Source organism: Meles meles, chromosome 20 (genome assembly GCF_922984935.1).
Source record: "Meles meles chromosome 20, mMelMel3.1 paternal haplotype, whole genome shotgun sequence".
Taxonomy (NCBI): domain Eukaryota; kingdom Metazoa; phylum Chordata; class Mammalia; order Carnivora; family Mustelidae; genus Meles; species Meles meles.
Window position 1 is genome coordinate 22,482,201 of NC_060085.1, and position 72,089 is coordinate 22,554,289.

Below are 72,089 nucleotides of genomic sequence, written 5' to 3' on the forward strand. Positions count from 1 at the left end.
TAGGGGGACCGTCGGGGCTTGAGACCCCTCTCGTGACTCTTCCCTTCCGCCTTCAGAGGACATGGCTTCACGGAAAGGTGGGCCTCCCTCGCAGGGACGGCGCGGCTGCTGGAGTTCAAGCTTCTCCTCCACCGGCTGGTTCCAGAGAGCTCTCTGACACAAACACGGCTTCCCGGAAGCCTCAGGAGGCTTATTCACACAACACTTTCTCAAAGATCGGGTTCTTAGCGCCGGATCTTTGAGATGGAACCAAGATCTGTGGAACCAGGATCCATAAACAGTGAGTGAAATCGTCGTTCGAGACAACCGAGAAAACTAAAACCCATCTGCCTGGGCGCCTGGGTGGCTCAGTGGGTTAAGCCTCTGCCTTCGGCTCAGGTCATGATCCCGGGGTCTTGGGATGGAGTCCCGCATTGGGCTCTCTGCTCCACAGGGAGCCTGCTTCCCCCTCTCTCTCTGCCTGCCTCTCTGCCTACTTGTGATCTCTGTCAAATAAATAAATAAAATCTTAAAAGAAAAAAACCCAAAACACCCATCTGCTACAGCAGGAGCTGCTGATGTTCCCTTTCCACGAAATTCTGATGAACCCAGTTATCTGGTTTCCTAGGTGCCGACACAAGCAAACCAGCAAGATGAGCAGACCTCGTTAGCTGTTAATAAACAGTGGTAACCTAAGAAACTATGAAAAAGCAATCCAGGACCATCCATCATGGAGACAGAGGAGTGAAGAAAGTGGCTCTAGACCAGCTCTCGGGCCTGCTTTGCTTCAAGACCCTGCGCTGGCTTAAGCAGCAACCTTTGGCCCATACCTCAGTCGCTCCCCGATTCAACTTCCTTCTCCTTAGAATGGCTTGCTCTGAAGATCAAGCAAATGGGACGCAACCCCGGAAGTACTGAATGGGCGTTCAGCTGTAATGGTGACTGTCCTAAGCCATGGGTTGGCTTCATCTCTGCCCTGAGAAGGCAGGTAGGTCTAACAGACATCTTATGCAGAATTTTGTTTGGATCACTAACATCTCAACAGTTGTTAGGGAGAGAGAAGATTAACCATTTTTTTTTCCCTTGAAACTTTTCTCTATTTCCCACAATGATCAGATTTTAGTTTCCACCCTCTTTCTTTTCTTCCTTGTCATCCTAGATGCCTGTCATGTGACAGCCCGATACACACAAACTGAGACTGTGGGAACTGGCCCCTACTATCGTCTCCTACAGAACAGTGTTTTTGGCTGTGACTAGAAGTCCCTCTGGCTGGGGTAGCCATTGGAGCCTCAGTGAAGCTCTTTAGGTGTCCGCTCACAGTAGTTACACACTTGCTGTTCAGCTACCAGGGAAGGAAGTGCACAGTCGTTCAAGGACGCCAGGCCTCGGGGCCTTCGGACCTGGGAATCCACATGGCCTGCAGTGCAGCTGGCCAGGCCCAGACTGGCACCGGGCAGACAAGGGCCTTCCCTGGCGGCTCTGTCCTCTCACCTCTCCCCATCTCACCAGTGTGCAGTTCTGGCAAAGGGTAGCAACACATTTAGACGTTCCATTTCTCTAAATTAAATAAAAACACAATTAACATTTAGTAGGTGCTAAAACTTGGTTTTGAACTTTTATTAAAAAAATATATTTGCAAACATATAAAATTTAGGATGAAAAATGCTCATCTGAAAACATGGAATAACTTAATATTTGCAAACATACACAGATGGTATAAGTCCATACCATTAAAAATGTTAATGACGCAGTATTGCGCTCATGGAACAAAAACCTTGCTGTAATTCCAGAGCTTCTCGGCCCCACACTTCAGGAAGCGGAGAGTCCCGTACACTGAAAGTCGTGAGAGCTGCATGGCCAAAGCAGTGATAGAGAATTAAAAAAACCATTGAGAACACAGATTTTAAAAACGCGTTTCTTCAGGAACCACACAGATAAAAGGGAAACACAACTTTGCATCTTCCCCATTCAAAGTGAACGATATTGCATCTTAGCATTTCAAATGAAGATGTCGAATAGAAAACCGAGTGAAACATTGCACACCTCTCTCCTGCTGATTTTGCTGGAAAACAGGCTCCTTGAGGCCCCGGCCCTCAGGGAAATGTTCTCAAACATAGCTTTTAAAAGCCTAGTGTAAGTTGCTTTACTTGACTTCGATCTTAACATTTTATACACCTGAAAAGGCAGGGCACTATTGGTTCCAGAAGGTACTCTGAATACAGCTGAAGAAAACCAAAGACAGGTAAGAACGAAACTCGTGCTTAGCAGCAAATATGCAGCAAAAGGCAGGACCCACATCCCTGTGGTTCCTTGTCTTCACTCCCGTGGACTGGGCCCACTTGTGCCTGTGCTCCCTCTCGCTCCTCTGTTCCTACGTTTTGCCCAGTTACCGTGTGATGGCTGATTTTGTTGTAAGTGGTTAGGCACCTTCAATTTCATGTTGCATTATCAGTAATACGATGGCAGTTATGGCCTCTACTACCCAAATGAGGAAACTTCAAACTACATTCTTGGCGGGGGAGTAGGGATAGTAATAAAGCTGCATGGTTTCAACATATTACCTAGTACAAGATTCGACGGGGTTTTTAATTTTTATAAGGAAACCTAGGCAGAAAAAGGACAGATGCTTGACATGCAAAATTGGGCCAGACACATTCTAGACGAGGCCTGTGTGGCCTTCAGCAGAGAAGGATCCGTCAACGTGGACTCTTCGCAAAACCCCGCTCTGTGATGGCCACCCCCCCACACTGAAGGGCTGCAAGGTGAGGTGAGGACACTCCATGCACACAGTATGAAACCCATCTTCCAGTGCTGACAGGCTCGCTTGGAAACTTAAGGATTCAAAGTCCCACCGTACATATCCACTGCGGAGGAGCTGCCGCGGGGCAGGAACGTGGCTGTATGGGGGGGCAGGGGTCTATCCAAAGGTGACGTTAACTGCAGCAAAAGAGCAGTGCCACCCACTGGGGTTGGGGTGGATGCACGGACAGATGCGGTGGCCTAACTGCAAAACCTAGCCAGAAGCATCTGTGTTTTGGGGTCCACTTTGATTCAACTAAGGTTTGAAACGAAGGTTCCAGTCAAGTCACGGCAGCTATGGACATGCAACCTAAGCTAGCGTGAGGTTCTGGATAGGAAATCTGACCGAGGAATAAGGCAACTGAACTGTGACTTTTGGGCCAGGGTCATCCAACTGCAACAAGTCAGGCTTGGCCTGACCTTTCGAGGACTCATTCTGGCCCGAACCTCTTGGTAATCATGGCGGTGAACTTCTGGCTTCTGAATTTTAAGTAAATCCTTTGAATACATACATTTGAGAGTTGAAACAGGTTGACCCTTTTCAAGTCTCCATGACTTGGGCACTTCAAAGTGTATTTTCCCACTGAGGAAAACTTATCACAGATTCTCTTTTCCTGTCTGTCGTATTCATTCCTTGGATGAAAGGGTGAAAATTAACAGATTTGATTACCGGCCCTCCTTAGGATATTCTCTCTTTTAACTCTCTCATAATATTACACATACTCAAATCATTTCAAGACAAATGTCTATGACAACAAGAATCCCTTGATTCTTCCACATACCGAAGCTCACCGAAACCACGCTGGGGGTGCGATCAAACCTGTTTCCTGAGAACAGTCACAGTCACGTCGCTCCCCCGGCACCATCTCCTGGTGTAAGCAACACTCTGGATCTTGCTCTGACTTTGTCCTTCCTGGGTGGTGTACGATCAATTCATTTTTGGTTGCTGGGTTTACACACCACCTTTGAAAACAAGCTCTTCCCCCCCTTGAGTATGAGAACTCTAAGCTTCCCTGACTTCTGCACAATTCACAAGTAACTACGTAGACAGCAAGAGAAGACACTAAGTTGACAAGCAGAAGACTGCCCAGGAAGCATTTAGATTAACGAAAGCCAATCAAAGTACTCTTTAAGCTAAAAAAAAAAAAAAAAACAAAAACTAAGACCAAACTAAAACAAGCATGTAATTCACAAGTCATTTTCTAAAATCTCAGCTAGGAAAAAAAAAAAAAAAGAAAATCTATGGATTTATGATTGAATTACCATTAAAGCTTAAATGATTGTTCCCGAGGAACCACCACATCCACCAGCATTATTCACAGCTAATCCTTATGCTACCTGGTTGAGCCAACTGGGTTTTTACCCCATCATTAAATAGTGCTCCGAAAAGTAAGCAGTGCATCTTAATTGGTTAAATACTACAAAATGATCTGTATCATAGAAACGAAGACACTTTCATTCAAAGAGTATCTTAAAATTACTATTGCTGAAATAAATCCAATTCTACATTAAAATATTACTAATCACCATTACATGCCATAAAAGAATAAATATAAATCATGGCAGGTCAGTAGCAGCATAACAAAGCATCTTTACATATTTTCACACTTTGGGCTGCAAAAGTACTCACAGCCTAGGAATACATTGGTAAAGTTCTGAATTTCACACTTTGTTTTTAATTCCATTTTCTATAATAAAGTAAGGGCAGTGTGAATAACAGCTCCCTTTTCTGCATAGCTTTAAAACTACTCTCAGTAGACTCGAGGAATGGAACCAGAATGGCTTTGTTAGATTGGTCCACTGGTCCTTTTGTCAAAGTGTTAAGGAAAACAACCAACAAGGACTTCTGTGTTTAGACAGAAAAGGAAAATAAGGCTACACTTCACACAAAACTTAACGTTTTCAAAACCACTCAAGAGGTTAACTTAAAGTGAAGGTTTCTGATCGAATTCAGTCTTTACCAGCCGCAGCCTTTGCTTCAAAGGTGTGACATGCTACTCCCATACCATCACAGAGCCTGGCGGGGCCCTAGTCACATGGTATCGCTGCCCGGAGAGCCTGCTGCTTGGCAGGACTTGGGACACTTAAGAACAAAACACAATTGAGAAATTTCAGAACTTTTAAGGCCCAAATGGGGCATTCATAAAAATATACTTCATTTGAACAAATCAGTCCTAATCTGCCAACTTAAACTCTGATCCTTAAAACTCAAAGCTACTTTGCACAGAGCTGACTTCTGCTCTGGTAAGAACTTGACATCAGCCTGAGGCTCAAACTCAAACTTCTGGGAGGGAGGAGCAGGGGAAGGGGCACTGGCTGGGCTGAACTCTGCTGCAAGGCTGGTGACCCCTCCTCCCTAAGACCTTGAGAGTGAAAGCAAGCTGAAAACCAGACTCCTCATTTCACATCCTTTCTTAGAGCTGATGAAAACACCCACACAATTTAACACAATGGTTTTTTTTTTCTTTTCTTTCTTTCTTTTTTTTTTTGTCAAAACAAAGGTCTGCTGGTGATGCTTCACAGTGAAACCTCCATTATCACTGAGAACGTCACTTGGAAAACATTCTTAAGGAATGAGTCTCTTTCTCATAGGCTCAATTTCAGGATTCTCAAAACTCAATGTTCTGTTTAGAAGTTTCCATGATGAGGCCTATTTGAGGTCGACATTCTGCCTTCGGATTTATTCTGTTCCAGTCATAAGTTGTGGTTGTCTTTGTTCTTGGTCAGAACCTGCAAGTAGACTTCGTGAAGCGTACTGAGGAAGCTGGAATCGTTCTGGAAGAGATGGTAATGATTCGTTTACCTCAGCAGAACTTACTTCCTTGACAAAAGCTTAGGAAAAAAGCGTATAAATGATGTATAACTAATTACCCAAAGAATCCCACAACCCAGAGGCAACGGTAATCAATATTTTGGAATTCACTCAGACACTTTTCCATTGGGAGTGTATGCTCAGAAAGAGAGAAACATTAGTTCAGGCTAGTCTCGAATTTACGTTACGAACTGATTTTCTAAGAAGAACTCATACGTTCTTTAATATTGAGGACAAAAGATTAGACTTAACTGCTGGGATGGGCTGCATACCTTTATTAGATGTATTAATGTATCCTGGAGCTGAGACTTGCTGAGAATAATGGAAGGCTTTCTCTGATTTTCTGATGTTCCAACAGTCAGTGGAGAAGGGGCACTTGCTTTCCTCTCAAGGTCTGCGGACCTTGTAACCGTCTGCTGGAAAACACTTGGGGACAACAGGACCGAAGACACTGCCATGGTTGTTGCAGTAACCAGTGTGGGGCCTGTGACCTGCAGGGGAACGAAGAATGTTAGCTAAAAGATGAAGGGTCCATTTATTAGGAAGCCAAGTCTGAACATCACAGAAAGGAAGTATGATCCCAGCGGGGTATGCACAATAATAACAAACCTATGATAAATTAAGAATGTAAAGTTTTATATAGGGAGCAGGGAAATGACGGGAGGAGGGCATGAGGGAACCTTCTGGAGTGATGGAAATGTTACGTATCTTGACTGGTACCCAAGGGATGTTATGTATGTTAAAACTCGTAAAACGTGTACGTTTTATTATGGGTACTACACATCAATAAAGTTTGGCAAAAAAAATAAAAAAGAGAGACGGGTTATCTGAGTGGCTCAGTTATTTGAGCGTTTAACTCTTGGTTTTGGCTCAGGTCATGATCTCGGGGTCACGAGACCCTGCCTCAGTCTCCATGCTCAGGACGGATTCTCTCTTCCTCTTCCTCTGCCCTCACCCCCACCCCCTAATAAATACATAAAATCTTAAAAAGGAGTAAAAAAACCCAGTTACATGAAACATTAGTTTCTCTTGTAGTGTTCAATATAATTATACACCACAAGTATCAAAGACACAAATAAAACTTACACATAAAACGAACATCTACCTCCTTTCCCCAATTAGATGTACTTGTATGCTAACAAAGGCTAACCAACAGAACACACTAACCAGAAATAATCAGCATTTTTAGTAATTTCCGCATCTGACAGAATCAACAGACATCTCAATTTCTCCTTCTCCTGTCACCCTCTTCGTTTACAAACAGCCACAGTGTTAAGGGCGTGACTTTTGGGGCCTAAGCCATCCAGTCTGTTTTTGATGCCTGCGTCACCCCCGCTGATTCCCAGGCGGCAGGACAAGCTATAGGAAAGAGGGGTTACCACCACCAGGCAGGAGCAGGCTGCAGTTTCAGTTCTGAGACTTGAGGCCAGGCATAAAGGCTCAAAGGTAAATGGGAAGGTAAAAGTTCAGGAACTGAAAACAATTAGCGTGCACTTCAGGGCTGGCAGGTAATGGAGAGTGGGGACAACTTTTAAAAAGTGAGGCCAGCGAGCAGAAGCAAGGGGCAGAGCACGCAGGCTTGGAGCCCAAGCACGGTGATGATTCAACCAGGCATCATGGCTCTTGCAGGACAAAGAGTATTTCCTCCTCATGGAAACCAGGCTGACACGCTCTCAGCCGACAAATACCAAGCGAGCCCCCTTCTGTACGGTCAGGGAAGGCACTGTTCCAGAGACCATGACCAGAAGCCCACGGGGGCTGCAGCAACGAACTCTGCTGGGGGAGCAGGGCAGCCTGGCTCAGAAGGGCACCTGAGAGGGCTCCAGGCCCGAGAGCTGCAACCTGACACTCAAGCAACAACGTTTTACTTCATGCCCAGCGGGAAAACCTAAAGAGAATGTGTTCTTCAGAGAAAGGGAGAGCTTACCGGGACGGCGCTGGGCAACACCTTAGGCTGGGCAAAGACTTCAGGATCCTGGTTTGGCTGCATAGACTGCAACGTTAAAAAGAAAAGATGAACAGACCTAGCAAGCTTCAATGAAGACTTCCTAACTACTGGGGATAAATTCACTTTAGCAGTTAAGAACAGTCCAGACACTACTAGTTCTGTCTGAACTGCAGGGTGAGGGCCCTGGGACGCCCTCCGACCCCCTTAGTCACTCCAAGAACAGGGCTGTGTGCAGAACCTTCAAGGCGTCTCTAAGGAAAAGAGTGGGGACAGCCCGAGCACGGTTTTGCTATTGAATCTGTAGAGATGCCACATCCTGGTGGCCTGAAACCTCAATAAGGTGGCGTGGACTCTGGATAGGGGGCACTAGACAGTCTTCATCTAGAGTCACACCTCCACATGCTACGTTTTGTCCTTATTCATTGGGAGACAAAGAACTTCTTGTTGTAGAGCAAATACATTTAAAATTCAGTAAAGCCGGGGCGCTTGGGTGGCTCAGTGGGTTAAGCCTCTATCTTCGGCTCACGTCATGGTCTCAGGGTCTTGGGATCGAGCCCCGCATCGGGCTCTCTGCTTAGCAGGTAGCCTGCTTCCTCCTCTCTCTGCCTGCCTCTCTGCCTACTTGTGATCTCTCTGTCAAATAAATAAAATCTTAAAAAAAAAAAAAAAATTCAGTGGCACCCCAGACCCTGAAGGAAATGAGAGGTAAATGCAAATGCACACGTGCATCGGGGCCCCTGCAAGGAGGCAGTGGAGAGCAGGGCAGCGCTGTGGCAGTTCAGGCCGCTGGCCGGGCTTCCAGAGCAGCAGGCCCACTGCAGGGGTACTCATCTGTCAGAACATTCTCTCTCCGTAGACTACACAAAACCTCAATAGAAATGGCCCGAAAGCACAGTTTCACGGTAGAACCAAAACATTGTTTTCTGTCTTTCTGTATAGGACTTCGAAGGAATGGAACAAAACTGTCCATCAACTACGAAATCACATACAATGACTATGATGGACCCTCTGTACACTGTTATTTGGTGAAATGTTACTATTGCGGGTTATTATTAAAGGGCACAGGGCTGAAATCCTGGTGACTCTCACCTGTAAACTTGCCAGCCCCATCCATCACTGAGGGACAAGCCTCTTCACACCTCACCCACAATCAACCAACAGGTCCCACTGCTCCCACTTGTTAACAAACCCGCTGGTCCATACTCCCAAAGTCAGGCCCCCACCAGCTCAAGACTGGGTAACCGCCTAGCCTCCTTCTTGACGGTGGTCCTGCTTCCGTCTTCTCCTTGCCCTGTTCACCACCTCTGCTCAAAGCCCTTAGGAGGCCACCTGCCCTCCCTGGGCTCTGAGAACAAGCCTCAGATTGCTTCACATAGTTTCCAAAGCCCTGCTGACTGGCCAGTACCTTTGCCTCCAAGCTTCTTCTGCAGGAGATCCGACCACACTACAGGTCTTCATGTTTAGTAAATGCTGCTCATCTCCAGGCCTCTGCACACGCTACTTCCCTTTCCTTGTCTCAGACACTCTTCTCTACCTCTAGCGAAGGTCTGACTAACTTCCGCTGAGTCTTCAGATCTCAGCTGAACACGAGCTTCACTAGGAAGCTTTACTTGATCCTCTATCTCCAAAGCTGGGATACTGTTATGGCACCCCAAGTGTGCCTGGCCCAAGGTGGGCACTCAGTGAATACCAAGGGAACTGGGGATGGGCCAAAGCTGGGGATAATCTGCATCTACGGTCCTGAGTCAAATGTGGACTTCTGGACTTGTGAGGCAGAAACAAACCAACCCTCTACAATGCATGCCCTGATAGGAAAACACTGGTGTGGCTTCTTGGCTCGACCAGCTGCTATCTCTGGGGCAGTGGAACGGAGTCCACCACCACGTACCAGTAACCTGGCTATTCACTACAGGGTTTCTTCCTTCCCGTCGTCCTGCCCCGGATGTACCTAACAGCTGTCTCTTTGAAGGGACTGCGTCCTAGCAGTCACTGTCAAGGCCTCTGAAGCTTCCCCCACCAGTCAGAGCCACCCAGCCTCCTGCCAGTACCTGAAGGGGAGCAAGCACCATGTTGCTCAGGGCTGCTGAGGCTCGAGCTGCTGCGGTCTTGGAGGGAGGCTCTATGAAGCTCTCGGGTGTGGCCAGCTGGCTGGCTGCTGGGGAAAAGCTGGGTGCCACGGCTCCTTTCCCAAGAGGCTGCGTCTGTATTTGGTCATGCTGTGGGGTCAACCTGAGTTTCTGGAGAAGATCCACACTTGGGAGGGATGTACCAGCTGTGTTTGTCACGCTCAGGGGGGCCCTGAAGGGGCTCTGGGTGGCAGTCAGATTGGCATGGCTGAGCTCAGGGACTGGCTGGCTCAGGAGTGGAGACCTCTGTCTCGGCGTGGTCTTCACTGCCTGCATCATGGTGGTGTTTCGGGGTAAGCTGGGCGGAACCTGTGCTGTAGGAGCTTCTGCTGGTAAAGTGGGACTGAGCACAGGGCGCAGTGGGATGGCATAGCCTGGGGCCTGTTTGTCACCGGACTGTGTGATGGAGGCAGGAGTGATCAGCATCGGGGTAGGGACTTCAGGTGGGACTGAGTGGTGGGCAGCAGGATGGACACCCAGGTTTTCCGACTGAGGGGCTCCTCCTGACTGCTCGAAGGAAAATGGAAGGAATGAGCTGGACTCTTTCTGGGAGGCATCTCCTGGCAGCCTCTCCACTTCTTCGGAATCCAGACCCACAACAGCTGGCTGTTCCTTTGGCAAAGAGGTTCCAAATAATTCTTCCACTGTCAGATGTTTGTGTCCAGATGGAGCAGACTACAAGAAACAAATCAAAGCACCCAATGAAAGAAATCTCTTGCAAACCCGTGTAACCAAACTCCTTTCCCATCTACCAAAACAGTTTGCAGAAGCAAGGATGGATGGAGTCTGAAACTAAGGAACCAACAAACTGAAGACGTGCTAGGGATTAAGGCCAAATCATCTCCCCACGCTGGCGGGCAGAAATCTGTATTTATAATAAAATCCAAGTTTTAGGGGCTCCTGGTATAATGTTAGAATTTACCTTTTTTCCTTGGCAAATGGATATAAGGCAAGTATCTTATCACAAAGTTAATAGTGATTAATTGCCCTATGTCAGCAATGCATATAAGGACACAGGGATCAAATGCTGAGTAAGCAATCCTCCCTTTGTTTTTATACTTCATAGCTCTTGATAAAAAGCTAGCCATTGCACCTTAGGGACTAAGTTCCAGAAAACAAATTTAACCATTCTGTAAATAGCAGGCCATTCCTTCCTATCACCAAATCAAAGAATCCTTAAGAAAAAGCAAAACACTTACGTCTGTGAAAATGTTAAAAGTTCCATCTATTATAGTGATCTGGCTTACTGATACCACTGCAATGATCTGAAGGAGAAATATTTATGCTTTTTACTCCTGAGCTATCCTGTACCTTTACTTTAAGCAGGATGGCCATATTCATTTACCGTCTCTCTTTTTTTTCTTTTTTTCTCTTTATCTCCAAGGTGCCAGGGCCTGCTCTGACCTGGGCCCAGAGGACACAGTAGGAGTAACAGAAAAAGTCGGACCCTCAACAGGACTTACGCTCTAGTGGGAGACTAACCAAAGTACTTTGAAAACACTAAGCAACCTCAACATATGTTTTTTCTTTTTTCTTTTTTTCCCAGTAAGCTCCATGCCCAGTGTGGAGCCCAACATGGGGCTTGGACTCACAACCCTGAGAGTTAAGACCTGTGCTGAGATCAAGAGTCAGATGTTCAACCAACTGAGCCACCCAGGCACCCCTGATATACGTTTTTATTTCTAAAGCATATGGACTAGTTACTCAGATAAACGTTTATGTGGAAAAGGACAACTCACTGAAACACATGGCTTTCAGCACCCGAGAAGGCCTAGAAAGGCCCGGAACTACACCGCACCTGAAGCACAAGCACGAAAGTGGGAGGGCACGACATTTCTACAGGAAAAAAGCACTGTTTTTCCTCAGGCAAATGTTGTTTCATCATGTGATCAACAATTACAGGTCTCCCTGGCTATCTGCACGTGGAGGGTGCCTAGGAAATGTTCATTAAGCAAAAATGGCAGAAAGTTCCATATTCATATGGAAAATTTTTGACCATTTCTAGACCCTAGAATAATATCTTTTTCTTTTCTTTTTTTTTTAGATTTTATTTATTTGTGTGTGAGAGCGAGCAGGGGGAGAGGCAGAGGCGAGGGAAAGAATCTCAAACTGACTGCTCGTTGAGCGTGGAGCCCGACACGATGGATCCCATGACCCAGAGATCATGACTTGAGCTGAAACCAAGAGCTGGACACTCAACTGACTGAGCCCCCGGGTGCCCCTCTCTTTGGCTTTTCGGGTACCTCAGCACACATCCTGTTAACAGATGCACAGAATACTTGGGGACAAAGTGCAGGTGCTTAAGACCCAGGGATGCCGACTGCAGTTTCCAGGGCAGGGTCTCGGCAGGCCACTCGCTCTGCACAGGGTGTCGCTGCCTCTGTGGTGGCCTGCTGCCACACAAAAGCCAAATGTTATTTTTGCTTTTTACCTTTTTTCATAAAAGCAAAGATCCTCTTTGGATTTCTTTCGGTCAGTAAGACAGGTACCGATACAGGTCTTCCCTAAAAGCAGAAGTGGCTTCATGTGAACTTCTGAAAAGGGTGAGGTGGGTGGGACAGCCCGATGGGGTTTGGCAGGTGCCGTGGACACCGGGCTGGGATGGGCGGGGTGGGGAAAGAAGGCCAGCACCCAGGACTGAGGCTGCCAGGGAGCGCACTTCTGAGGGTTGGAAAGCTAAGAGAGTGCCACTGTACAGTCTCTCGCATCACCTGCTGGGGCTGAGGAGAATGTAGGTGGGGTGCGGTAACAGTGCCAAAGACACGGAGGCCTCCCCCAGTTGTAAAAAACCAATTTCATACCAAACCACTTCTTCTTAGAAAACATTTTTTAAAAAGATTCTACTTATTTATTTAAGAAAGAGAAAACACAAGCGGGGTAAGGGCACAGGGAGAAGCAGACTTCCTCCCAAGCAGGGAGCCTGATTCGGGGCTCGACCCTGGGACTCCAGGATCATGACCTGAGCCAAAGGCAGACGGTTAAGCAACTGAGCCACCCAGGTGCCCCGTTAGAAAATACTCAACAAACAGAATTAATGTAATACATCTTGGCAAGTTAACGTGACAAGAGGCTTTGTTTAACTGAAGGAATTCTCAAATGGCAGATTCAGACCCCCCATTAACAATGCTGTAGTGAGACTAGTAAGACTACCTTGTCACAACACTTCCTAGCACCTGAAGGGGATTTTCCAGATTCAGGATCTTGGTTCAAATACAAGGCAGCACTAACATCTGTTATATACTGTGGAGGTAAAAAAGTGCAAAAGAATGTGTATGCTTTCATTTATTTATTTTTCTACTTCTGAAAAAGTTGTAGAGCTTCGGGTCTGAAATCAAAGATACCTAGGTTCAATTCCCAGCTGTTAATTGGGGAAATGACAGTCTCTCTATTAAGTTCCCCTGAAAAATGGGGACAACTGTGGCAATTACCTCACAGAGCTGCTGTGAAAATGAAATTCTCAACGTGATATCTGGTGCCCAACAAGCACTCAGTAAGTGGACGTTGGCGGTTATCATTATATGAACACCATACAGTCTTAACAGCAATCAAGATAAAGTTGTTTCTGTGTTTTAGGGAATATCAAATAATACATTGGGTGCTCGCTTCGGCAGCACATATACAAATAATACATTGGGATATTAAAAATTCATCAAATCCTTCCGGAATATCATACCCGCAATGTAAACTAACAACACAGCATCACCTGATGGGCTATCGGGTGATGGGCTATCAAGGTTGAGTTATTATAAATCACCCAGTCATTCCCTGACGCAAGGAGTCATTAAAGATAGTTGTTTAACATTTCAAATCCATTCAGTGTAACTCAAAATAGACAGTGAATCCTCATTTGGGACACACGTCTCTGTCCAGGGCACATAACTGGAGCAGGATGCACAGGTTCCATCTCCCCAGGCAAATACTGATTTATTCACTTCTGGATCTCTGGCATTATGAAGGCCTAGCGAGGAGCACAAATGTAATTCCTTTTCCCCCGATTTCTAAAAGTTACGGTAGGGGTGCTTTGGTGGCTCAGCCAGTTAATAGTCCAACTCTTGATTTCGGCGTGGGTCATGATGTCAGAGTAGAGACAGAGCTCTCCACCAGGCTTTGCACTCAGCAGAGGGTCTGCTTAAGATTCTCTCCCTCTGCCCTTCCCCCCAACTTGAGTGCATGCACTCTCTCTCAAATACATAAATCTTAAAAAAAAAAAAAATTATGGTAAATATATGTACTAAAATTTAGCACTATAACCAGATAGAAGTGTAGAACTCAGAGGCATTCAGGACACTCACAATGCTGTGTAACTAACCAAGATTTCTTTCCCTCATCCACAGTCCCGATAATCTCCATTCGACTTTCTGTTCCTATCAATCTGCCTACTTTGGGCACCTCGTGCAAGTGCAGTCACACCATATTTGTCCTTTTGTGACCAGCTTCCTTTGTCCAGCATCGTGTCCCTGAGGTTCATCGATGCTGTAGCAGGTGTCAGAGTCTCCTTCCTTCTACAAATGCTGACAAGTACTCCGCCGTGTGCACATCCCACCTCACATTTATTCATTCGTCTGAGGACTGACACGAGTTGTTCCCACCGTTTTGTGAATAATGAATTATTCATTATTCATATTATTGTGAATAATGCTGCTGTGAACATTAGTGCATCCTTGTTTTCAATTCTTTTGGGTATATACCCAGGAATAAAATTGCTGGTTCATATGGTAATCCCATATTCGACTTTTTGAGGAACTGTCATATTGTCTTCCAAAGCTGCCGCACCATTTTACTTCCCCACCCGTGCTGCAAGAGGGTTCCGGTTGCTCAACACTCTTGCCAACATGTTGGCCGTTTCTAGATCTTATTTGAGAAGATGACTATTCAAGTCCTTTGCCCATTTTTGAGTTGGGTTAATTCTTTTTTTTTTTTTTTTTAAAGATTTTGTTGATTTATTTGACAGACAGAGATCACAAGTAGGCAGAGAGGCCGGCAGAGAGGGGGAAGCAGGTTCCCTGCTGAGCAGAGAGCCTGTTGCAGGACTCGATCCCAGGACCCTGAGATCATGACCTGAGCTGAGGGCAGAAGCTTAACCCACTGAACCACCCAGGCACCCCTTGTTAATTCTTTTTTATACACATATGTTTAGAACAAAATGGTCAAGACTGCTTGGGAAAAAAAGTACTTGAAAACTACACTAATTGTTATTCATTAGCACAAATTATGTAGATCTTTACCACTACATTCTATTTCATACAGATGTATATACACATGAAAAACAGTATTTAGATAAACATACTTTGAAAAATACAGACCATATTGGGGCTATGTTGTGGAAACTTGAGTCTTTCCCAGGTAAGAATACAAATATTTTTATGCTGTAAGAAAAGGATTCGGGCACCTGAGTGGCTCAGTCGGTTAACTGTCCGACTTCTGATTTTGGCTCAGGTTGTGAACTTGGGGTAGTAGGATTCAGAGCCCTGAATCAGGCTCTGTACTGAGCTCAGAGCCTGCTTTGGATTCTCTCTCTCCTTCTGCCCCTCATTCCCCCAACCCCCTGCTCATACGTGCATGCTCTCTCTCTCCCTCAAAAAAACAAAAAGAAAAAAAAAAAGAAAGAAAGAATGACTAAACAACAGGACCTGGAGAAAATTCAACATGAAATATACCTTAGGTTTCAAAACATGGCAATTATTCAGGTAGCAATTTTTACCTGTCCAATGGAACATAACTCAACTTTTGAAAAACTAAAATTACCTGCATGTACACTTGGAATGTTTTTATACTTAAAAAAAAAAAAAAAAAAAAGGTATTTCTAAATGGTTTAAAATTGACTTCACATTAAAAAATGAATCCACATGGGAAAGCCCTGAACCCTGACTGCAAAAGCAGCAGAAAGTTTCCAGATTTCTCCACTGGGGCCTTCCTCTAACTTCTGCCTGGCCAGAAACATTCTCAGACTTTCTCTGGAATAGGATGCATGGTAAGGCATTAGGGTTTCAGGGGAATCTCACATAAGAAGGGACAGATGAAGTTACGACGGCAAGCAGAGAAGCCACAGACAGAACACTCACCGAGTGGGAGGCCCTGTGCTAAGCACTTCACATGCATTACTCTTCTGATCAGTGAGGGCCACACTGTGATCACTGCCATCTTGCAGGTGACACCCAAGTACAACAGAACCAGAGTCAACCGAGTCTCATAATAAGTCCACGTTCTTAATCATTATGCCCCGTACTGACTGATATATCAATATAGTCCAGGTGACCTAATCAACTGGATGGTGAAAATGACTTCTAGAAAACAGAGGTATATCGACAGCTTGAATAACTGAGGGGCAGCTATAGGTCAGAATCACTTTTAGAAATACATAACACTGGTGAATCAGTCATGAGAGGGAAGTGAACAAAGCATGCTTCTCCAGACAAAAGCTTTATAGTCTCTGCATTTGAGAGGACCCCTCTCTCCCTTCTCCTCCCACGACCAGAAAAACTGCCAGGCTGCTCTAGTAGTTGGCCTTACTTATTCATGGATTCGTCTTCCCTCATCCATAGAAAAGGTGAATTTTATTCTTCCTTCGTCTGAATTCTATGTTTTGCAATGCTTCACTTCTATCAAATGTTAGTATGACCATTCCCCTTGCGAAATGGAATTCAGGGAGCAACAGTGTATGGTGCACAACAAAATTCTAGGCTTCACGCTGCTCCTTCACCACACAGCTCTCGCCAGTTAGGGAATTTCCTATTTCTGTCTGGATCTATGGTGTCCACGTCAGATTTCTGACCTGGTCAGTGTACTGGGCACACCAGAAGCTATGTATTCTTTTATTTATTCATTTTTTAAAAAGAATTTACTTATTTATTTGAGAGAGATAGCATGAGCAGGGGAAGGGCAGAGGGAGAAAGAGAAGCAGACTCCCTGCTGAGAAGGGAGCCCAACATGGGGCTCGATCCCAGGACTCCAAGATGATGACCTGGGCTGAAGTCAGATGCTTAACTGACTGAGCCACCCAGGCGCCCCTATGTCCCTATGTATTATTCTTAACCCCAGGAACCCCCCCTTCCAATTTATATATATCTATATATAATGTACTAGGTAAATAGTCCCAAGGGAATTTTAGCAAGTGAATTATGAAACTGAAATGGAATTTAATCCATGAAGAGTTGATGGCATTACTCCCTCCGCGGCACCAGATGGCAGTGTTGCCCAACAAGTGTACTATCTGTGTGCAGGGCTGCTGATGGCTTTAAGCTAATTTTAGTCAAACACATGGCTTCGGACAATATCCAGATCCCAATATTCTACAAAGTTCTGTCACTGTGGCCTAGAAAATGGACTTTCAGAGGGATGTGTGAATGAAGGTGCTCCTAAGAGGGTCTAATTCTCTGTGTGTCCACTTCAATCCTGTGTGTCCACAGATCCGTCACTGGTGCTTTTGCTGGAAGGCCGAGCACGCACAGCTCATCACACCCTTCATCTTTCAACGGACAGTGTTTTATGGCTCTTAAGGCATTCTTCCGGGTCCCCTTCTCCACGCCCCCGATCTGTTATTAACTTGGCTTGAAAGCTTATTACACAAAGTCTTTAATGTATAATACAACAGAATCTGTGCATAAAAATAATTGTCCTTAAGCTTAATGATTATGATTCCTTTTTGGTGCAGTTACCCCATTTGTGACAAATGAACTCAGTTGTTATTGCTTTTAAGGCAGTGGAAATTTTGTATCTTTTTATCTGGGTGGTAGTTACAATGTTTAAAAGTTACATCTTTAGAAAGTTACAAGGTTTACCCTTGAGATTCGAATTTGTTTACTATGTGTTAATTATACACCAGTAAGAAAATGCTCATATCCTAAAGTAGCTAGATTTTTACAAAATTACCCTGGGTCTCACTTTTTACACACATACAATAATGATATTAATGCTAGCTTCATCTCACGGTTATATAATTTCTGTGTGAAGAGTTATTTTCTGTACAATAAAAATGATGCTAACACCAGGTGCCACGGGGCTTAAGAAACAAAGCTAAGGGTATTCTGCCTGTTTTCATTTGCCTGGAAATCTCTGCACAGTTACTATTTCCTCTCTGCCTTTCTTTCCCTGGCCGTGGCCACACAGGTATTGCTTCAACCTGCTCCCGTGCCCATTTAGGCAGGAAGATCGCAGCCTGGCACCTGCCGGACTCTCGAGAAGCAAGGCTGCTCTGTCGCAGTGCTGAGGCCAGACTCCAGATACTGGCCACAGCACTGGCAACTTTTTTGTCTGTCTTTTCAGAAAGCAGGCACTGATTCCCCAAGCCTAATTTTAACTATAATATGGATTTGTAAAAGGAAACCTCTTCTATCCCAAGGTTTGTGTTCTAAATGGTTCTCTGGGTCTTGGATCTGTTCCTTCATTTGGTTCTCACAGTCGCTCTGGGAGTTAGGCAGTACAAGAATCCTTAATCCCAGGACTCAGAAAGGAAAGGGGAAGTGACTCATGAATCAAAGAGGGGATTTGACTGGCCCACTGAACACTCGGGCTGATACACCAGACAAGAAGGAACACAGGGATGCTTTTCCTTCTCTCCCTCAACATTTATTTTGTAAAAATTAGATGTTACATAGCACAACTTTTAACATATGTTTGACCTTCAGAACTCTAAATGCAAATACAGTAAAAATGGAGCATGGGAATGTAGTATAAAAAATCTGGCTTAAATTATCACCTAAATACTTAAAAACATTATGGATACATTGCTGATGGGAATGTTAATGGTACAGCATCTCTGGAAAACTCTATGGCAGTTTCTTTTTTTTTTTTTTAATATTTTATTTATTTGACAGAGAGAATCACAACTAGGCAGAGAGGCAGGCAGAGAGAGAGGAGGAAGCAGGCTCCCCGCGGAGCAGAGAGCCCGATGTGGGGCTCGATCCCAGGACCCTGAGATCATGACCTGAGCCGAAGGCAGAGGCTTTAACCCACTGAGCCACCCAGGCGCCCCTCTATGGCAGTTTCTTAATAAACTAACACATGGTATTACCAAGTGACCCACATTTGCATGCCTACCATTTTCCCCAGAGAAATGGAAATCTGTGTACAAATACCTGTGCACAAGTATTCAAAAACCTGTGCACAAATGTTCACAGAAGCTTTACTTGCAATAGCTAAAAACTGAAAACAACCCAGATGTTCCTTCAGCAGGCAAATGGTTAGAAATGGTTAAACAAATCTTGGTACTCCTACTTGACTGGGCAGCAGAATAAAAGAGAACAAAGAGAACACACTACTGATAAACCCAATAATTTCAATGACATCTCCAGGAATCATGCTGAGTGACGAAAGACACTCCCAAAAGGTTATATATTATATAATTCCATTTATGTAACTTTCTTGAAATGACATTATAGAATGGGGGACAGACTAGTGGCTGCCAGGGGTAGGGATGGGAGGAGGGGAAAGGCAGGAAGGTGTGACGGGGGAGTCAGTGTGACAATATAAGGGCAACACAAAAGACCCTTGTGTTGATGTAAGTCTATGGGATCTTGACCGTGGGGGTGGATATGCAGGACATTAAATCACAAAGAGACACATACAGGCACACACACAGAAATAAATGTGAAGACAACTGAGGAAATGTGAACCACAATGGGCAGACTTTGTCAATATCCTGGTTGTGATGCTGTACTTTATTCTGCAAGCTGTCATCAGTGCGGAATGGGTAAAGGGTATGTGGGATCTGTCTGTATTATTTTTTGTAATTGCACGTTTATCTGTAATTATCTCAAAGTAAAAAGATTAGTTAAAAAGCCATGGGTTTTGGGGTACCTGGGGTGGCTCAGTCAGTTAAGCAGCTGCCTTCTGCTCAGGTCATGATCCCAGGGTCCTGGGATCAAGTCCCACATCAGGCTCCCTGCTAGCAGGGAGCCTGCTTCTCTTTCTCTGCCTGCCGCTCTGCCTACTTGTGCTCTCTCTCTGTCAAATAAACAAATAAAATCTTAAAAAACAAAATAAAAAAAAAAAAACCAAAACAACTATGGGTTTTACACTTGGTATCTGTTCATTTACCAAGTCATCGCCTATAAAGAAAACTAATTCAGTCGACAAAGATGCTATGTGCTGAAAATATGGCAATGAACAAGGCAGGAAAACCGTCTGTCCCTATGGAGCTTACACTAAGGTGGGGAGGAGACACAGTATGCCCAGTAAAGAGTATCACAAACCATGTTAGCTGGTGAAGCCGTAGGGAAAAAATAAGATAGAGCAGGACAGCAGTAAGGCAGGATTGTTTCTTAAAAGAGGGTGACCAGACAAGGCTTCACCTGTATGGAGGACACTTGAGACTTGAAAGAAGAAAGGGAGCAAACCCTGTCTGGGAGGAAAGTATTCCACACAACGGGAACAGCAAGTGCAAAGGCCTGTCCTGAGGCAGGGGGGAGTCTGGCACATGTGTGGAAAGGCAGAAGAGCCAACGAGGCTGGGGCCAAGTGAGCAAGGCAGAGAGAGAAGATGAGGCAGAGGCTGGTGGGGGAGAGCAGGTAGGGCCTGGGGGACCACTGGCACGGCTGATTCAGTGAGAGGGGGCACCAGCGGAATGTTGTAAGCAGAGGAACACCATAATCTCACTTAGGTCGAATCAGGATTACTCTGGCGGCTCGGTGAAGAAGAGGTAAGAGTGTGGCAAGGGCAAAAGTTCTACAACCAGAGTGGAGGCTCCTGCAAAATCCAGACGGAAAGATAGGACAAATGACAGGCGTGGACGTTAGCATGTTGCTGGTATGCACCTTGACAGATAAATGACAAATCATATTGTACCGTGTTGACATTCTTACAAAATACTACTCTGTGTTTTGTTACCGTGGACAAAGAAAGGGCTTTAGTTGTACGGACCTTATCTTGTGACCCTGACGGCGTCTCTTCTAGAGTCTCAGTGCTTCCCAGATTGGAGAGCTGACTACTTGGCTGTAACCCAGGGCTGGAGATATTGGAGTCGCCCATCTGATTCTGCAATTAAAAGGAAAAGTATATCATGTGAAAACTTGGCTATTATTTGGCTAGCAAAACGTCATATGTACTAAGCTATCAAAATTAACATGTCCCCGGGCTGAAGTTTGGGGCTTTTTTTTTTCTTTTTAAATCTAGTCTCTTGAGCATACTCTAAACTGTGGTATCTGTTTTGACATGGGTAATAGTCAGCAGATGCTGGATCAGAGAGCTCAAATGTAACTTTAGTTTCTAAAGTATGTAATTCCACATCCATCTAGTGATCTTTTTTAGTTTTTTTTTTCTTTTCCTTTTCTTTTTTTAGCACTCCAATGTTAAAAGAATGGCTAAGAGGCATTTTTTTTCTATTCAAATCACTTAATCCTTATTTCAGAACATCTTTTACTCAGTGTTACCCAGTTACCTAGAGGTGAAAGACTGTGGGAAAGCCTGTGAAGTCCCTTTTGGAAACATCTGGTACTGAAGTAGCGGACAATTCTCCAGGTCACACAGTGCCCATGAGGTAAGTGTGGCCACCAGAAAGTCCTACAGCATTACTGATTACACTCCCTGTGCAGTACTGTTCATCCCCGGGACTCACTTGTTTTCTACCTGGCAGCCTGTACCTCTTAACCCCCTTCCACTATTTCACCTGCTTATAAAACAGCTTCATCTCCCACCACCTCTTTATGCAACACCACCATCATCCTGTATCAACACATTATGGAGAATGCCTGGAATTAAACTGTATCAGAGAAAAGCTCAAAACACTGCTCACAGCAAGTTCCCAGAAGAGAAGAGATAAAATGTTCAGAGACATTTTTAAAATTGAGTTTGCACATAAAAATCCCAGCTTGTTATTTTCAGGGAGAGGCTGGACACCCTAGCAACAACCAGCTGGAGCTGAGCTGCAGGTGACCCTCTGATGCCGGGCCAGGCTCTGTCTCCATCCGGTCCACCCTGACCTGCTGCATGTGCTCCTGTGGCCCATGTGGTTTGGGGGGCAGCTGAGTCTCCTATATTTACTCAACATGAGCTACAAGATGGGTTATGCTTTAAAAGGTCTCCAGAACTTCAGATATTTTTTCATACATGTGCAGGACTGTTCTTGGAAAGTTTCCTGAGTATGTTTGTTGATGACACTCCAGTATTTGTATGGATTGGGGGAAGTGGACAATCATAAACTTTCTTGAGGTTAATTTTACAATATTTGGTAAAAACCTTAAAAATGTCAAAATCCACAGCACATACCCTCCCCAAAGACTGATGAATCATAGACCTGTACCCCTGAAACAAATAACACATATGTTAAAAAAAAAAAAAGTCAAAATCCTTTGATCTACCAATTCCATTTCAAGTAATTTACCTTAAGAGAAAATGTCAAACATGAAGTCTTAGCTACAGGTTATATTTCTGAGCTCTTAAGAGAATCATAAAAAACCCCCAGCGTATTGTTTATGTGAGGCATGGAAGGAAAAATACGCAGCTATTAACATCGCTGTTCTCTTTTTCAAAAACTTTCCCTTCTACCAAAAGAAACCTCACAGGGACTCCCCGTGAGATGAACAGCTACTGTCACAAAGACATTGCTCTTTGGAAAAAAAACTAGTTATGAAAGAGCTAATAAAACAGACTTTTAAAACTAGTTAATAAAAGTAGTGTAGAGAAATGTACCACACACACTGGGACATATTTATACCTACTTTTGGAAGGATACATGACGAAGTATTATCAGTAATTATTTCTAGGTGGTGGGACTGTGTCTTTTTCTTCTCCTCTGATCTTTAAATATAAAATACAAACCACCCCACAAAAATCTAGGATAATTTCTGTGGTTAGAAGCAACGCAACAAGGAGCAACTGTAAAGGACTGTAGGCTTAGCTATCTTTCTTTACGTTAAAAAAGGTAAGTTGGTCGAAACAAACTATGGGACTGCCAGGGAGGTGTTCACTATAGACCGTTCTTATCTACAAGCAGTCTCTATTATAAATCCTTCACCCCAAAGTCTGGAATTTCATTCATTGCATGACACACAGTGGATGGGGGAGTTTTAGGATTGGGAGCACATCCCATTGCTGAGGTGTGGTTTGTACCCTGCCCTTGACTCTGTCAATCTAACTCTCTACCTAAAGATAAATGAAGGAGCCATCTGGAACCATGCCGCAGCTGAGACCGTGCACGCAAACACTGAGATATGAATTCATGGGTCACTCCTAATACCAAGCCCATTTGGTGAGATGACAGGCAAGTGCAGACAAGAAACAAAACTGTTCTTTCAGGAAGCTCCGTCTATTTACAGATAGTTTTCAAAAACAGAAAGAATGTGTCATAAAGTAAGTACCGAAGATTTGACTAAGTTCCCAAAGGTTTTAGTTTTAGACATCATTTTATTTATCCCACACAATGGGAACATTTTCTTTACAACAGTTATTTACTACGGTGCTGCCCATATTCTTACTTTCACAATGTGTATTAACTAGAAATCAGGTCAGGTTTTCAGACTGCCTGCTTGACCTCAAGTTCCTTGACAGCTCTGTGTACAAAAACTAAGCTTCTGTTCCTCTTTCATTTTGTGGCCACTCGCTCCTTAGCCTGAGGAGTAGGCTGGGGCACCTCCTAGAATGTCAGCTCTGGTGTACAGGACTGATACTTTCTGTCCTGTGTGGCAGCACTGTGACCTAGTCATCACTATGTATGTGTCACGGAGCCCTGGGTTTATTAGTTACCTGTTATCAGAACACAGAAAGGCCTCTACAAAAACTGAAAGAGGCATCTATGTAGATAATCCAGATCTTATTAAGGATATGAGGGGATCTGGGGGGAATATAAGGTGACCTGCAAGTACAAAAAGTGATTCTTAAAATTTATTCTCATCCAGTTTCCTAGAAATCAATGAATCTACTACAGAGATGACTGCTTTTCCTATATTAATTTTCACAGATCCAGAAATTCCTCCTAATTCTCTATGAGACACTGAGGCATTTGGTATAACTTAAAACTTCTCATGGACTCCACTGTACACTTCTCTACCCCAGAAATGGGCCTTCTTTTGGTGTCTAAATAGAACTTTCTTTGTCAGAGGAAACTACCTTCCAGAGTACTACTTCCAAAGTTTGCTTCCTAAACTAGATTCTTTTTTTTTTTTTTTTAATTTATTTTGACACAGAGAGATCACAAGTAGGCAGAGAGGCAGGCAGAGAGAGAAGGGAAAGCAGGCTCCCGGCTGAGCAGAGAGCCCGATGTGGGGCTCGATCCCAGGACCCTGAGACCATGACCGGAGCTGAAGGCAGAGGCTTTAACCCACTGAGCCACCCAGGTGCCCCCTAAACTAGATTCTTGAGATGCTAAAGGGGAGTATGTGAAAAATGGTCCTGTGGTTAAATTGACTTGGGAATTTATTATAGGACCTCTCAGAGTCTTGGGCATTGCAAAGCCCCAAGAAGTAAACAGTGTTTCCTTAACTCACTTGACCAACTGGGAGCTTTCCATAAGGATCACTTGCTAACCATGCAGAGGCTAGTGTTAGAGCAGAACCATTTGGGAAACATACCAGAGAGTGATTTTCATACCTTATTCCTTAAACTTTGGGTGAGGTGAGGATTACACTAAAAATGAAAGAAAATACTTAATGAAATATGAGTAAAGGGTAAGGTGACAATTACAATTCCACAGCAACAAAGTGCCATAGTGGGAACCTTCAGTCCTGCTCCTAGGAAGCATGGGGCTCTGAAGCGCCCACATAAAGCAAAAAGCCAGGACAGTTCCAAAGCCACACGTGCAGTTTGAAGACCTCTAAGGAAACATGCACTGCTTGACACACAGTAGGCAGCTCATAAGTGTGTATTAAATAAATTAACAAATGCACTGCAACTTCCATTTTATTCAACCTGGGGAGGAAATGTTATCATTTAACTTTTAAACTAACACACAAGAGAAAAAAAAAAGAATTCTAGAAAAGCTTCACATGTGGGTAAAATCTAAATGCTGCTTATTAAAGGCTGTGAACCCACCACTAATTACAGACCATAAATATACCCTTTAGTATTAGTAAGTGCAAATGATCAGACTACATAAATTCCTAAGCCCTAGCGAAGACTGCCGGGGTGAACAACAGGCAAGAAGCTTTTTCAGAACTACCTGTTGCAGGCTAACTTCTGCGCCCTGAAACCATTTTCTCCCATAGTAATGACAGATAAAGAACATTCTACATTTTCATGCCAACTCAAGGACTCTGAAATAAGCAAATTTCTTTCCCTGTCTTTTGGGCTGGAAACAGATGCACTTTCTTTTTGGACTAATTATCTCTCCTGGCCTTGAGGTAACTTCGGCAGCACATGAGACCCTGGCAGGCCTCCTCCCTTCTTGGTCCTCCCAGTTAGCATCTCACCCTCTCATATTCATCCTTGGCTCTGCTTAGCATCTCCAGGATGTCGATGGGCCTGTGGTCACTGCAGCCGTTGGCCTGGCTGGGACTCTGCTTGTCCCGAGCAGCTTGCTGGGACCGCCGTGTCTCCTCTTCTACAACACTAGTGGAAGAGAAACAGGTTTCAGAAAGACTTCTTTAGACACAACCTGACCCATGAACTCTCCCGGTGCTCGTCTTCTCAGGAAATGGAAAGAATGTTGTAGGATACACAGTCCTCCCAATACAAATGCAGGGCCTCGGTTACCTCATCCTGGGACTACGTGACTGACTGCTTCAGCAGCTCACGCACAGCGATGCCGACTGATGGCGTCTCACTGATAGGAAAGAAGTACGGAATCTCTTCTAGCATTGGTGGGAGCAGTAAGTTAAAAAAGATGAAATTATTTCTTTCTCTTTTTTGAAGTCTCTCAGACTCAGTCAAGTACCAGGTAGAGTACAGTTTCAAATGGACATGCCAGCAAGACAAAGGCAGACTGCAGAGCTGAGGAGCCCACTGTGCAAATCTTTTTTTTTTTTTTTTTAAAGATTTTATTTATTTATTTGACAGAGAGAGATCACAAGTAGACAGAGAGGCAGGCAGAGAGGGGGGGAAGCAGGCTCGCTGCTGAGCAGAGAGCCCGATGCGGGACTCGATCCCAGGACCCTGAGATCATGACCTGAGCCGAAGGCAGTGGCTTAACCCACTGAGCCACCCAGGCGCCCCCACTGTGCAAATCTTGTACCGATACTGGACTACCGAAGAGGGAGAGGACCTTCTTGAGAAGAGAGGTCTCAGGGAAACTTCCAAGTTTTCCCTTATTCTCTTCTTAGAAATCACTGAGTGGGTGGATGAGGTCAGGGTGATTGTGGCAATGCTCTTTATTCTGATTGGTGCTTACGCTAATTCTGCACTTGAAAACACATAAAGCGAGAAAAGCTGAAGGTTAAGAATGCCACGATAGGTTCTTTTTAAAATTCATTTAGGTTTTAATCCCAGCTTTAATGAACAGGCTTATCTGCCACAGGTTATTATAGGCACAGACCCAGCTTGATAAACTGAGAACTTTCTGGACAGTGGTAAGGATAGGCAATAAAATAATTCAGGAGCAAAAGTTTCGAGTTTTTGTTTTTGAATAACAGGAGTAGGACAAGAACAGGCTGCTCAGTGAATGTTCACTGCTTTAAGACAGCCTGCCTAGGAGCTCCCATTAATGTGTGTGGGATGGTTCTTGTATTTGAAAACATTAAACAATACTAAACAGAGCCTTTGTTTTTTTTATTTTTATTTTTTTTTAAATTTTATTTTATTTGACAGAGAGAGATCACAAGTAGACAGAGAGGCAGGCAGAGAGAGAGAGAGGGAAGCAGGCTCTCTGCTGAGCAGAGAGCCCGATGCGGGACTCGATCCCAGGACCCCGAGATCATGACCTGAGCCGAAGGCAGCGGCTTAACCCACTGAGCCACCCAGGCGCCCCGAGCCTTTATTTTTTAAACAGCAGAATCATTCTGAGTTTTTAACATACTAACATGTATTATGATTCTCCAAGAAGGGTGGGCTTATTAATTTTCCCAAATTTATTTGACCATAGAATCTTCTCCTGAGGCGGGATTTGTTTGGAAAATGCTACTTTAAGATAATGTCATTTCTCTATCTAGAGTCTAATAGCTCTGAATAGGATGACAGGTCAATTTTTTTTTTTTTTAAAGATTTTATTTATTTATTTGACAGAGAGAGCGAGAGAGCACAAGCAGGGAGAGGGAGAAGCAGGCTCCCCACGGAGCAGGAGGCTGATGTGGGGTTCAATCCCAGGACCTGGGATCATGACCTGAGCTGAAGGCAGACGCTTAACCGACTGAGCCACCCTGGCGACACTGGGATGATTATTTCTAAAATGAATGTACACTCATAGACTTTACAGTAGAGTGAAAGAAGACCTGTATATGATATGAGGATCAGACCAACTAGAATCAATATTGTTTCTTTTATATTCATACTGGGAAAGGAAGATTGTATTGTCACTGCTGTGGGGTCTGCTGCAAAGGAAAAGAAGACTGGAGAGACATATTGCTTATTTCTTGATGGTGGGTCACAAGCAATTTCACTTCCCTTTTTTGCACTTTTCTTCATTTGCCATAATTAACAGGTGCTCCTTTAATAATCAGGAGGAAAAAAGATTGCTATTTCAAGTGACTTGTATTTACACTCAATTACAGGCTGCACTGGTCTGAATCCACATTTTCTCAGGACTCTGGTCACGCAGCCTACTTCTCCTACCTCCTGCCATGCTTGCCTGGCTTGCTCAGGCTGGCACTCCTCTCCCACCTGACCTGGACGAGATCTGTAATTTTGATTCAAAAGAAGAACATTTTTTTTCTTTTCTTTCCCTTTTCTTCCTTTCCCCTTTCCTTTCTTTTCCCTCCCTCCCTTCCTTCTTTCTTTCTTCTCTCTCTTTCGAAATAAACTTTATGCCCAAATAGAGCCTGAACTCCTGACCCTGAGATCAAGAGTTGCGTACTCTACTGACTGAACCAGCCAGGCACCCTCAAAGGGAAGAACACTTCTAGCAGTCACCACTGCTCACCGGTGGAACAGGCCACCTTACAAAGCTCACCACTGCTGTAAGCAGAAGCTATCCAGGTGATGGAAGGGACAGGAATGATGCCTGGACTCTGAAAGGCTTTTTCCAATCCAAACTCTGTAAGGAACTCCCCTGCTTCTTGCCCTTCTCTCAAATACGCTCTAAGCCTATCTGTAAAATCAGGAATAAAGCTTACTTCCACAAGTTCCCCAAATTTCATAGTCTATATAAACAAGTGTTTATTGTTTATTTTTTTTTAAGATTTTATTTTTTAATTTATGACAGAGATCACAAGTAGGCAGAGAGACAGGCAGAGAGAGAGGGGGAAGCAGGCTCCCTGCTGAGCAGAGAGCCTGATGCAGGGCTAGATCCCAGGACCCTGGGACCATGACCTGAGCCGAACGAAGGCAGAGGCTTTAACCCACCGAGCCACCCAGGCACCCCAACAAGTATTTATTGTTAAGAAAAGTTTCTGCCAGAGTGGATTTCCTCTTTAGGAGAGTCAGCATTTCCTAAGTTTAGTGGATTTTCAACTTTGCCACTGACTAGAGAGGATTTCAAATTCGGATACAGTACAGGTCTAGAAGTTTGCTTGCTCTCCCACACAGCTTCTCAGTTTCTACAAACATCTTTTGGAATATGTCAATTTCTTTACTTGGAGAATTGTTACCATATTGTGGCTGCGGAACAGTGATTGACCAGGATGGGCACCGACAAGCACAGTTATTGACACATAATATGTCCATCCCAGCAGGGTCACCTGTGTTTCTGGGGGGCAGAGATGATATTCTGAAACATGTGGCAAACAGAGGCTGTACACAGGCAAAGTCAGAGCAAGGAAAGATAAAGTAGTCTTTTTTTAATCTTTGGTGACCAGAACACCATTTATCACAAAGTTAATGTTAACATATAAGGTATTCTCTTTGGCCATAAATAGGTCAGACACTTAGAACTCTTTATCTACAGTTTCATGAGGGCACTCTAATCACTTTCAATACCTTCCCCGCTTCTAGTAAAACCAGCCGAAAGCATAAGCAAATGTGTCTCTTTGGGGCATTTCTCATAAAAGAACCCGAAGGTTCTTCTTTTCCCTTCTGCTTTCTGTTTCTACTTTCTCTCCCTATTTTTGTTCCACACAATATTTTCAGATAGGCCTTCAGTCTTCTGCCTCATTTACCACCTGATGTCTTATGTGAGGGTTATCACTGGCCCTGATAGTTTATAAAAAAGCTCAGATTGGTTCCCTGTAAATAGCTATTAAAGCTAAAAGAGACACAGTTCTCACTTGGGGACCCCAAAACCCTCAAATCTGTAGGAGACAGTCTATATATTAATATATTCCAAAGTTTGGATATTTAAGGAAAATATTCTGGATTTCAGGATAACCAAGACTCAGCAAATCTGTGTCTTCTAAGTAATTAGAAGTAGAGTGCCTTTGCTGTAACTTTCAAAACTACAAAAAAGTAGTCATCAAATAAGCAAATGGCTTTGTAAAAAAGCAGTTTTAATTAATTAATTTCCTGAGGAAAAAGTGTTGTAAAAAGAAAGTGTGGTTCACGTTTTCAAGCCTGAGGGATCCAAGTTCATTTGGGTGTGTGCCCAGAGTAATAAACATGGCCACCCTGTGAGCTCACAGCCCAAGCAAACAAAGCAGGAGGCTGACGAACATCCCATCAGGACATGTGAGTGGTCCTGGATTAAAATGTCACTGCAGCCATTTGTGCTTCTTGTAAAATGCAAATATACCTGGAACTGAGATTTGGGGGCTAATTATTTACTTACACATTTACAGAAATTAGTGTAAAATTGGCCTGTTTTAACATTCTAAAAATGAAGACTATTTTCTTCCAAAGATGTAGATAAGAACCTTGGAGGAGAGCAAAGGGAATTCTGATTGGACAGAGGGGGCTCCACATCTCTGAGGAGATTCAGGTGAAAACTGTGTGAGGGAAACACAGGCGAGCCAGAACTGTCCGCTGCAGCGCTCTGCCCAGAGCCATGTGGCACCGCAGGCGCCCTCAGCACCAGTGTCTTGGGCTCCCAGGATGCAGACCAGCAGTGCCAGCAGCACAGGTAAGCCAGGCGGCTCCCAAGGGCTGGCCTAAGAAAGCACAGGGAGTCCCCCTTCAGACCATTAATTCAATGAAATTTCTCTCTCAATTCCAAGATTCTGACATAGAAAAAACATTTACTGGAATACAACCCGGTGGTGAACTAGGGACTACTAAACCTAAAATTGGTGTGAAGACGAAGTTCACTTGAGGAAAGCATGTGCAGGAGTTCTCTACCAGCTACTGAACGTGGCACCACTCGTCAGAGCGGAAACCTGGAGGGAGCCTGCAGTAAAAGTCCTTTAGTAAAGCCCCTGCAGGTGATGGGAAGGCTGTGCCCTGGGTGTCAATGGTATCCTCTGGGGTTAGGCAGTCTGACAGCCCTAAGCACATCACCCAACCTAATGTACAAATAAAGAAAAAGACGAGAAGGAAATGGACCAAAACCCTGACAATGGGAGTAGTAGGATTATAGATGATTCTAGAGTTCTCTAAGCTTTTCTGCCTCTAACAAACTTTGACAATAAGCGGGAAATCAGGGAAGAAATAAATGAGTTAGTAGACTCAGGAACAAAGAGAAGGGTGAAAGTCATTTTTTCATCTCTCATATATCACTAATCGAATCTATGTTGTGATATAAATACTTACTCGGCCATGAGTTTGGCTATGCGGTGACAGTCATTCTTGTCGTAAAACCAGATGCTGTATATTGACACTTGAAAAACAAAGGAGAAAAAAAGATGAGGGGAAATGAGGTTTCAACATTTGGGTTATGTAAGTACTACATTATCACCATGGGGTATCACAGAATTTACCATGAAACCCTCAGACTGTTAGGAGTTCCTCTAAAGAAAAAAAAATCCTCTCCCCTAAACTGTTTAACAAAATTATTAATAAAATTAGGATAGGTAAAATATCCAGATGAAAACAGAAAGTTTGTTTTTGGACAGGATTACTAAATCTCACTGAGCCCAAGGAGCCACTAAGTGCAAGCAGACCATTATTTTATGTATTATCAAGAAAGAAAACCACCACCAGTTAAACTAAGAATCAACACTGATTGTAAGATGCATTCCAAATGGATATCAAAATATGAAAAAAAAAGTGTCTTAGTTATTGAAAACCCAGTTCACCCATCAGCTAATCGAAACACCAGGACCTCTACAGTCTCTTGAAGCTTGAAACAGGGAATTAGTTCCAGTCAAAACAGACACCAGCACCATTCACACAGGAACCCGAAGATCCGGGGCTGGGCTCAGTCTGTCACTCTTCTTACTTTTCCTATTTTATTCCTAGCATGGATCGTGTGGTCAACACTAAGAGAGTCCTCAGGAGATATCTGGTAAATAGGTAAATGAACCTTATTATTACTAAAGGTAACAATACATAAAAATGACTAAATACTTTCTGAATAAGGTAGAGTAGAAATACTGAATACTTCAGTCAAAATAAACATAAGGATAGCTAGGAGTCACTGTTACCACGTGTACCTACTGTAACCCTCACAGCCTGGCCCAGGCTGCACCTCCCTTCATACTTATGATGACCGGTATAGGATGTGCAGGTATCATTAGGCCTTTCTTTTTATATTAAACTTTTTTTTTTTTTTTAAACACAGGAGGCAGGATTTATTAGTGGGCATGAATAAGGAGGGGGCAGTGCCGGTTCTCATGAGCGCAGAGCCTGTCGTTTGTCCAAGGGGCCACTATTAGGGATATAACTGACCCATAGCCATCTGGGATGAGCTGCTTTTCAACCATCATGTCTTCAAATTTGTCCGCATTAAACTTCTTGGAAATGTGGAACTTCCTGTGGCCAGGGAACTTGAACGTGGCCCTTTGTATGGCCTTAATCACATGCTCCTTGCTCTGCAACTTGGTAAGGATGGACATGATGACTTGGCCAATGTGGACCCTGGCCACTGTACCCTGGGCCTTTCTAAAGGCGCTCTGCCTGTCGGTCTGGAGCCCCTCAACCCCAGCATAGGACGGTATCTTGTTGATACAGAGGATATGGAAGGGGGAGAGCGCACTCGGATGTGAAACCACACTGCCACAGCTTTTCACCATGTACTTGTCAGCACAAATAAGGGCAGCCTCCAGGGCTTCAAAGGAGAGCTGCTCATACTCATCTGAGACCATGTTGCCACATAGTAGGTACTCATCCATTTTTGCCTTCTTCCGCCTCACGTCAAAGATGCAGATCTGCATCAGGGCCACCTCTGCATAAGTGAGACTTTGGATATGGCTTGTTCTTATGATACCAGCAACATGGGTTGCGTGGCAGCCCATGGCGACAGCAGGGTGGCACCCTGAAGGAAGAGAGCTAAACTTTTAATTTTCAAGTAATTGTAGCTTCACATACCAATTGTAAAACACAAATGGAGAACATCTGTGCCCTCTGTTTTCTTCCAACGGTAACGTTCTGTAAAGTTATAACATAATATAGCCAGGCATGGCCACAAGGAACCCTGGTGCCCCTCTATAGTCACACCCTCCTTGCATGGTCCCTCTCCCCTGTCTCTGACCCCTAGCAAACACACTAATCTGTTCTCCATTTCTTTAACATTGTATTTCAAGAATGTTCTATGTTATAAATGGAATTACATAGTAGGCGTCTTTGTGAGATTGACTTTTCTGATTCAGCATAATTCTCTGGATATTGATCCAAGTTGTTGCTTGCATCAATAGTTCATTCCCCCTTGCTCTCACCCCCGCCTTTTGTTTGCTGAGTAGTTTATTTCATGGTATGGATGTACCTGTTCAACCATTTATCCATTTGAGGATATGTGATATGTTTCCAGTTTTCGGCTACTACGAATAAAGCAGCTATAAATGTTTGTGCAAAGGTTTTTTTGTGAATGGAAGTTTTCCTCTCTGGGCTAAATGCCCCAAAGTACAATTACTGAGTCACAGCAGTTGCATGTTCAGTTTAATAAGAAAGTCTTAACCTGTTCCCCAGAGTAACCCACCAGCAATGTATAAGCAATCCAGTTTCTCTGCATCCTTGCCAGCATTTGTTGTTCTATTTTTAACTTCTTCCATTCCACACTGACAGGTGTATAGTGGCATCTCATGGTGGTTTTAGTTTATATCTCTCTAATAGTTAAAAATGCTAAACATCTTTTCAGATCCTTCTTTGTCATCCATATATCCTATTTAGTCAAATGTCTGCTCATGTCTTTTGCCCCTTCTAACTGATTTTTTAAAAAATATTTACTTTTTTTTCATTTACTTGAGAGAAAGCGAGTGAGCGAGCACGAGTGAGAGGGGCAGGAGAGGGAGACAGAACCTGAAGCAGACTGCCCTGAGCATGGAGCCTGATTCATGGAGCTCAATTCTGTGACCCTGAGTCAAAACCAACAGTCTTGATGTCCAACCGACTATGCCACCCAGGAGCCCCCTAACTGATTTTTCTTCTTTTTTCTTGTTGAATTTTATGAGTTCTTTATATATTCAAGACACTAGTCCTCTGTTGGATATATATATGGTTTGAAGGTATTTTCTCCCTGTGTGTAGCTTGTTTTTCATCCTCTTAATAAGGGCTTTCCACAGCAAAAGTTTTTAATTTTGACAAGGTCCAATTTATTAATTTTTCCTTTTACGGATCATGCTTTTGGTGTCAAGTCGAAGAATTTTTTGCTGATAGAGCCCTAGTTCCAAAAACTTTTCCTAAAAGGTTTACAGTTTTACATTTCAGTCAGTGATCCATTTTGAGTTAATTTTTCTAGAAAAATGTTTAGGTTAAGGTCCTTTTCTTTTTCTTTTTTTTTTTTGGCCTAATTGCTCCAGCATTATTTGTTGAAAATGCTCTCCTCCCTCTCTCTTTTTTAAAAGATTTATTTATTTTAGAGAGAGAGAAACTCCAGCAGACTCCTCACTGGGCTTGGAGCCCAACTTGAGGCTCAATCTCACAACCCTGAGATTAGGACTTGCACTGAAACCAGGAGTCAGATGCTCAACGGACTGTGCCGCTGAGGGGCCCCTGCTCTCCTCTCTCTATTGAGGAATCTTTTTTACCTTTGTCAAATGGCAGTTGGGCATATTTTTGTGGGTCTACTTTCTATTTTGTGTATTTTATCCCATTTATTTATGCGTGTATCCCTCCACCAATACCACACTGTCTCGATTATTGCTGCTGTATAGCAGGCTTTAATATTGGGTAGAAATAATTCCTCCCACTTTATGCAACTTTTTCAAATTGTTTTAGCTTCTAATGCCTATGCCTTTCCATATAAAATTTTAGAATTGTTTGTCTATGCCTACAAAAATCTTTGCTGGTATTTTGAAAGAAAGTGCTTTAAACCTATAGACCAATTTGGAAATAGGTGAATTTGTACTATGCAGAGTCCTTCAATACATAAATACAATCTACTTCTCCATTTATTCAGGTTTTTAAAAAAATTCTTTCATTAGTATTTTATAATTTTCAGCACACAGATCCTGTACACGTTTTGTTAACTTTATGCCTAAGTACTTAGTTTTCTTTTTAAGAATTATAAATGGTAGGGTTTTAAAAAAAAAGTCCATCATTTATTTTATTAATCTCTACACTCAATGTGGGGCTCAAACTCGCAACCTGAAAGAAGAGTCACACGTTCTTCCAACTGAGCCAGCTAGGCGCCCCAAAATGGTAACTTTTGTGACTGATTTTTGCGTGTTGATCTTGTATCCTCATACCTTACACCAAACTCATTAGTTCTAGAAATCTGTACCTAGACAGTCCTCTTATCTGTGAATAACAATTTCATTATTTCTTTCTCTCTCCTTTCTATTCCAGTATGTAGGCCTATTTTTCTTTCTTGCCTTACTGCAGTGGTTAGAACTTTCAGTGCTGTGTTGCAGAGCCGTGCTGACAGTAGACATCCTTGCCTTGTTCTCAGTCTTAGAGGGAAGACACTCACTCTTTCACTATAAATATAATGTTGGCTGTAAGTCTGTTGTAGGTGCTCTTTATCAAGATGACAGAGTTTACTTCTATTCCAACTAGATAATTTTTATCATGAATGGACACATAATTCTTTTCCTGCATCAAAAAACACAAAATATGATCACTTGATATTTCTACTTCATATTTAGTCTTGATATGATGGAGTAAATTGACTGATTTTCAATACAGAACCAGCTTTGCAACTCTGGAATAAAACCCATTTGGGCATCATTTATATCTCTTTTCTCTATATTGTTGGGTTTGCTTCTATTTGGTTGAGGATTTTTTTTTTTTTTTTTTTTAACCTAGCTCACGAGAGATACTGCTTTGTGGGTTTTGTTGTTGTTGTTGTTTTGTACAGTCTTTGCCTTGTTTGGGTATCAGAGTAATGCTGGCTCTGTAAAATCCATTGACAACTGTTCTTTCCTTGTCTGTTTTCTGGAAGAAACTGTAAAATTAGTGTTAATTCTTTGAACTCTTCAGTAAAACCATCTGGGCCTGGATATTCCTTTTCCTTTTAAATTATTAATTCAATTTCTTCAAGGGCTAAAGGATTATTCATGTCCTCTATTTTATCTTGGTTGAGTTTTAGTTTGGGTTTTCAAGGTTCATTTCTTCTAAGTTATCAAATTTGAGTGTAAAGTTATTCATAGCATTGGTTTATTGCCCTTTTAATGTCTGGAGAATCTATAGTGATATCTACTATTCTATTCCTGATACTGGTACTTTGTGTCTTCTTACTTTTGTTAGTATTACTAAAGGTTTATCAATTTTATTGACCTTTTTAAAAAAATTTTAAAAACCTGGCTTTTTGCTTCATTAATTTTTGTTTTCATATTTTCAACATCATTGATTTCTTCTGTGCTCATTTTTATTCTTTCCTTACTTCTATATGCTTTGAGCTTATTTTGCTCTTGTTTTTTAAAAGTTCCTGAGGTGAGAATTTAGTAGGTTCTCAGTCAGTGTCACTTGAAAGGGCGGGAGGAATTCCCCTGGCTAGGCCACCTGGTGGGCCTCTCCTGGAGAAGGAAGCCTTCAACCTTCACAAATGAAGACTGCTTCCCAGGCTAGGTTGGTGATGTGGCTCTCCTCTCCCCCTACATCTTGCCTTCATGGAAGGGAAGGAAAGCACTCCCTTGGTGGCCACTTACTGCCAACAGGGCTTCTAATCCTTCCTGTCAGTTTTCCTGGGCTCACCTCATACTGTTGGCAGGACTCCCCCTCGATCCAGGAAGGGAATGAGCCTACCTGATCTGTCTTGTGTTGCTAGGCTGGAAGTCAACAAATACCAGATGTGGGTGCTCTTACTCTGTTGGGTGAGAGGGTTTTAAGACCCTACTGCTGGGTTGTTTTGCCAGTTCTGGGTCTTCCTCTTTTTACCTTTCAGAGTTCTCCCAATTGCCTCTTGTGCTTTTTCTGGATTTTTATAGTTATAAACAGGGAGAAGCAAGGAGAGACAAGTCTGTGCCATCTTGTTTGGATGAGAAGTCTCATTATGTATTTTTATGGAAAGACTAAGGGGCTTACTAAAAATCAGAGATTAAAAGCCTTAGAACTGTAGCTGGAACGCAGGTATTCCCATTCGTAGGCCAATAGTCTTAACATCAGACAGCCACTGCCTCATTACATGAAATAACATAAAATTTGTTACAGAAACAAAAAGTTAATGAGCTTCAATTATGCTTGAAGACTAAAGTAACACATGAAATAGAGTATAAATAAATTTAAAATTATAAATAAAAGAATGACAGGATATAGGAAATACAATGCTAGAACAAGAAACTTTAAATAGGGGCATCTGTGTGGTTCAGTTGGTTTAGCGTCTGCATTTGGCTTGGGTCATGGGATCGAGCCCTATATCAGTCTCCCTGCTTGGTGGGGAACCTGCTTGTCCCTCTCCCTATGCCCTTTCCCCCTGCTCAGGCTTTCTCTCTTAAATAAATAAATAAAACAAGAAACTTTAAAGATCCTTTCATAACTATTATTTGTACTCTATCAACATCCATCAATATGTATTGATACATTAACTGGGAAAGCAAGTTAGAAGCTTTTTTAAAATTGAGGTATAACTGACATAACATTATTAGTTTCAAGAGTATAATGTAATTATTTGTATGTATTGTAAAATGATCACCACAGTAAGTCCAGTTAACACCCAGCACCATACACAGTCACAAAATTTCTTCTTGTAAGGAGTACTTTCAAGATCTACTCTTAGCTACTTTCAAATACGCAATAAAGTGTTATTAACGATAGTGACCAGGCTGTATATCACATCCCCATGACTTACTCATTCTGTAACTGGAAATTTGTATCTTTTGACTCCCCTTCACCCATTCTTCCTCCCTTCCTCTGACTCAGGCAACCATAAATCTGTTCCCCATATCCATGAGCTTGGTTTTTGTTTTGTTTGTTTTTGTATTTTGTTTTGTTTTGCTTAATGATTCTCCATATACTGGGGCACCTGAGTGGCACAACTGGTTAAGTGTCCAACTCTTGTTTCGGCTCAGGTCATCTCAGGGTTGTGGGATGGAGGCCCATGTTGGGCTCCATGCTCAGTGTTGAGTCTACTAATGCTTCTCTCTCCTTTTCCCTCACTCTAAAAATAAATAAATGAATCTTTAAAAAAAAATGATTCCACATATAAGTGAGATCATAAAGCATTTATCTTTCTCTATTTATTTTATTTAGCATAATGCCTCAAGGTCCATCCATGTTGTTGCAAAGGTAAGAAATCATTCTTTTATGGCTGCATATTATTCTGTTCTGTGTATATACATATTCTTCATCCATTCATCCACTGATGGACCCTCAGGTGTATCCGTATTCTGGCTGTTGTAAATAATGCTATAATAAACATGGGGGTGCATGTATCTTTTCAAATTAGTGTTTTCACTTTTTTTCAGATATATACCCTGAAGTAGAATTGCCAGATCATGGTGGTTCCATTTTTACTATTTTGAGGAACGTCCATACTGTTTTCCACAGTGGATGCAACAATTTACAGTCCCAGCAACAGAGCATGAGGGTTTACATTTCCCCACATTGTCACCAACACTTGTTCTTTCTTGTCTTTTTGATAACAGCCATTCTAACATATATGAGGTGATATCTCACTGTGGTTTTAATTGTATTTCCCTGATACTAGTGACGTTGAGCATCTTTTCATGTACCTGTTGGCCATCTGTATATCTTCTTTGGAAAAATGTCTACTGAGATCCTCTGCTGACTTTAAATCAGATTATTTGTTCTTTTGTTATTGAATTGTATGAGTTCTTTATATAATTTGGGTATTAGCCCCATATTAGTTATATAACCTGCAAACATTATCTTCCATTTGGTAGATCGCCTTTTCACTTTGTTGATGGCTTCCTCAGTTGCACAGAAACTTCTTAGCTTGATAAAATCTCACTTGTTTATTTTTGCTTTTGCTACTTTTTGCTTTTGGTGTCAAATCCAAAAAATCATGGCCAAAACCAATGTCCAGGAGCTTACCACCTATGTTTTCCTCTAGGAGTTTCATGGTCTCAGGTCTTACATTCAGGTCTGTAATCTAGTTTGAATTTATTTTTGTGTACGATTTAAGATAGCAGCCCATTTTCATTCTTTCACTTGTAGCTGTCCAGTTTCCCTAACATCATTTATTGAAGAGACTGTCTCTTCCCCTTGGTATATTCTTGGCTCCCTTATTATAAATTCATTTGACCATATATGCGTGAGATTATTGCTAGGCACTCTATTCTGTTTCACTGATCTATGTTATCAAATGTTGTGCCAGTATCATATTGTTTTGGCTACTAGAGCTTTGTAGGATATCTTGAAATCTGAGATTGTGATACCTCTAGCTTTTTTTTTTTTTTTTTAATATTTTATTATTTATTTGACACAGAGAGAGAGAGCACAGCAGGGGGAGCAGCAGTAGAGGGAGAGGGAGAAGCAGATGAGCAGAGCAGGGAGTCTGATATGGGGCTCAATCCCAGGACCCTGGGATCATGACCTGAACCGAAGGCAGATGCTTAACTACTGAGCCACCTAGACGCCCTAGCTTTTTCTTCTTTCTCAAGAAGAATTTGAGGGGAATCTTTTGTGGTTTCATACAAATTTTAGGACCGTTTGTTCTATTTCTGTGGAAAATGGCATGGCAATTTTAATACAAATCACACTCAATCTGTGGACTGTGTTAGGTAGTATGGACATTTTAACAATTTAATTCTTCCAATCCAGAAGCATGGAATATTTTTTCATTTATTTGTATTTTCTTCAATTTCTTCCATTATGTCTTAAAGTTTTCAGTACACAACAAAAGCTATTTTAATGGCACATATTTTGTTTCATTCTGAATTAAGGTCATTTTATTCTACCAAAAACTTCATGGCAAATCACAACTTTAAAGTTCCCTTTTTGATGGAAATAAAAGTTCAAATGGATTTTTTTTTTCAACTGTCATTCTAGAGGGATGAAAGCACTGATATACTGAGTGAGTGAATAGCTTCATTTTATGAATGAAGACCATGAATGTGAATTTTTTCCCTATCCTGTTCATAAGGGGACTTTTCTGGTGGAGAAACCCTCCGGTTTCATTAAAACCATCCTTGACTATTGGGCTCCATGTCTGACCATGGGTCCTGCAGGTGACTGTGGCCAGTACCACCAGGCACCCAGGCTGGCTTTGGTTTTCTGAGCAGTCATTCAGCCTGCTGTGAAGAGTTTTCCATGTTTGGACCCAGGTTCATAGCCCCTCTTCCAGTCACAGAACTTCAAAACACCACCAACGTTTCAAACAGAATCAATGTCTAATGAATAATGAGTAATTCTGGAATATTTTACATGATGTAAGTAAACAGACTGAATTTAGTTTTGACAGCCCCTTGACAAGGAACACAGAGGAGGCTTTGTTACGGAGGAGATATTTATTAAACATTATCTTCTACAGGGTCTTAGTTATGATCCTAATCCTCGCAGCTAAGCATTGCTCCTACATAGAATAAATCAGATTGGGCTCTGAGAAGGCTCCATATATGGCAATTAAACACAACCATCTTTCCTTAAATATGCCTCTTTCAATTCCGGCTAAAGAACATAGAAAACACAAGAGTCTGAATACAAGATTCCAGTTTTCCTCTAATGGACACACCCCTACAACTTAAGCAGTGATGAGAAAGTTTATGATACACATTCAATCAGGCTCACAGAAGAACACACAACATTTTCTGGGCTAAACTGGGGCACTTAGTAATGTTTTCATAGCGGGTTGCAAACCCAGCTCTTAAGTAAGAATTTCACATTGATAATCAAAATAAGCCCAATAGAGCTGTCAACTTATGTTGACAATACTTTACTTACATCCTCCTTTTCTCCTTTGAAGAAATGCACAATAATTTAGAAATAAGACACATGCCGCCTTCTACTCTTGTACATTATCAAATAAACTGCCAAAAAGAGCCAAACACTTTGAAAGGCATGTTTGCAGAAGAAATAAAGATAAGGAAGCCATAACGATAGCTTAATGGGTAAAGGATAAGAGTCACACTCGATTCTGCCAAAAGTGGACCTGTAGAGGTTCAGACACGCATCCAAGAATCAGCTCTGTCTGCCAACGTATCAAATGCTCAGTTCATGCAACTGGCAAGAAGGCTCTGGGAGCTGCCCCTGAGCCTGTCACTGTCATCGGTGAGGAAAGACAGACAAGTTCCCAGATAGCTAAGATCACGGAGGACCTGTCTTCGAGCCAAAGCCACATATTCTTCCCTCAAGAGATCTTCCACTCTACGGCCCAACACATTCTGGGAACAATTCACTTGCTGAAACACCCTGAAATAATTTTCCTTGATTAACTATAGCACAGAGGATTTAAGAATTTGACGATACAGTATTATTTTGCAAATAATCATGGCATCCTGATTTATAAATGGCTTTTCTCAAGATGAAAGCAAACTATTTAGTTATTGGACCCCCATCATATAGTGTGGGTGTTAACAGCTGTCCCAAGTAAGTTGTGCTGTATACGCAAGTCACTGAAGGGTTAGGGGGTTTGGTAGGGCACTGATTACCTTTAGGTTGTTCTTCCATGAAAAATACAAAAATTCTGAAAATAATATCCAAAATTAAATGTTTCCTTTCCTTTTTAAATGGTACTGTCTTTTGAAAGTGTGAAAAACAAGACTGACAAAGATTAAAGGTATTAGATAATTTAATATTGAGACATTTTAAAAAAGCTGAAGGGCAAGAGTTTTACATTTCCCCAGAAAGCCCTCTTTGAAGATCTAGCAATCTATTATGAGCTGATGTTAAATCTCACTCTGCTTCTCATCTGGAATGGTGTATGGCATGCAGAAGATCAAGAAAACCCAAATTAATTTGGAGCCTTTGTAAAATCCCCGAGACTTCTTGAGATGCTGTAAAATGTCACAAAAACAGAGCTGGGAATCACTCTCATGCACATGTTGTCTTTTTGATTCATTTATTATTTAGATCTGACCTACTTTCTAAAAGGATTTGAGGAGGTTGGAGATTTTCTCAGTATGGTGCCAAGCAGAAAAGGGCTTTGATAAAGGCTTTTTGGCAATGGAATTAAGAGTTATAAAATTTCTAAAGATGATACTGACAAAGATACCCTATACCGGGAAAGAAAAACAAGAAAATGTGCTTTGAATATAGACAAAAACATTTATTCTAGACATAGGGAAAATACTTCTGATTATAAAAGTAATATAAGAATGAGATAGATTGGGTGCCTGGGTGGCTTAGTTGGTTAAGTGACTGCCTTCAGTTCAGGTCATGATCCTGGAGTCCCGGGATCGAGTCCTGAATCGGGCTCCCTGCTTGGCAGGGAGTCTGTTTCTCCCTCTGACCCTCCCCCTTCTCATGCTCTCTCTCTCTCTCAAATAAATAAAAAAAGAAAAAAAGAAAAGAGTGGAATAGATTGGGGCGCCTGGGTGGCTCATTCGTTAAGCATCTCCCTTCAGCTCTGGTCATGATTCCTGAGTCCTGGGACCAAGTCCCATATTGGGCTCCTTGCTCAGTCGGAAGCCTGCTTCTCTCTCTCTCACGCCCCCTGCTTTTGTTCCCTCTCTCGCCATGTCTTTGTCAAATAAATACAAAGAATCTTAAAAAAAAAAAAAAAAAATGGAATAGATTATATAAACATAAGCCTCTCTTGGCTAGTGAAAAAGCAAATGCCCCTGCCTGGACAGATCATTTCCTTTAGGAAAAGAATAAGCCTGAAGGTTCTATATCAACATTAAAAGGTTTGGAAAGAGAGAGAAGAGAAAGGCTCTGAGGTGGAAGGCAGAACACATGCATATAGGAAAAGTGTATGGAGCCAAAGTCTACCCAACCTAGGATTCTGACAGGAGACTGTGGTAGGAGGCAAACAGGCAACTCCATGAATCTGTACATATTGCTGGTAAATGTGATTCAGTTATCTCAGCAGCTGACCTGTTCTGGACAAAACACACATCTTAAAACAGCAATGAACACTAATAACATAGTAGAGAAAGACTACACTTCCTAAAATTTACACTGCAATGTTTATTTACTGAACATTGATTAAAAGACATAGGCCAGGACATTCTAAAATGCTATTCTGTAAGTTCTCTGGTTTATTATTTTAAAATTTGTGCCCCTCTCTAAATTAAGTCAAGTCTGAAACTGTTTACTGGCAATATTGGTTCCACACTCCCTTTTAATACTGTGATTTTAGTACAGGATTCAGACACATGAAATGATCATTGAATTTTTGGAGGGAAATTAGAAAAGTAAACTCAAGAATATCACAACTATTCATTCTTAAGTACAAAAATTTTCTATTCTTAAATAATGGGCAACCCCCAATAAAAGTGAGTCACACTAGGGTTTTATGTATACTGTAGGGTTGACTGCCCGACTGCCACACAGTACTTATTCCTTAAGGCAGAGCCTCTCCTGTGTGTGCGCTTACAAGCGATTATGGGTATGCCAAATGTTGGAGCTGTCCATCCCCTGGTGGTCTGTTCATCCCAGTGTCCCACAGAGAAATGATCATTTTTATGTATCACAAGGGACAGTAAAGGGTGGGAAGGCCCTGGCCTCCATGGAGTGTCGTGGGCTCCCTAAAATCTACACATAGGGCTTTGGGAAAGAGTTCAGACAGTGGTGTAGGAAAAGGGGGACATTCTTTTCTCTCCTTTTCCTAACTAACTTCTCTGCTACATAGTTTTCTGCTATTTTACTAAGAGATCATCCAAATCTGGGCGGTAAGGCAAATGCCCACAAGGATCATGAGGGTGTGGTGGGATCGGAGAGGCTGCTGTGCGCATGCCCCGCCCAGAGTGCCAGTTGACTCCCCGTGCTTGCAGGGATGAAGGTGCTGTGAGACCTTCACAAGAAGGAAAGCTAGAAATCCAGGTGTATGTGTAAACTATCCTCATTTTAAAATGTTGGTAGCAAATGCTTATCGCGTGCCTTCCTTTTAATTAAAAACAAAATCAAAAACAAAAAAACAACTGCGCATGCCTGAAGCAGTGACTCTGTAAGCAGCTCAGAACTACCTGGATCCTCCAGGGCACCCCACTCCACAGGGGCTTCAAATCTTCTTGGACTAGTGGTTACTCTTTCAATTTTTACCTCCACAATGAACTTCACTTTGTAAACACAAGATGAAACTTATATTTATACGCATTAAGAACACATTTCTGCCACTTAGCTATATGTAATTGTTGCTTTCCTTTGTGAGTTCTCAGAAAACGTTATTTAAAAGAGATAAATGGTGCATGCATTACTAACTTTTTTTTTTTTAAAAGATTTTTTATTTATTTGACAGAGAGATCACAAGTAGGCAGAGAGGCAGGCAGAGAGAGGAGGAAGCAGGCTCCCTGCTGAGCAGAGAGCCCAATGTGGGACTCGATCCCAGGACCCTGAGATCATGACCCCTGCCGAAGGCAGCAGCTTAACCCACTGAGCCACCCAGGCGCCCCTGCATTGCTAACTTTTAAAACATTTGTAATTAGGGTAATACCACATATACAGAAAAAAGTAAAATTCCTTTCTACCTGACAACACTACTTTAGGGGGAATAAAAGCAGTACTTAGTTAAGGCCAGAGAAAAGAATCTGCTTTGGAAATTGGAAATGTTCATGGACTTCCAAAAAAAGCTAACCAGAAGGTACCTGGTAGAGGTTCAACTATAGGTTCTCCTAGAACACTCCACAGTGGCCTGTAGTAGATAGAAAGCCATACAGATATTTGAAACTTCTGACCTGACAACACCACCAGGTCAGCCCTGGAGTCCAAGTCACTCTATGTTTTCATGGTGTTTTTACCTCTTCAGTCTACTAACGTGGCAACAGCAAGGCTCCTTCCTTATCTTCGTCCAGAAGGCCAGATTAATGCAGTTGCCACAGATCCTTTCTCCTACACTGATAGCAGAGTCACACCAACCACAGCAGTGCTGTTGCTGCTGGTCGAAGACTGCCTTTCTCCAGGCTGGCCAAGCAGCACTGTGCTGGATTCAAAGATCACAGAGAAAGGACTGTGGAGCTTTTAAAATTGTTTATAAATTCCTCTTTTAGTTTGGAGGTAGAAGTCACATTTTTTGACTTGACAAATTGTAAACTTCTCTTGCAAGGACATTTCCTGCTCTGTGCTTTAAGTCTGAAGATGTGTGCAAATGCCAATAGCCACCTGCCATCTCTACTATTCTGAGTCTTGCCCTTGAACTGAGAAAGGGCAAGCAGAGACCAAAAAAAAAAAAAAAAGAAAATACACACTACAATATTTCTTCTACTAAAACTTTCCATCTGGCAGCTGCATTTTCAACACTATGGAAATGAATCACCCTGCCTTTTCTAGTGATCTAATTTTAATTAAAAATGTTCTCTATCAAGAGACTGATGCCCGATATAAAGGAAAAGTTGTAAGTGAAGTGGAAACAAAGGGGTACTTCTCACAGGCTTTTGGAGGTAAGTTCTTAAAAATATTAAATAGTAATAATATTTTTATTTTCAGTTGCTTGTTACAGTGATTTGTTGTTAAGCAGGTTATAGGACAATATACTTTGTTCATTTTTTCAGAAGTACTTTAGGATTATAGAAAACATTTAAAAATATGAAAAGTGGTATTCAGTGGGAGATCTATGCCTTAAGGCAACACAACAACTGTCCTTGTTTCTTTCAGTAAAAAAAATGCCAAGTCTAACATGTATATAAAGTAAAATAATGTTGTTATTTTTTTGGCTAAAACCACAATCATACACTGGTCTAAGGAGAGAGTAGGTTTGAGGAAAGAAAACCTGTACTGTACACTCCTTCTAATTAATGGATCAGTGTTGCTGCTAAAAATGATTAAAAAAAAAAAAACACAGCAAAAAAACACCCCAACATGTAAATACCCCCATAGTCTTTCTGGTGGATCAGATTTTCACCAGTACTGGTCTAATTTACAGCTGATTAATTTTCTAATCATAAATCTTAAATCCTTAATTTTATCATTAATTAACAGAGCGCTTTTAGGAATAAATATTTGCAGCATTGGAATTAATATAGTAACATAGTTCATTAAAAATCTTCACCGCTACCTGAAGTTCTAACATAATTTAATGACTTCTGCTTGTAATTCTCTAAGAAAATACAACAGAACTTCAGGACTAAAAAGATAACTAAAATTCTTTAAAAGTACACAACAGTTTTATCACAATGGTATAGCGCTTGACGGAGTACTTGGTAAATGACAGATAAATAACAATTCAATAAATTCAATAAATATCACTGAATATGATGTCTAAGTTAAATAATCAGTCTGCTTGTTTAAAACAAAGTAAAAGACAATACTGAAATACTTTTTGCAAAAGGAAATCATCAAATGCCAGAATTTACTTTATAGAGCTTAATGGGACCACAAACCTTTACTTTAATAGCTTCAATTAACCAAGTTACAATGCACACTGTGTAGCTATAACAAAGAGAAAAACCAGTTTTGCTTGCTTTTACTTTTTTGTTGATTCATGTACCAAATTTTGGATTTAAAAAAACCTGTTCAGAAGCCTTTACAGAGGCAACCCTCTCGGGTCCCCTCCCTCTTCACTCAATCAACTTTGTTTTAAACCTAAAAAAAAATTTAAAAACCCTTTATAGAATGCTCTTGGGATCTCTCCCAATTAAGTCATAAAGAGGTGCCCACAGAAGTAGAAATCAAAGGGAAAGCACCCTCTGGGACAAACATACTTAGTAAGGTGTGGTGCTCATAGCAGGTGATTGCCAAATGCTTGCTACGAGAATGAATAGTGAGTAAGAGAAGCATGATCTCCTCACTGCACAAGAGTGGACGGTGGAGATACATGTCCTGTGATAAAATCAGAAATTACAGATCCTGTATCTGCTTTTTCAGAGGCCAGTCTATATGGAGAATAACTGTCCTGATACCGTTTTCTGAATAGGACATTCCTCTTAGAATTTTCTTCAGATGTGATGGGAAAGATTTTAAGCTACTGACCCAACATTTTACTGTTTGTGAGTGTATCAGATCTATTTATTCCTGAATAAGTTTTGTTGCACTAAGTTTTCTTCTAGGAAACAGTATATATAATCTAAATTCTAAATGTATAGGCAAAAAGGCTCTTCACAGTGATTTGCTTTTAAAAAATGTGTATTGCCTGTATTCAGTTGCAACACATAAAGAATATATATATTATTCCTAATATTGCCCGTTATGCGCTCCCCCTTTCATTGTTGTTCCATCAATCAGGTTATAGGGGAGTTTTTGCTGATTTTGTTCTGTTGTTCTACTACAATTTCTATGTTCTGAAGTTAATTGCTACTCATCTGCGTATTTTCCTTCACCTTAAGCCAAATTTCTCTTTTTTCTTAACTTTTTGGGCTGGTAGGCCTACATATGGTAATTTTTATAAAATTCTAATATGTATTTGAAAAAAATGCAAATTCTTGAATTGCAGGAGGCAGCACTCTTCATACGCTCATTAGATCATGTTCATACGCTCATTAGATCATGTTTAACTGTACTGTTTAAGTATCTTGTAATTAACTGCTTTATCAATTACTGAGGTGGCCTGCTAAAATCTCCCATGATGATTAGGGATTTTTAACTTTTGATATGTATATCTGACATACACTACGTATGTACCAGCTTGGAATCATTTTATCTTTCAGAAAATTCATTCCTCTTATCATTAGGGGGCAACTTTCACCCTTAAGTTTTTAACCTGAAATTTATCATGTATGACTAACACAGCTATAGCAGCCTTGTTTGGTTAACAGTTTGTCTGATATACTGCATTCTATCCCTTTACTTTCAATTTTTCCAGGTTTCTGAGTTTTACATTTTTTGAAAACATTATTCACAAATTCTGTATCTTCATCCAGTCCCAGAATGTCTTTTAATTGGCTACTTTAGCTCACTTGACATTTTGTTCTAGTTACTTATTTCTGCCATTTTATATTGGGCTATTTCCTACGGTGTTCAGTCACTCCCCGCCTGCTGCCGCCCCGGTTTGTACTGGTTTTAAGACTCCTTTGTTTTGTAGTGATTACCCTGAATCATTTGAACATACACAGCTTGATTTAAATCTATGGTTAATCAATTTATCTATTCTCACCCTGGTTGCGGGATGCTTTAGGTCTGACGAGCTTTTACCTGATGCTGTTGGTGTCTAGTATTTTTCCTTCACCTTTTAAACACCTCTACTCAGACTAGTCATTTCACTGTCTTACATAGTCCATGCTGATTTTGATTTAAAACAAAGTAAATCATTTGCTCATTTGTTTGTAAACTTCATTTCTTTCTTCTGTGCTCAATTTCTTCTTTTTTTTTTTTTTTTTAAGTGGGCTCCACAGCATGGAGCCCAAGGCAGAGCTTGAACTTACAACCCTGAGCTCAAGACCTGAGCTGAGGGTGACTCAGTCGAAGCATCTGCCTCCAGCTCAGTTTGTGATCCCAGAGTCCTGGGACTGAGTACCTCACTGTACTCCTTGCTCAGCAGGCAGACTGCTTCTCCCTCTCCCTGTCTCTTCCCCTGCTTGTGCTCTCTCTCTGACAAATAAATAAATAAAATCTTAAAAAAAAAAAAAAGAACTGAGCTCAAGAGTCGGCTGCTTAACTGACTGAACCACCTGAGAACCCCACAATGTTCTTCTTTCTGAACCAAATTAAATATGATTAAGAATTCAGTTGCATTAAGAGCGTTTTCAACAGCCACAGGTGGCTAGCGGCTACTGTAACTGGGTAGTGCTGCTTTAGAAGCACCTACAGCAAGGGGCCGCTAGAGGCAAAAGTTGTTTTTCTTTGAAAATTCATTTCAATTTTGTTGCATTAATTTTGTTCTCCTAATTATTGAACTGAATTAATTCCCTCAGTCCTCTTACTCCTTTGTCTTCCAAACAGTAGCTGCAACTAAATATGCTGTCAGTCCTACTGGTGCTCCTCATAAATAATCAATCTCAAGGACCCTTTGGTTGCTTCTGTCTCTTTGTGCATTTCTTTCTACTTACTATGCTTGGTGTCTTATCCTACTGCCCAAATCTGAGATTTATGACTTCTGAATATTCTAGAAAATTTTTAGTTCTAAATCTCTTCAAATACTATCTCTCCCAAATCTATTTTATCATTCTGAAAATTCTTCCCTATTATGTGTTAGACTTTCTAATTCTACCCTCCTGATCATATTTTCCATTCCTTTCCTTTCTTGGATGAATTCTGGTTAATTCCCTCAGATGTCTCTTCCAGTTCCTCAATTCTCCTTTCTGTTGTTACAAATTAACTGCTGAGAAATAAGCCAGTCAGAGAAAGACAATTATCATATGATCTCATTGATATGAGGAATTTGAGAAACAAGGCAGAGGATCACAGGGGAAGAGAGGAAAAAATGAAACAAGATGAAACCAGAGAGGGAGACAAACCATAAAAGACTCTTCATCTCAGGAAACAGACTGAGGGTTGCTGGAGGGGAGGGGAAGGGAGGGATGGGGTGGCTGGGTCACGGACATGGGGGAGGGCATGTGTTGGGGTAAGCACTGTGTATTGTGTAAGATTGATGAATGACATACCTGTACCCCTGAAACAAATAATACATTATATGTTAATAAAAATTAACTTAATCAAAATACAAACAAAAAAAACAAAACCAAATTAACTGCTGACTCCAGGTAGAAAATTTATTTCAAGAATTGAAATTTTAATTTCTAGAAATTCGACTTGGTTATTTTTCAAATCTACCTGTCACTTTTCTTATAATCTACATCTGACATTTACATCCATTAAAGTCTGTATCTGATCATTTCATTAGCTAAAATTTTGGGGAGTGGTTGGCTAACCCTGCTTTTGTTGTATTCTGCCTTTCACTGATTGTGAATTATTTCCTGTATATTTAGTAATTTTGTGTATTTAGTAATTTTGGACCATGAGGCTTGTCAATGATCCCCAAGCAATCTGGTGTCTCCCTAGAAGGATTTTGCATTTGCTTTTGCCAGGTGTCCTAGAATACTCACCAGCTGAGGATCAATTTTTATGTTAACTTTTTGGCCTGGGTAAGAAATTATACTGAGTGAATGGTATAACCTGAATGCCAAATCTCTTTGAGAAAGCACATGTTTATAATTACTCAGGGGAGACATTTTCCCTGTTACCCATAGCCCATACTAAGATAGATAAGCTTGCCTCATCCTTCTTGGTTGGTGGGCTGGTATCTTTCTAATTAATTAATATGCAGCTAATCAGGGGGCTGGGCTGTATGTATGTATGGGGTCTCAGCTCCACTTCTCCACCCATGAGAGCTCAAGACCCTGTCGTCCCCTGACTCCATGTAATTGTCATGAGATCCTTTTATGAAGGAGAGCTCCATACCTAGGAACCCCTAATAGCTGGCAGCCAGTGTTGGTTTATAAGCTTCTCACTTCGGCTTTCAGTTTTCACTCTGATGTTGGCCCGCTGAAATGTCCCTATTCTCTTTTTGACTAAGCTATCCATTTAGAATTTTATACAGCATTTCTAAATGTTTGTAGGAGAAAGACTTCCTGTCATGACACTGCTAGACAGGAGCTGAAGGATATTTTCTTTGACGGCCACAGAAGTCCTAGAAGTTCAGAGTCTCCCAAGAATGATTTTATAATGCAGTAAGTAAAATGGATTTTCTTTACAAATGAAAACAGAAGATCACCAGATTGATGTAATGCGTATGTTTAAAGAGCAAAAAAAGATGTCTCTTCAACTAATCAGAGATAAAATTAAAACTATCATCAATGTTTTTTAGGGAGAAGTGTCCACAAACTAAACATCATTACATTAATACAAAGTTTTAGCTGGGAGGGTGCTATGTATTCCAGTATACTGATCAAAATAAACACCATGCCCCACTGATTAGAACTGCTACTCTTGAGAGTTTGGTGGTTTTTTTTTTTTTTTTAAAGATTTTATTTATTTGGCAGACAGAGATCACAAGGAGGCAGAGAGGCAGGCGGAGGTGGGGGGGGTGGGGGTGGTGGAGCATGCTCCCTGCTGAGCAGAGAGCCTGATGCGGGGCTCGATCCCAGGACCCTGAGATCATGACCTGAGCCGAAGGCAGAGGCCCAACCCACTGAGCCACCCAGGTGCCCCTGCTATTGAGTTTTTAAAAATCTGTACACTGTAAGATCTCTCATTTTTAACATGTATATATTTTCAACTTATCATCCCTCATGCTGCCTAGTAATGGCCCTTAAAAATTCTGAAAATAGTATCTATAATGATAAACAGAGTCTCCAGCTTGTCATGGTGCTAGTCAGAAGGGAAAGGAATAAGGACACTACAGGCCTGGGTCATAAGAGTACCTGGACAATATTAAAATCCTTATGACTTTCTTACTACAAAGATCATTTGGCTTGGGTCCAAGATGGAGACACACACTGTAATATTTTATATTTGTAAGTGCCTGACAAAATACCCTCACGTATATGATGCCCTTTTAAAATAAGTAGGTCAGATCAGTGGTTTACGTGATTTATCCAAGGTTACAGCCCCAAAATGGCAAAGCCTAGAATAGAATTCTTTTCTGAAAATTAAACTGCATGCCAAAAGACTGTTACCATGGCAAAGCCCCCCTCAGGGATATCTTTTGCAGTTTTCATATCTAGAAGTCATTTATAAATTTTAAAAACGAATGACTAAACAAGAGGCATAAAAATCGAATCCAAAGCTCCCCACGTGCTTGTTCAATTCAGGTATGGCACAAGAAAAGGCTGTGTGTAAGCAGGAGTTCATGCTTTAGACTTCCACGTTCCAATACGGTAGTCACTAGCCACATATGGCTACTTAAATGCAAACTGATTAAATAAACTAAAAAAGAAAAGAAAATTTCTTGGTTACATGAGCCACACTTTGAGTGCTCAATAGTCACATATAGCTGGTGGCTGCTCTTTGGGATGGGGCTGATACAGAGCATTTCCACTATGGCAGAGCAGTACAGGTCAGCATCACTCTAGAATGTGGATTGACGAAGTAAGTAATTTTATTGTGGCAGCCAAGTAGAGAGAACATGGGGTTCGAAGATTATCTGAATTCTGCCTATGTCACTTACAATCTTTGTGATTCTTGAGCAAGTTTCTTAACTTCTCTGGGACTCTTGTTTCCTCAATATAAGTCAGAAATAACGGGTTAGGAACTACACTTTCGCTTAATTAACTACAGAATCTGCAGTCTTCCCAACCCTCGCTGAAGCCCTATAAGGGTCTCCTGGCTGCCAAAAGACCCTCTATCAGTATGAAAACATACTGATTCCAAATATTCAAAAGAATCACTAAACCTAAGCCCTTGGCTAGTGTAAGCATTTTCTCTTTAAGATTTTACCTTTCCCTTTGGGGGAGGTGGTATATAAATAAAAACTAAAAAATGAAATCAAAACAGAACAATCAGAACTAGAAAAAATTATAGTTCGATTTCCTATTAACTCTAAAAATTGATTTGAGTGAAAGAAGCTGGATCTGAAGGTACAGTGAGCAAAATGGGTCAGATGTCTTAGAGGTATTTCCCTCAAGAAAACGACAGAAGGGCAGCTACCGAATCAGGTATAATTACCTGTGTACACACTCAGACACTAATTAACTTTTTGTTTAAAGAACAAATCCCTTAACAACTCAATAGCTTGCAGACCTGACAAGACTATTTTCCACAGTTAAGACTAGGTTGACAAAACACACTCGAGAGAGGCCTTCACTCCCAGAATCACTCTATGCTGCCTTGTCACTTCTCCCCATACAGCTGTTCCCTTAAATACCTTCCCCAAGCTCCTCTTGTAGATTGTTTCTAATACACCCACAGTGTTGTACTTGACATTTTCAGGCCCTTCTCTAGTCTGAAAGCAAGCTGATGTGTTCTTGAATCTCTAATTAGCAATACCAAAAACTGTATGGCCCCCTAGAAGATGATTCAGTGCCTCAATTAACAAGGAAACTGGACAACCTTGGTTAAATGAGTTTTCTGTTCAACTAAGGAAACCTCTGCTTTAACTTAATGAAAAGCTTCCTAAATAAAATGTATTAATGTACCTTTCTGCTCAAGAATATTCTGATTAACATAATAAATGATTTCAGGTCATATCATGACAACAAATTATTCTATGAGACTATACTGGGGTTAAAGTTAAAGAAAACTGACACTTTTATGCTGACCCCGGTTATGCTCAAGATATAGATTCTTATAAAATGAAACCTAATATTAGCTTGTCTTCTTATAATTTCCTTTCATTTCTTCCACACATGGACTATAGAAATGTTTCCAGATAATTGAGCCCAATAAGTTAAATTTTGGTTAGTCGTGATTTAATTATATTTGGGTTATGTTGCATTTTCAACTTCAAAGGAACCTTTGCTTGTTAAAGAAATACTATGATTAACATCAGGTTTATGCTAAATAGTAAGTGAATCCATGGGTCTCTGATAATTTTCCTGACTACTTTAATAATCAAATTTTTCTTAGAAGCAATAGCTAGATTAATTTCCCGGTAGTAAAGAGCAGAATTAAATCAATTTTTCTTAAAAAAAAAAAAAAAAAAAAAATTGGAACTATGTTCCTCTGCAGAATTTCCCCTTCAACAGAATTTCAGCACAAACAAAACTGCCATCTGAAGGTAATATTAGTTTAAATAAATCCCTCTGAATTATAGGTACAAAAAGTATTTCTAATATGCCCCCCAGAAACTAAAATCTCAGAAAGGAATTATCTGGACAACAGTTCATTGAAAAAATCAAGAGACTATTTCACTTAAATACTTAAAAGTGAGCTGTGGAGAAGGATTTGGGGCTTCTGGCTCTGAAACAGAACTCACCATTCCTCATTCAGGGAATTAAAAGAGGCATAATTTCCAGAGCTTTTTATATTTTACACCAAAGACATTCCTCCAGTACCAGTTACCTTCTAGTCAAGTGAAATCCAAACAGTAACTTTTCCTTTTTTAATTTTTTGTAGTAACTTTTCCTTTTTATGTGAGAAGTAACATTTCTCCAGCAATCTCCTTGGATAATAGTTATGGTCGCTCTACTACTGTAACTAGGTCGGATCTACCCACAGTCAGGGCCAAACAGTCTCTCTTCTGTCCTCAAACACTCATACCTTCAACATCCATACTGAAATACAGTAATTGAGGATACTTTTTAGTATCTCCCCACCCCCCCACTGGTTTCTAACTTTTTGAAAGGGCCACTCTAGCTTTGTGGACTGCATGCAACCATTCTCAAGAGTCTGTAAAATGCCTGAAAGGACCATGGAACTAAGGAACAGAGAAAAGTGTTACGATTCTTGCTCTCCAACAGGGGAGCTGCCACCTCTGAGTCTCAGCTCCCTTAACTGCTTGCCTGCCCCACATAGGTTATCATATCATTAACATTAAGATAAAGTAGCTCTCAGCCCAGAACTTGTACCCAGTAGACACTCAATAAACAGACTGAAAAATACCACAACCAGGGTAAAGATAGTACTTCCTCTGTGGATAAATATATCAGTCCCCATCCTGTATCTCTCAAACTAAGTTCTGTTGCTCAGGGGCATGGACAGCCAATAATGCAGTGTCCAACCAAAACAAAGGATGAAATTTATTTTTGTAAAACAGCCAACAGGAATATGATGTATTGCTATTATATGGAAGAGTATATTTAACTAAAACAATATAAAAAGTTACTGTATATATGAGCGTTTCAATTTTAGAAGCCTAATTTAAAAGATTTGATCTAGGACTCATTTATAACCTAAGAGTACAGATAAAAATATATTCGTAAAGATTTTATTTATTTCTCAGAGAGACAGAGAGCATGCACAAGCAGGGGGAACAATAGGCAGGAGGGGAAGCACGCTCCCTGCTGGGCAAGGAGCCTGATGTGGGGCTTGATCCCAGGACCCGGGGATCATGACATGAGCTGAAGGCAGATGCTTAACTGACTGAACCACCCAGGCATTCCTGTATTTTTCATTGTAACTTGGAACTCCAAAAATAACATGATGATAGAAACTAAAGTCACTCAATTTAAATTGTAAATGTATGAACTATAATAAAACTGATATACTCACAGCTTGCATTTCTATACAGAAGAAATGGTTCATGGAGCTGAAATTCCAAATCTTTATTCACTGGTTCAACCAGATTGTGCATATTCAGTCGATTCACAATGGTAAAACCATGGTAAGGTGAGGCTGACCTTAGATTTGACAGAAGAAAAACACCTGTAGTCACCGTTTCATTTGCAGAAATGTTATCTACTTCTTTATTTCCATTTCAAATAAGAATATTACCACATTATACAATATTGTTGGCACTCAAAATTGTAAACAAAAAGTTAAAGTCAGATCATACCCCTCCTCTTCTCAGAAGTTTCTAAGGACTTAGTTCCCCAGAGAAAAGGCCAATACCCTTACTAATGCCACCAAAGCCTTGGCTGATAGGTGCCCTCCTCACCTTCATCTCATCTGCCTCTCCCCTTGCTTCTGCTCCAGCCACATTGAGCTCATCACTCTCCCTACAAGTATGCTTCCACCTAAAGCCCTCTGCCTGGACCACTTGCCCAGAATCTAATTATCTTACCCTCCACAGGCTTTTCCTCAAATGTCACTTTCTCAATGACCCTGGAGAACTATCCTTTCTCAGGCTCCCAGCCTGCTCTCAAGTTCAACACCTCCAACTCTCTTCTCTTTTTTTCCATACCATTTACTTATTTTTCATACTTGTCTTTCTTCACTAGAATGTAAACTCCATGAAAACTGGGATTTTTGGCTTATTTTTTTCAGATATGCGCCAAGACAGATACCTAGCAGATGTTTAATAAACAGTTGCTCAACAAAAATATTGCTTATTTTAAACACAGTACAGACCTGGTTTTAATAATGACTGTCCACCATTATAATCATGACTTTTTTCTTACACCAAATAAGTCTTTCTATAGTTCTCCTGAGTTAAGAGAGAAAATGCCTTGAATCCTATGATAACAAACATCCTTCGTTCTCATATCAGGGTGATTCAGTACATGATTCTTGGTTCTCATACCAGAGTGAATTAGTACATGATCTTCACATGCATGCAATACTTAGTAGTTTCTCAATCCCTTTTCTGTACACAGGGAGATTTGAGAATCCTACTCTACAAATTAGGAAATAAACTCAGAAAGATTAAAGCCTTTGTCCAAAGTCACACAAATAATGTGACCAGAATTGAGCTTTAGGTTTTCGGACTCCAAATCTAGGCTTTTTGTACACTAAGGTCTCTGGCAAAACAATATTCTGACATTGTGGCACACCTTTATCCAAAGTACATAAAATGTTCTCCCATTTCCCAAAGAGTTCTTTGTTTTCCTTTTATTAGGATCAATACTATGTAAGCCTCCATGAATTTAATTAAGCCAAATCATTTATTATACTAAATTTTGTATTTTTTACAACCAGTGGAGATGTACTATACTATTTAACAGTGAGGCCGGGAAAATATTTTCCTAATATCATAGATACCAAGATTCTAACAAGAACTGATGAGTTTCTAGAGATTACTATAGCGGTAATAAAGAACAATTAAGCAGGTGAAGGGTAAAGGCACCCTGGCAAAGAATGATGAGCTCCTATAGTTACTATGTAGTATCAAAGCACTTAAAGGAAGAAAACGATGTTTTTAGACAAGATCTCAAAGCTGCATGCCAAAATTTAGAGGAATATCTGACAAATTCTTGTTAATTACCATCAATATAGAAGGTAATCTTGAAATGGTAACTCATAGTACAAAAAAAAAAAAAAAAGAAGAAGAAGTGGGGAGGACCAGATGTCAGTAATAATTCCTGCTGAATCTCTAAACTTAGAAACCATGGGAAGGAACCTGCTGTAGTCAGAGCAAGACCTAAGGTAGAGCCCAAGACCAAGGAACTCTATGACTATCCTTTTCTGTTAGTACAAGTTAGGACACAAAAGGCACCTAACAAAAACAAAAGCTGCAATTTGCAAACCAATCACATTTTAGATAATTAAGTCACAGAAAAGTTGAAAATAAAAAGCATCAACTGAATAAACCAGGTTTTCTAAAGGACTCTCAAACGAAGATGACACATCACTAAAGACACTGTACAATCCAGAACTTTTTTTGTGGGGAGAGGTTCAGAAAGGGGACAGAACCAGAGTCATAAGAAGATGACTCATTTAATAAATACAGAATAGAGAGACTGACCTTTCAACTACATTATTTTATAGAGTTAGTTTATGTATTATGTTTTTCTCTCTTTATACATTTTTAATACAGGGGGAGTAAGAAACACATCTGTTTTAGACTTACTCATTATTAGAAAATGTTTTCTATTTTGACACAGTTTTGCTAGTTCCTAAGTAAGTTCTAGTTCTGTTTATTCTGAATCACAGGAAGGCTCAGAGAAAGGATATAACTTGGTTCAGATCTCACAGCTAGAAATGGATGAAGAAGGTCAGGCAGGAAGGTTTCCAAAATGGGGCTGAACCACTTTATATAACACTGTTCACCATTAGATTAAAAATACATAAGCATCATTTTTTTTTAAAGCTTACCTTCGATATACAAATAAGGTCCCTTCTATATCAGTCTTCTCCTATAACAGAAATGACTTGATTAGTTTTTTCCCCCATAATCCAACCCCAAATGGTCCTAATGGAGAAATACTTCATGTGTAAGATGAAATTGCTTATTTTAAAATTAGTCCCTTTAGAACAGGTCAGGTAAGTCTCTTACTCTACAAACTACTGTTACTAGTTTCTTTTGTATCCTTTCTATGCTTGGGTTGCATACTAATGTATATACAATGTTTGGTCCAGCAACATGTCTGTTATCTGCAGCATTTTTCTCCTTAAAATTTTAGGGGGCAAAAACTTAGAATTAGCCCCCCCCCCCCCCACGGTTTCTGAAGACTATTTGAGAGAGAGAGCACACGCACACATATGGAAGGGGCAGTGGGGAGGGAGAGGGAGAGAATATCAAGCAGACTCTCACAACTCTGAAATCATAACCAGAGCCTAAACCAAGAGTTGGACCCCTAACTAACTGAGCCACCCAGGAACCCCACTTTCCCTTTGTAAAGCTAAAATGTCCTATCCAGATTTTTAAATTTTAAAGCCAAGCTTCTGTGTACAGCAATTCCTTCACTTTTAAAGTTTATCAAAGTATGGCGGGGGGCGGGGGGGACGTTATCTTCTAGGATAGTTTGTTTCATCATTTGGCAATTTTGGTATAGTTTTATGAATGGCAAATTTTGTGGTTTGTTAAATATTGTCAAACAGTTTTTATTCTTAGAACTTTGTTGAACAATCATGAAAACTGAAGCTATACTCTGCTTTAAGCTAATTATTGTAGGACATAAATAATTAAAAATTTTAAGCATAAATGAAACATTTTTTAAGATTTTTTATTTATTTATTTACTTGACAGAAAGAGATCACAAGTAGGCAGAGAGGCAGGCAGAGAGAGAGAGAGAGGGAAGCAGGCCCCCTGCTGAGCAGAGAGCCTGATGCAGGGCTCAATCCCAGGACCCTGAGATCATGACCTGAGCTGAAGGCAGCGGCTTAACCCACTGAGCCACCCAGGCGCCCCTAAATGAAACATTTTGATTAAAAATCGAACTCATATTATCTTTTGTTTGCTGTGACAAGTGGATTTAGGTTTTAAACACATACAGTGTTTTTAAAAACTCCAAATAACCACAGTAGTTCACAGCTTGGATTGAACCTATATATTTTAATGCAATCAACAAACTGTTAGAAAACTTTAAATGCTAGTCATTCAAAATTGGGTTTGTTGGGATATAAACATTTAAAAAATACTTATCATATTGAGAGTATTGCTCTACCTTAAATATCATCTTAAAACTTTTCCTTCCTAAGGATTCATAGGCCTTTTCTTGCCTTTCAAATGTAAAATTTTAGTATAAAAAGCGTGGCAATCAATGGTCTCACAGTGAAAGAAAACTTGCTCACACACAAAACTGTGCAAAGTTACAACTCACTGTAAAATAAAGATACAAAAGAGTTAGGTTATGCGCTATGTGCCATTATTCAAATGAACAAAAAAATGGCAGCTTATTTTTCAATTCAGATGATTATAACTAGTATTTCATATTTAGACCAGGACTCTACAATTTAAATTCAACAATACTGAAAGTCTGTGGAAAACTAGAATTAAAAGTCTGTTAGTCCAAAGTTCTTGTTCCTAAGTCTTCACCATTTGTCTGCAATTCATATCTCACAAATTTATATGCAGACCAAATAAAGAAAAATGATTCAGAACAATTCAAACTAAGGCAATGTCTAAAACAGCTACACTTAAAAAAAAAAAAAATCTGTAATTTTGTTCTTCGTGGCTTTCCAAACCTCCTTCTCTTCCAGGAGGTGAAAGAAAGAAGATAAAGCAAGAGGATTCTGAAAGCTCTCATCTGAATTGTTTATAAACATCAAATGATTTTCACAGAATTAGTCTAAATATAATCGATGTATCTGTTTTATACCATAAAGAACGTATTACATACAATAATCTTTCAGGGTTTTGTTAGTATAAGGATTTCATTTTTTTACTGAAATGTGCGTGTTACTCATTTATGAACTCAACCCACCAAATATCCACAGATTATTTGCCAAAAGTAAAGCCTAGAGCTGAATGAATAAATTATGGAGGGTTAATTACTAGAAAACTGGAAATTATGTTACTTTTAATCAGGGGCCAACAAGTCAGAGAACAAACCCAATGTAACTTTTCGGACCCCATCCCGTGCAAACAAAACAAAACCAAACCCCAAAAAGTACTTAGTCCAGAGGGAGCATTCAGAGGGGACATCACCAGCAGCACAGCTGGAACGAAACACATTTACAGGGTCTCTTTTCCAAAGGTTTCAAGGGAATCCAATTAACATGGAAGCCCTTTCCCTAAGTGCCTTGAAATCTTTTCCAAAACTCTGGAATACAGTGTAGTCCAATAAAAGCCGGACTTATCCCCACCACCCCTCTTCCAAGAATTGAAACTAATTGGATTTCAAGCTTTAAATCCAAATGACCCCTATGAAGGGGGCTCTTATTTACGTGCCTGTTGGGGGGAGAGGACGGTGTTTACTTTTATAGATTACGTATATGTAGTTTATCGAACACCCCTCACGGCTTCAAACACAATCTTTCGGGTATCTTTCGGACTCCCACCGTTCTCGTCCACCAACACGTCTGCAAAGAAGGCATATCGCCCAGGTCTCCGGACCCAACCCCAAGGGACTGATCCTCCTCCAATCCTTCCCTCTATCGGCTTTTCCCCCTAGACGTCCTGGGCCTACTTCTCTCGCTCTTCTCCCCAATTCCCGGCGCCTCTGACACCCTTCAGGGACAGGCCAGTCTCTTCTTCAGTCCCTGGCCTCCCCGCTGCCGCCCTGGCCTCCCGAATCGCCCCCAACCCAGGACAGTCCGCGCTGCCACTTTAAGAGGCGGCGTCCGGCCTCCGCGGCCTGGCCGCACTCACCCACTGGTTGGCCTTGGGGCAGAAGGTGTACAGAGCGACCTGGCCCGTGAGGTCTGCGATGCTGGTGATGTAGGGGTCGTGCTGTTTCAGGGCCGCTAAGCTCATCTCCTGCCCAGCTCTACTCAGCGACTCCATCTTGAATTCCGGAGCCGAGCCCCTCCGGCGGAGGCGGAGCCGCGGACAGGAAGGTGCCATCGAGGCAAAATTCCCCCAGTAGCGTCAGCACCTTCAACTTCCGCCTCTCGGCCGGGCCTCGCGGCGGGGTGAGGGGTACGTTAACTATTGTGCTCCGCTGCGTCCAAGCCCCCGGTTGCCGGGTTCCGGGAGCGTTAGGTTCGTGACGGTCAAGAGTGTGGGATTGGAGTCAGTCAGTGACCGAACTGGCAGCCGGGGACTCAGGAGCTTCCTGTACTCCGGGTGAAAAATGTCCTGACCGCGAGCCTTCACCGGGCTCCCGCCGGACGAGGCAGCAGACCGCCCCGGGGCCGCAGAATGAAAAAGCCCGCTGTGGCTGTGCGGGACTGCACGGTCGTGGGGAGAGCACAGAGAAGCGGGGGAGGGGCAGCACCCCGAAAGTCACCCCAGATCTCCGGTCTCACTAGATCGCCGTCGTCAGCATTTTTTTTTTTTTTCTTGAAGGAACATCTTGAAAAAAAGCCAAAGTAGCCCTCCCGTAAGTGCACAGGCGTGCCCTGTGCTCGCCACGGTTGCTCTTCGCTTTCCTCGCCGGAACCTCGTGTAAGTCCTTCCACCCAGGCTTGGCACGAGCCCGCGTTGAAAGCCTTCGACGGCTCGTTCTTGGAGCAGACACGCGGGAAGCCTTGTAACACGTTTTTAAAGCACCAGGTACCAGCCCAAGGGTGAAACAAGGCACGGGGACCGTAAGGGACTCTGTTCACCCGCACTCGACTTGCTCAAAGAACATTTTCTCAGGGGGAAAAGATACTCCCATGGAATCGATTTTTTTTTTTAAGATTTTATTTATTTATTTGACACAGAAATAGCACAAGTAAGCAGAGCAGCAGGGAGAGGGAGAGGGGGAAGCAGGCTCTCTGCTCAGCAGAGAGCCCGATGCGGGACTCGGTCTTAGGACCCTGGGATCATGACCTTAGCAGAGGCTTAACCAACTGAGCCACCCGGTGCCCCGGAATCGAATTAAAAAAAAAAAAAAAAATTTTTTTTTTAAAGATTTTATTTATTTGAGGGACGCCTGGGTGGCTCAGTTGGTTGGACGACTGCCTTCGGCTCAGGTCATGATCCCAGAGTCCCGGAATCGAGTCCCACATTGGGCTCCCAGCTCTGCGAGGAGTCTGCTTCTCCCTCTGACCTTCTCCTCGCTCATGCTCTCTCTCATTGTCTCTCTCTCAAATAAATAAATAAAATCTTAAAAAAAAAAAGATTTTATTTAGTTGACAGACAGAGATCACAAGGAGGCAGAGAGGCAGGCAGAGAGAAAGGGGGAAGCAGGCTCCCTACTGAGCAGAGAGCCCGATTCAGGGCTCAATCCCAGGACCCTGGGATCATGACCTGAGCTGGAGGCAGAGGCTTTAACCCACTGAGACACCCAGGCGCCCCTGGAATCGAGTTTTTGAAAGGAAAAAAAAAAAAAAAAAGAGGGGGGAACCCCATCATATTTGTATTGCTTATGATTTTTACATCCCAGGGCCTTTGGTTAATGGAAAAGAATATAATGTCTTATATTCTTTGCAGTATCAGGTAAGGAGCGTGTATGAATGCAGATAAGGAGGTAAGCGTTCAGGTGCTGTGGGTTAAGTGTTTATTGAACTTTTAGGGATGAGTAGGATTGGATCCGAGAAGAAAGGCAAGGGCTCTCTTTCACTTTACAGTCTAATGGTGCGGTAGGGGAAGTGTGGTCATCCTCATTTGAGGGATGGTTTAATTGAAGCTGGCGGGCTCAGAGTTCCATACGAGTCCGGGGGTGGGAGCGGGGGTGCGGTGGGGGACGAGGGGATCTAGTATTAGAGTCTAGAGACTCCTTCCTTTCCCCAGAGCCCTTTCCTCTACACCAGGGTTGCCTTTCTGCATCCTTGAGAACTAGACTTACTCCCCTCCACCTACTTTCAATCCAATCTTTAAAAATCTGTACCCTAATTTAAAAAGTTATGTATTGTTTGAATACAGAATACAAGCCCGTGGAATAAAATTCAAAGGCACACCTGAAACTAAAGAAAGTGGTCTTTTCTTCTTTTAAAAATTATTATTTTATTAAGGTATACCTGACATAGAACACTGTATTAGTTTCAGGTGTACAGTATAATGATGAGGTATTTCTGTATCTTGCAAAGTGATCAAACAACAGTCCACCTAACATCTGTCACCATACATAGTCACAAAAATTTTTTTTCTTTTGGTAAATTTCCAAGATCCACTCTCCTAGCTGCTTTCAAATATGCAATACTATTATTAGCTATAGTCATCAAGCCATATGTTGTATCCCCAGGACTCATTCATTAGTTTTTTTCTTATAGAGATTTACCAAAATCTAAGACATTTCCTTTTTTTTATTATTTTTGATTGAACAGGGCTAGACTCGTGAAAAAAAGCAAGCTATTTTAGGGAGGTTTCATATTCAGAGTAGGAAATTGCTTCAGAATGTATATTCATGTGGCCCAAAACATGTTAATGTTGACTGTAATACTTATACAGCTCTCAAGATCTATTAAAGAGAATGTGAATCTTTTGGAACTGAAACTCTTTCTCATTTACTTTGAGGCCTAATTTTTCCCTGTATTTGGCTTGGCTAGCTTTCTGCCTATGGCCACTTTCTATGAATTGCCCTTTCAGTGATTCCACCCCAGCCCATTGGCCTCCTTTCTATTCCTGTGCATGTGCCAAGTGAGTCTTGCCTCAGGGCCTTTGCAGTTGTCATTCTTCCTTTCTGGAACATTCTTTTCTCTGATATCCCTGGGATATCCTTATGGCTCATGTTGTTGTTCATAGCACTCATCTGCAAGTAGTAATTATTTTATTTACTTCTGTTGTGTCTATATCATCAGCTCCATGAAGCAGGACCCATGTCTGTCTTCTTCAGCACACTCTCAGTGCCTGGCACAGAGACAAGGCCTAATACATGTTTGCTGGATTAATTGGAATATCAGGGTAGTCTCTTTATCACATAAACCTGAGAGAAGGGATGGTTGTTTCCAATTCACATCTAAGAAAGCATTTGTTTCTCATAAGTGCTGAACAAATATAATGATGCCTGATTTTCTTGGTTTCCTATATTTTGATTCTTAGGCTCGAGGCTTCCTGAAACAAACATACTGTGTTTAGTATAGCCCAGAACAATGGGGGACGTTCTCAGTCTGACACCTTTTCCCATGTCCGCTTTTTTCCCATTTATCTGTCTCCCATCTCTTCTTCTCCTTCCTCTCCCTTTCTCTAGAAAGTATCCTAGAAGTATCTGCTTACCATTTGCCTCTTTAGGCAGAGAAACCAAGCTAACTAATTTTCCTAAAGTCACAAAATGATTCACTTGCAGAGCTGGATTAGCATCTTCTAGCTTTGGCTTCCAGGTAGATCACGTATCTTGCTACCATTCTGTCTGGCACACTCGTAAATTACACTGCCTACACATGAGTGAAACTTGTTCTCCTTATGCTGCTGTTTTGCCACCGATACTTATTTTACATGGTTGATATGCAAACGGTTGTGGGTCTACTATACAGTCCATTACCTGGTGCTTCCCAGATGCTTTGGATGGTAGTTTTCCCCTTCAGTTTCTCCAGAAATGTCTGAGACCTCTGTATTTTAAAATGTCCCTTTATGAAAGTATTTTTAAAGGGTCTAGGTGCTTTCTAGAATTACATTTCAGATTTGTGAATTAGTTTAATCTGTCATTTCTGGAACAGAATAATGCTTTCGGTCAGGAAGAAAGAAAGTGGCTCTATATGGGGTAACATAATTAGAATAAAAGAACATGGGATCAGCACACTATTTAGTTCATCTGTTAATTGCATCTAACAGCTTTCTTGATAATGTTCTTTGGTGGAAAGTTCTACATCATTTAGTTACTTAGCCCAGTGTAATGTTTCATACTAACAATAGCATAGCAGGGGTATATTCACAACGGATACACAGTGTTCCATGGAACACAGAGTGCTTTATAGGTATACATATTCACAAACTCTCCAGATTGTTCTGTGGTTGTAACTAATTGTTATCCATTTGTAAATGAAGGTGCCCTGAGGCCCAAGATGATCTGACTCGCCTGTGGCAGAAATTGTTGGCTGTTCACCAGCAACCTTTTCATCCTTTTCTGTTGCCCTCACCACACACTACACATTCATTTCCCAAACTCTTTTGGTTTAGGTATGGCTCTCTGACCCAATTTTGGCTTGTGGAATGTTGGCAGAAGGGATGTGTGCTTTCCCCAGGCCATAGCCTTAAGGTACATGTTTCCTCCTTGACTTGCTTTTCCCTCTTCTGTTGTTTGGGGGCAGGCAACTGTGAGACCATGGAGAATGGCAGAGACCCAAGATGGAAAGAGTTGGGACCTTGAATTGCCCCAGAGAGAAATGTTGCTTGCTGTCCAGGGTATCCTTCTCAGACTATTAAGTAAAGAGTGGCCTCTGCTGGGTTTGAGAAATTATGTACTTCTCGGTCTTTTTGTTACCTCAGCCTAGCCTATCCCAACTAATTACACTGCTCTATATTGTTTAGAAAGTCAGCAATAAAATCTCAGTCTTCTGAAGTGGAATTAAAATTAAACATATGATTTACCAGAACACTGCTTAGTGCTTTGACAATAAGTCAAGATTTTCAAAGAACTCCAGCCAGAGCTCTCCATTTGCAATCAGTTGGAAGCACAGATTTGCAGAGTCACAAAGTGGCTAAAGACCAGAAATGTATTTGCCTATACTATTAGGTGATTGATTTGCAATTGCGTCATGAAATAACCCTACTAAGCCAAAATGAGAGGCTCTCATTTAAAATGCACTTTCTGCATGAGAATTTCCGAGATTCTCTCGGACTTCTTTTAATCCTTCCTTTCTTTTTGCCTTGGGGATATTAAAATACAAGTATAGTTGACTCTTGAACAACATGAGTTTGAACTGTGTGGGTCCACATGTAGGAATTTTTTTTTATAAATACAGTAACAGTACTGTAAATGTATTTTTCTCTTCCTTATGATTTTCTTAATATTTTCTTTTCTCTTACTTTACTGTAGGAATGTAGTACATAATACATATAACATAAAAAATATGTGTTAATCAACAGTTTATATTTATATAAAGCTTTGTCAGCAGTAGGCTATTAGGAGCAGTTATGTTTTTGGGGAGTCCAAAAATTATATGTGGATTTTCAACTGTGCTGGGGTTTAGTGCCCCAAACTGGGTGTCGTTCAAGAGTCAGCTCTATTTCCTTTGTTCCTACTACAAAAGCACCTTTATTTTATTTTATGTTTACTATATTATTATTTTCTTTCTTGAGGTATAGTTGATACACAATGTTACATTAGTTTCCATGTACAACATAGTGATTGGACAAGTTTATTCACTATGCAGTGCTCACAAGTATAGCTACTGTTTGTCACCATGTAACACTATTACAGAACCACTGTATATTCTCTATGCTGTGACTTTTATTCCTGGGATTTATTCATTCTGTAACTGGAGTCCTATATCTCCACTCCCCCTTCACTCATTTGGCCCATCTTCCCACCCCACCCCCCTTCTGATAACCATCAGTTTGTTCTTTGTATTTATGGATCTGTTTCTGCTTTTTGTTTGTTCACTCATTTGCATTATTTTTTTAGATTTCACATATAAGTGAAATCATATAGCACGTGTCTCTCTCTGACTTATTTCACTTAGCAAAATACCCTCTAGGTCCCTCCATGTTGTCACAAATGGCAGGATCTCATTCTCTTTTTTTATGGGATATATCTATATCTATCTATCTATCTATCTATCTATCTATATATCACAGCTTCTTTATCCATTCATCTAAAGGATCAACTCTATTTCTTAAGCCAACCTAGTAAGAAGAGTTTAAGTAAAGGTATCTCTATCTGCTGTGTTTAACGGTATAACCTGAAATCTTCCTCATTGACTCTCCAGATTTACATGAAAATATAGCAAGTACTGGTGACAAAACCTTTGCACTATTTCTTTCTTTCTTTCTTTGACAGAGATCACAAGTAGGCACAGAGGCAGGCAGAGAGAGGGGGAAGCAGGCTCCCTGCCAAGCAGAGAGCCTGATGTGGGGCTCCATCCCAGGATGCTGGGATCATGACCTGAGCCAAAGGCAGAGGTTTTAACCCACTGAGCCACCCAGGCACCTCAACCTTTGCACTATTTCTGTTCATGGATTCTTTTCTGTATCTTCCCAGTTTCAGTTCTGGGTTGCTTCTAGTCTTATATTACCATTATTCATTTACTAATATTTATCTGCCCAAATTAACGTCATAATCACTTTTACATATACCTTTAATTCATGTAATGAATTTTAGCTCCCTTCAATCTGAAATTTGATTGTTCAGTGGCTAGAGCATATTAATAAGCTGTTGAACTCTTATGGGTTGAGTTTGCCCAGAGATACACTTAAGAATGAATATGTATGTTCACTGTAGCTTCCAACACCGAGGTAAAACCATAGTGTTACATGCTTAAAGGGTTCAATGCTTTCTGTTTTCTGCTTACATATTGTCTTAATTTGGGTATCCAATATGTGATCCAATATGTGAGGCAAAACTGACACAGGATTCATTGCAAGTCTTTCTTGTCTAAACCAATTATTACATGATTTGTGGAATAATAAGCATGGTCCAGATACAGTTTATGTTATATTGGTAAGCTTGAATTCATTTATCCCGAGGGCACACGTATTAGGAACTTCTATCTTTCCCCCCTCAATTGCACTCATAACATAGAAAATAACGTTAAACAGGATATATTAAAAATAACTCCAAATTACTGTATTGCCATGATTTAATGGACATTAACTGTCACAGTGTGAAAAACTATTCACTCATCTGTATGTTGCCTGCAGCCTTAAATTTAAGGACTATTACCTGTTCTGGACCTTGAAGGAGATCTCAGTATTCATTATCTAAGGAAAAGAGCATAAATCACACTTAGTCATCCAATAAACATTAACTCAAAAGATAATAGAAAAACCCATTTCTCTTGCACAATAAAATTATTGTCACTGCTGTGATAAAAGAGGTTGAACTAGGTCAGGAGCGGTCTTTCTTACATTGCTCAAGAACACTAGAAGGATTAAAAATTTATGGATTACCTCCTAGAAACAATGATCTGGTACAGAAATGTAATAAAACACCCACTCTCCTGTATCTTCCTAAGCTGCTCTATGCCATTTCATTTTCTGATTGTATTAGTGTAACAACTTTCCAAAGCTCTAGAAACAGACTTTGGCAAAGATGAAGATTTTCAAACCAAAGGAATTGTTATTGAAAATCCAGAAGCAGTCGGTGTAAAAAGGTAATGTTAAAATGTGAAGGAAATAGACTCTCATCTTGTGTATTCTTGGTATATTTGTAATTTTGTTTCACTTAGGTCTCTGATAAGTATGAGCAAAAGAGAAAAAAAGTGAAGTAAAAAGGATATGGTACTAGAATATTCTACAATATTAATAGTCCTTCTGGATAAAATTGTGTGAAAAACAGATTATAGTTATTTTTAGAACCAAAAGCTGGCAAAATTACTTCTTGAAAGAGCTATATCTAGTTTTGAAAAGTTATTTGTTGCTGTGTCTGTAACCTTTCAGACTCTTTTAAGTCTTTGTTGAGCTTTTTAGGAGTATTCTAGAATGTGCATATTTGTATATTTAATGCCAGAAAATAATCTGAGTTGGACTATTTGGATATAAATGTAACTTATTTTTAAGGGATTTGGGGAGATGGAGCTTTTTATTTGTAAATGTCTAAAAGTCATGTATTTCCTAAGTATTGATGTTTTCATATAGGAGGGTTTTTGTTTTCTTTCTCAGTGACCCCTTTCCTGTCTTTCTTTTTTCCACTGATGGCCTTTTATTCTTCAATAATGAAACACAAGAGAACATACACAGTTTCAAACTTTCCCTTTATCTGTTTTTGAGCTAAATTGCCTTGGGGTTAAGTAAAGGTAACGGAGATATGATTACTCAGGTGAAACATTACTATACGGGCATTTTCTACCCTTTTCATTTTTATTTTACTTTTTAGAGATTTTATTCATTTACTCATGAGAGACAGAGAGAGGGGCAGAGGGAGAAGCAGGCTCCCCATGGAGCAAGGAGCCCAATGCGGGACTCAATCCCAGGACCCTGGGATCATGACCTGAGCTGAAGGCAGACACTTAACTGATTGAGCCACCCAGGTGTCCCTACAGGTGCCTGAATTTAAAGTAATCTACTAGAAACTGAGGCTTGGGAAAGAAGAATGCCCACCTGTAGCTTATACTAATGGCATATATCTGAATAAAACTCTCACACTCTTTAGTCTGTGAATCCCTGAGGATTGCAGTTATATTACCTGTAGGGAAGCAGCCAAGAGACCTGTTGAAAGGCATATCACCCCAAAGAAATGAACCATGTAGCTTGCAATTGCTAGAAATACATCATATGAACCAAACTGACAGGTAATCTTAATGTCATATTTTGGTTTGTCTTCTCAGAAGCAAGGAGACTTTTACTTTCCTGCCAGAAAAAGTGGACTGGTTTTTAAAGTCTGAATGGCATAGATCTTTCCTCATGTGAGCTAGAAAGGTCTTTTTAAAGATTTTATTTATTTATTTGACAGACAGAGATCACAGGTAGGCAGAGAGGCAGGCAGAGAGAGAGGGGGGAAGCAGGCTCCCCGCCGAGCAGAGAACCAAATGTGGGGCTCGATCCCAGGATCCTGAGACCATGACCTGAACCGAAGACAGAGGCTTTCACCCACTGAGCCACCCAGGCACCCCTAGAAAGGTCTTTTTATAAGGTGACATGGGCTATGAAAAAGGAGCAGTCTTTGGATTTTGTCCTTCAAACCGGAGACTTGGTAGTACAAAATAGGTTTCAGAAGCAAAGCCAATGAGTTTGTGTCATTCTTATGAAGTCTGGCAGAGGTTAAATGTATTAATGTTGTGAAACAATAGAGAACTGCCCTTTTATGAAAATGTGGGTTAAGCGTGCATCTGTCAACCCCACGCATCTCATAGACTGAGCCGAGCAAAGCGAGCCGCTGACGGCGCAGTCTCTTGGTGTGGCCATGCCTTCTGCTTTAGGATCACCTGTCCCCCAAGATGCAGATGGGGAGAAAAGAGCATTTCGAAAGCTGAGGGGAAAACACAGGCATGGCTTTCTTTTGATCGTCTACTCAGCTTTTGAATCTAGTTTTATTTAAAACCATCACCATCAGTTGTATATATACTAAAATACTTCTTTTTTTTTTGAGATTTTATTTAATCAGAGGGAAAACGTGAGCTGGGGGAGGGGCAGCAGGAGAGGGAGAAAGGGAAGCTCAAGTAGACACCTTGCTGAGCACAGAGCCTGATGTGGGGCTCGATTCCACAACCCTGATGTCTTGATTTGAGCCAAATTTAAGACTCAAACTCTTGGGGTGCCTGGGTGGCTCCATGGGTTAAAGCCTCTGCCTTCATTTTCAGGTCATGATCTCAGAGTCCTGGGATGGAACCCCACATCGGGCTCTCTGCTCAGCGGGGAGCCTGCTCCCCCCACCCGTGCCTACTTGTGATCTGTCTGTAAAATAAATAAATAAACTCTTAAAAAAAAAAAAAGACTCAGACACTTAACCAGCTGAAGCACCCACGTGCCTTAAACCAGAAACATGGCAACCTTTGAGGACTCAGTAGCATTTCTACTTAATTTTATTATTTATTATTTATTATTTTATTACTTATTTTATTATTTATTATTATATTTCTGCCTTATTAGGCAGTTCAGTTTTGCGTAGAATTAATTGACCAAACAATCTTGACCCCAGCGTTCCAGGGTAGGAACACTGACAAATTATATCCGGACTCTGCCTGATGACAAAGCATCACTCTCCCAGCTCCTTGCTCTTTTAATATGCTCCCTGCTGTAAGGAGGAGGACGTTTTCTTCAACCATATTAGGCTCTTTAATAGGCTAGTCTGAAATTTAAAGTGAGAAAGATAGTAGGAGAGGAAATACACATTTTTAAAAAAATATTTATTTATTTTAGAGAGAAGGAGATAGCACGAGCTGGTGGGGCAGAGGGAGAGGGAGAGGAGAGAGAATCTCAAACAGACTCCACGCTGAACGTGGAGCCTGCCACGGGGCTCAATTCCAGGACCCCGAGAGCATGACCTGAGCCAAAATCAAGAGTCAGGCTCTTAACCAATTATGCTACCCAGGCGCCCCATGCATATTTATTTAATACAAATTTTCTGTGACACAAGACTTCTTCCTTCATAAGGAAATGAAGATCCAAAGAAATGGCTAAGCCTGAATGTTTATAAGAATGGGAAGTTGCAGAAGGACGTGATAGGGTGATGAGTATGAGCTAAGTGTAGTAAACGGAGGGGAGGCCAGCAAGGTCTGGCTTAAATTCCTCTCTCTGTCCCTTTGTCTTCTGAGAAAGGACAGCTTCTTTCCTGTGGGTCTAAGGAAGGCACCTCTCATATGAGGGTCTTATGACCTGCTTCAGGGGAAGGTCAGGGAGTCTTTCCTGCACCTGCCATTCCTCAAGTTCCTTCAGCCTGAAATATTCAATGTGCCAAGATATCATGTTTTGGGGAAATATGTCCTGAACCCCATCAGTGCCATAGAAATATTTATCTCTTTCACTGAACCTATTCCCTCCTTTAATACTCAACTCAAGATAGGGCAAGGATGTTTCTCCTTGTTTTATTTAGGGGAGAAAAATCGGTCTGATAGATGGAGAGACAGAACCAGCCCCACTACCACAGTGCCCATCCCAGAGTGCCCTGCCTCACATTCCATGGACTCCTCTGGGATCTCAGCCCTTTGGCATCCAAAAAACCACGTAGCAAAACTGATAAACCAGGGCTAATGTACCAGTGGTGGTCTAGCGGACCAATGCCAGGCAGTATGCATTTTCCCAAAGCCATCCCACTAGCAGATTTTCTGGTGGACTTTCCAGAAAGTATTGCAGATAATCCTGTGCTAGAAACACAATGAAACTGGGCTGTGAAGCAAGAAAGGAGAAATACATAAAAATTCTGGTGTCCATAAAATTTTGTTAGATAGCATAAAAACATCAGGAACTATTTTTGGAAGGTGCTTACGATTGACATAACTCCTGATTTTGTGACTGGAGTTTTCTCTGCCTTGGAGCTGGGCAAGGCTTCCTTGTCTCTTGCTTCTTCATCTCTGCACAGCTCTGGACAGTTCACCCCAACAGGACTGGACTTTGGAGGATCTGTTCCTGGCTTCCCTCTCCTCTGCAGATGAGACACCAGAACACTATGGTGTGCCTGCTGGAGTTAGAGTCAATTCTGGATCTGAGGGGTTGGTGACCCAATCTGTGGCATGTCCAGGCATGGATTTAGCTTTTTAAAAACCTTTTTAAAAATTGAGTTATTAGCATATAACATCATCTTAGTTTCAGGTTTCAACGTAAAGTTGTATGCAGTGAGGAGTGATCCCCATCATCAGTCTGGCCAATATCCATCACCACACAGCTACAAACATTTTTTTTTCTTGTGGTAACAACTTTTAAGATCTAGTCTCTGAGCGACTTTCAAATATACAACATGGAATTATTAACCATAGTCGCCATATGTTACAACCTGTGTGTTACATCCCCATGGCTTGTTTATTTTATGATTGGAAATTTGTACCTTTTGACTACTTTCACCCATTTCACTCAGCCTTTACCCCTTGTCTTGGAGAACCACCAGTCTGTTCTCTATGTTTATGAGTTCTTTATTTTTGTTTTTGTGTTTTATGATTCCACATATAAGTGAGGTCTGAGAGCATTTCTCTTTCTCTATCCGACTTCCTTCATTCAGCATAATGCCCTCAAGGTCCATCAATATTGTCATGAATGGCAAGATTTCCTTCTCTTTTATGGCTGAATAATATATTCCATTGTAAGAATACACCACATCTTCTTTATCCATTCATCCATCAGTCGCCACTTGGGTTGCTTCCTCTTTTCTTTTCTTAGTGTTTCTCTGCTTCTTAGAATTTCCATCAAGTAATTAGGAACTGGTAAGGGATGTTAGGGAAGGGGAAAGTAGCAACACAGAACAGCATAGGGTAAGTGCCAAGCCAGTAGCGCTGATAGCCAGGGCTGAGCCCCAGATGAAGGACATGCAGAGATGCTACCACAGAGAAGGAACTGGGATTGAGCCTTGGCGGTGGGCAGATTTAGAATAGGCTGAGAGGAGAGAAGATGCCACCTCCTTTTCTTTCCTGTATGTTTTGTTACAGAGAAAACCACATAGCTTCTCTTTGGGGTTACATTCTTGAGTAATATTTCTTGGAACATTCTTTCCAAGAAATATTCTATTTGCTGTGATGGCTAAAGCAGTATCTCACCAATAGCTTCTTCTTCTTCTTCTCCTTTTTTTTTTTTTAAAGATTTTTTATTTCTTTATTTAACAGAGAGAGAGAGATC

At 41.3% G+C, this 72,089-nt stretch overlaps 1 protein-coding gene and 1 pseudogene across 2 annotated transcripts; both read right to left on the reverse strand.

Moving 5' to 3' along the window:
- Window positions 1-1,568: 1,568 nt before the first annotated feature.
- DCP1A (decapping mRNA 1A) lies at window positions 1,569-59,756 on the reverse strand. 2 transcript variants are annotated; one of them, XM_045991614.1, is made up of 10 exons: window positions 59,517-59,756; window positions 56,579-56,619; window positions 54,098-54,225; window positions 30,299-30,365; window positions 25,003-25,141; window positions 20,522-20,635; window positions 9,587-10,339; window positions 7,518-7,583; window positions 5,863-6,081; window positions 1,569-5,553 (listed from the first exon to the last, which is right to left on the reverse strand). In XM_045991614.1, the coding sequence occupies exons 1-10, from the start codon at window positions 59,709-59,711 to the stop codon at window positions 5,473-5,475; spliced, it is 1,803 nt and encodes a 600-aa protein (XP_045847570.1). In that variant the 5' UTR covers window positions 59,712-59,756; the 3' UTR covers window positions 1,569-5,472. The 2 variants fall into 2 exon arrangements, with proteins under 2 accessions (XP_045847570.1, XP_045847571.1); XM_045991615.1 differs by lacking the exons at window positions 54,098-54,225; window positions 56,579-56,619; window positions 59,517-59,756 and adding an exon at window positions 47,123-47,126.
- Window positions 31,319-32,420, reverse strand: LOC123932742 (annotated as a pseudogene).
- Window positions 59,757-72,089: the final 12,333 nt, after the last annotated feature.

Bases quoted from the DNA above. Each gene is read 5' to 3' on its own strand.
- DCP1A (XM_045991614.1), bottom strand. From the start codon at position 59,711: ATGGCACCTTCCTGTCCGCGGCTCCGCCTCCGCCGGAGGGGCTCGGCT. The intron at 10,340-20,521 runs GTCCGTACAACT...TGTTTCTTGTAG, and splicing joins CGTCAGGGTCACAAGATAAG to TCTGCTCCATCTGGACACAA. The intron at 5,554-5,862 runs GTATGCAGCCCA...CATCTCTTCCAG, and splicing joins CATTAATACATCTAATAAAG to AACGATTCCAGCTTCCTCAG.